The sequence below is a fragment of the Oryx dammah genome, unplaced genomic scaffold, assembly GCF_014754425.2.
Source record: "Oryx dammah isolate SB20612 unplaced genomic scaffold, SCBI_Odam_1.1 HiC_scaffold_16, whole genome shotgun sequence".
Classification (NCBI taxonomy): domain Eukaryota; kingdom Metazoa; phylum Chordata; class Mammalia; order Artiodactyla; family Bovidae; genus Oryx; species Oryx dammah.
The window spans coordinates 57,322,486-57,394,574 of NW_024070200.1; the positions used below are offsets into that span (position 1 = coordinate 57,322,486).

Here is a 72,089-nt window from a genome sequence, read left to right on the forward strand (position 1 = left end):
ATTATGTTTTGCTTAAATGACCGGTTCTGAATCTCTCATTGACACCCTATCAGAATTCTCACCCCTCCTCTAATCAATTACCATTCAGTTATCTTTCACAAATACAAATCTAATCATATGACTTCCCTAATAAAACTCCCCTATCTACCATTGCCTATAAGATACAATATAGTTCTCTAGGAGCTGCATATAAACCATTCAGTGAGCCAGTTTCCACCAGATCTCCCTATTCTGTCTTCCTTCACTTAACACCTTCCCTCTTTTCCTTCTTTCCCACTCTGTTCACGTATATTATGGATCCCACAGATATAGCTGCATGCTTTTATGCAGTATACCTTGATCAAACTTTCTGAATACACAGGCATCTTTCCTTGGGTAAGTTTTTCAAGAATTCATTCATATCCTCAGTTATAAAATTAGAATAATAATAATAATTACCTTGAGAGAGTCTGTGAACATTAGATGTATTTATAGACCTCTACATATTTGAATACATACATATATAGTTCTTCCCGGGTGGCTCAGTGGGTAAAGAATCTGCTTACAGGAGACAGAGGTTTGATCCCTGGGTTGGGAAGCTCCCCAGGAGAATGAAGTGGTAACCCACTCTAGTATTCTTGCCTGGAGAATCCCCATGGACAGGGGAGCCCAACGGGCTACAATCCTTGGGTCACAAAGAGTTGGACAGGACTGAGCTCAACAGTAATTCAGACACTTTTACAGGACACAAATGCAAATGATAAGGGCTGAAAAAATATCAGTAGCTGCCTTGAATCTTGTCATTAAAATTGCTGCTTTTCTTCTTCTCAGTAACGTCATTATCACAGCTACTCTGCAAAGTTTGTCCTGTGTCCCTTCTACTTATTCTCTGGGTCCCCCAGCCCATCGTCTCTATGGCTATGTGACATTTGTCCCCTGAGTTGTGATTGTTGCCTTTTATAACCACCATCTCACTCATACAGGATCATTTGGAGGGGATAGCCCATCCTGGGCCTGCTCCTTGGAAAGAAAATAGTCCCTTGATCAGATTCACGGAGTGCTCACTTCAAAGAATTGTATATACCTCAGGGTCATCAGAGAGAGTGTGAATTACCTGACCCTGGAAAGCCTGACGCTGACAGGCTTTTCTGTGGAGGCTCAGCTTTCTGTGAAAACAGGAAAACTGCCTCCGGAGAAGGTCAACGCCCCTTCTCTGTGCAACCCTCTCTCTGCATGCACACCTCCCTAATTTGGCCATATCCTGAGCTTGCTTTCTTCTAAGCGCCCCCAAATGGGGTTTACTTCTCGTTAACCTTTCTCCCCGCCCCCTTTTGGCCCTCTCTGTCTCCTTCTGCCTCTGTTTCTCTCCGCCTTTCTCTGTTTGCCTCCTCCCCTCCTCCCGTCCCTCACTCCGTCAGTTTTGACCTTTTCTATATCTGCATCCCAGCATTCAGGGAGCCCTCACTTCCTCCCCATCCTGCACTGGCATCGCACTCCTTCTCTGCCTAACCATAATCCAGCGGTGAAGATCTGGGCTTCCCAGGTGGCGCTAGAGATAAAGAACCTGCCTGCCAATGCGGGTTATGTCCCCTGGTCGGGAAGATCCCCTGGAAAAAGAAATGGCAAGCCACACCAGTATTCTTGCCTGGAGAATCCCGAGCACAGAGCAGTCTGGCAGGCTATGGTCCAAAGATAGTGTGGCAAAGAGTTGGACAAGACTGAAGCGACTTCACGTGCAGGAAGATCTGACTTAGAATCTATACCTTAGAAAAGGAATGAAAACAAATGTATGGGTTTCTTTCTTTCTTTCCTTTTTTTTTTTTTTGCTCCCAGCACATCAGGATTACAGCAAGTTATTTCTACAAAGCATAGAGGAGAAAAACAACCATGTTATAGCTCGTGAAATCCAGTGTCCATCCAGCCTTGAGAAGCCAGAGTTCCCGATGTGTCCAGAAAAGGTTTTGTCAGGTCGCTCCATCAAGACCTACTAAAGGGCAATTTCTCTTTCTTAGTATTAACCCTCAATTGGGAGTCAGGGCAGGCAAGGCCTTGCTCTTCACAAACACTCCAGGATAAGGTGATAAGAAGATTACAAGTAAAGCCTCTCTTTAGCTATTCCACATCTCCTGTCAGACAGAGCAAGTTAAATTACAGCACAGGCCACACATCCATTGATCATCCACTCGGCGTGCACTACCCAGGGCTTTAAAAAATCATGCCGAGGATAAGTGAAGTCATCTTAGCCAAGTTTATTTTAGCAAGGAGGGTTAACCAAGTTCAAGGAGGTGAGGGACTTGGGCAGGCGGGGCTCTAACTCCTCAATGCTGAGTTCGATTTATATGTCATCTTCATCAGTGAATATTTTCTTACAGCCCAGGAGAGGTGTTGAGAGAATGCACAGATGAGGCCATAGCCCTTAAATGCTCTTAACTGGCTTACACGTGTCTCTATTGGTTCCTGGCCCCACCCTCAGCTTGGAAAGCCAGGCTCAAAACACAGAGAATATTGCTAAAATTGGCATTTATCCTATTTAGAGTTTGTACATCCGTGTTCAAGATGTAAGATCAGTTAAGTCTTAGTACATTTGAGGGGCCCTAATCTGCTTTATGAATAAAGATAAAAATTTAGTTTTTGTCTGTTTATTTGGACAAGATGCTCTCTTGAAAGAAGCTTCGATAACCTCAATTCAGCCCTTGAAACTTACCATGTAGTTTAACAAAGATATAAATTCTTTGAATGGTTTTTAGAGTCCAGTCTTCATAGAAATACCATAGGCCATTTTGAGGCTAAAACAGAAAAAAAAAAAAAAGATAAATTATTAGAAACACTTAAAAATTCTGTGCATGACACTCTTCTTTATTAAAAAGACCCATTGTAAATTGGAAAGTTCCGAAGTCTTTGTGGTGAGGGAGAATGAATTATAATGACATCACTGGGTCGTGAACTAGCCCCACTGGCTACTTTCCAGAATGAAATTGACTAAGAGAGATCAGATGCGCCCATTCGTAGCACAAGACATCTGGGAGGCAGCCAGGGAATCGAGGTTCAAGCCCCCTATTTAGGACACACTTCCTCTTCCTCTTCATCATCAAATATAATCACAATTTCTCAGGCAAGGCATCTAGCTTAGCAGTGCGTTTCCATTCATATTCTAAAGAACACCCCAAAAGTTCTTCGCACTCACTCCTCAGTGAAAGGCCTCATGAGAAATAGTAACATGTCAACATCTGCCTGACACCTTTGGTGCATTTTCATCATGTTGCTGATGGGAAGCATTTTGCCTTCAAATAAGCATAATTTTCCAGTCTTTTCCATCTCCTTTTTTTTTGTCTCTCTCCCAGCGTAATAAATGGTGTCTGAAGCCCAAGAGAAACTCATTTCTGTTAACAGATCATTTGTAAACCTTTAAGGGCAGCTGGTGAGAAAGGGGATTTTTTTGCTTCTGTCTTAACTTTCCTGGTTGTCTCTCTAAATGCAAAATGACACCTCATTCAAAGCTTTCTAGTGTCATCTTAATCTCCCTTATTTTACACTTTCTATCTTTTTGATATTGCTATAGACTGCATGGAGGCTTTTTACCTAATACTGTAATACCTATTATCTTAGGCATTTAGGTATATAGGCTCTTGCCAGCTAAGAATAATACAGATCAATTGGATGTCAGTAGCCCAATAAAGTCAGAGAGTATATATATTTTTTCAAGGTAGAAAAAAAGACGCCTACCTGCTTGACCTTAAAGCCAGCACATTTCAATATTAATATATTTTATGCATGCATGTGATAATGTCTTACCATTCTTATGGATCTGTAGGGAAGTCTCACTTTTCTCAGTGGAGGATTATTACCTATTCCAAGGGGGCTATGATTATAGATACTTACTAAGACAAGAATAATTGACCATAAAAAACCTTTTATATTCCCACAATTATTTTTGCATTGACTAAAAGTGTCAAGAAAATCTGATTTTATTAGCCAGCCCCTAATTTGGACTCCATTTAATTCTTTATCTGGCTTTTTCCCCCAATAAGTTTTTAGTCTGAGAGAGTTGGCAATTGTACAAAAGAACAATTTGTTACAGAACCTTTACTGAATGGAAGTTCTATAATCCAAGCATAACATCAAGTATCAAATAAAATAAAAATGTATGAGATCAGCAAAGGGGACATGCTCCAAGGTAAGAAACTGATCTAGGGACTAGGAAAAAAGAAGTTTAAATCAGAATTTGACTGCTCAGCTATGAAGTAAGGCTGTAGAACAAAGGGTCAAATGCAGTTTTGACCCCTCATTCCCCTCCACCCACCAAAAGATCAGATCCGGTCAGCACTGAGCCGATTTCCAGTAAGAAGCAAGAAGCAGAATTGTGCTTGTTAAGAAACAGTGTGGACATCTCTAAAGGACATTGGAGGGGATGAGTGAGGAAGTACTTTGGCTCTTCAGAAGCTAGGGGATGCCATAGACAGGAGGAGCAGCAATGATCTGGTACTCGTTTGACTGGAGCAAAGGGCTGCTTACCACAAGTGCTTCTTTTCATGGCTGTCTCTTTGAAATATTAGAAACAAGGACAAAACAGTGATTACAAGTGGACCTTGTGGTCAAAAGTATGACTGCTTCTGGAAAGAACTCAGATGAAGAGGAGGACGAGTGTTTTAGTGTCCCTCCGAATGGTAGAGAATCCTTGGCAACTCCCTGCTAGGACTAACATTCTGATGTTGGCGATCCTAGATACATTGGCTTGTCATGTAGTAGAGGATTCAGTGGACGGGAAAAAACAGAAGTGACGTGGCATCCATTATGGCATCCATTCCACCCTTGCAAATAAAGCCCATCCTGTCTTCCATATGCAAACATATATATATATATATATATATATAACATATATATATATATATATAACATATATATATATGAATGAATGAAAGTGAAAGTGTCAGTCATCAGTCATGGCCGACTCTTTGGGACCTCATGGACTCTAGCCTGCCACGTTCTTCTGTCCATGGAATTCTTCAGGCAAGAATACCGGAATGGGTGGGTAGCCATTCCCTTCTCCGAGGGATCATGCCAACCCAGGCATTGAACCCAGATCTCCTTCGTTGCCGGTAGATTCTTTACCATCAAAGCCACCGTACATATACGGTTGAAGAGTGCCACTATTTTATGACTGATTTAAGTCTATAAAACTTAAATTTTTCTGTATTTTCCTGAAAGCAGTAAGCATGGTATACAACTGGAAATGAGATTCATGGGTGCCCCACACTTAGGTCACCAGTGAGCCAACTGCAGTTGGGGCCAGACATTTCCCCTGGGTGATGTAAGTGGAGTCTGCTACCACCAAGCCAGTCTCAGTCAACTCAGTCTCAACCTCTTTCCCAGTCTACTGGTGGTGGACATCATGGAGGAGAAAATCTCTCAGCTCTATGAGTTGAGCAGGCTCTGGAGAGAGGCTATTTCCTCCCCATTCCCAAGGTAACTGGTTGCAGAATAAGGGATTCGAGGGGATAACTTATACAGCTTGGAGGCACCTGTGAGAAAGGGAACTGAGTTACTCTCTAGCTGGGTGTTTGCTGGAACCGAGAAATTGCAGTATATCTTATTACCACTGTGACCGAGTGGAAGAACACAGTGAGGAAGAATCTGTGTGGCCTAAAGTAAAAGTGAAAAGTGAAAGTGAAGTTGCTCAGTTGTGTCTGACTCTTTGTGACCCCGTGGACTGTAGCCTACCAGGCTCCTCCATCCATGGGATTCTCCAGGCAAGAGTACTGGAGTGGGGTGCCATTTCCTTCTCCAGGGGATCTTCCTGACCCAGGGATTGAACCCAGGGATCGAACCCGGGTCTCCCGCATGGGAAGCAGATGCTTTAACCTCTAAGCCACCAGGGCAGCCTGTGTGACCTAAACAAGTGCCTAATTGTGTTTTAGGGCAAAATTCCCATAGAAACTGGGCTCAAGGTTGGTCAAAAGAGGTCGTCAAAGGGGGAAGTCTACTAGTATGTGTGTAGATGTGTTTCGTCATGTCCGACTATGTGACCTCATGGACCATAGCCCTCCAGGCCTCTCTGTCCATGAGATTTCCCTGGCAAGAATACTGGAGTGGGTTGCCTTTGCTTACTCCAGGGGATCTTCCCAACCAAGGGATGGAATCCGAGTGTCTTGCGAATCCTGAATTTTCTGGCAGGTGCTTTACCACCAGCGCCACTGAAAGTGGAGCTTGCTGGAATCATGGTTCACTGTGCCTGGGAAGAAGACAGAGCCACGGCCCTCACTCTAAGTGGCCTTCCTGCCCCCAGAGGGTAAGGAGAGGACTCACTGGTTTCATCTCCAGTTGAGCAAGCACTGAAACTAAAGAGCGTTCGGGAAACTTAGGGCCGCCCAGGAGGCTACTTGGCCAATGGAGAGGCAGACTAAGAATTTCTGGGGACATCAGGGAATAGGCAAGGTCTTCAGAAAGTTGCCTGAGATTAAGCTACACACGTCAAGGGGAAAGAATACATAATGAGTGGTAGTTACCGGTTGCAAAGAGAATCAATGAAGCCACGGGCATGTCCCAATCTGAGTTTTCTGACAATTTAGATAAATCCTTCCTCCTTTATCTTCCTTCCCAACATACTTTATCCAACAACAGAAGGTCAGTTAAAGACAGGGAAAGCCAAATGTGCCTTTAGCTCTTCCTGATAGGAGTCAGATCAGGCAGGCCAGGAGAATTTGACTACGAGGAGAGAGAATGATAGGAGTATCAATAAAAATTCTTAATTCCCTTTTCCAATCCAAGTAGTCATAATAGAGTCTATTTTGGCATCTGCTGGGGGAAAGAGAAGAATTTTTTAATATCTATAATATAATAACAAAGTTATTTTCATTATTGTCTTCTGAAGAGAACTCAGGTTTTTTTTTAACCTTAAACTTATTATTTTGCATTGGGGCATAGCCAATGAACAATATTGTGGTAGTTTCAGGTGTACAGCGAAGGGACTCAGCCATATATATCTATGTGTTTGTGTGTGTGTGTGTATGTATCAAGTCTCCCCTAAACTTCCCTCCCATCCAGGCTGGCACATAACATTGAGGAGAGTTCCCTGTGCTATACAGTAGGTCCTTGTTGGTTATCCATTTTCAATACAGTAGTGTGTACATGACCTTCCCCAACCCCCTACCTATCCCTTCCTTCCGGCAACCGTAAGTCTGTGAGTCTCTTTCTGTTTTATAAGTAATTTCACTTGTATCATTTCTTTTTAGGGTCCACATATAAGGGCTATCATACAATACTTCTTCTCTGTCTAACTTCACTCAGTATGACACTAAGTCCGTCTGTGTTGCTGCAAATGGCATTGTTTCATTCTCTTTAATGGATCAGCAGTATTCCATTGTGTATATAGACGCTGCATTGTATATATGTATCCATTCCTCTCTCAATGGATATTTTGGTTGCTTCCATGCTTTGGCTATTGTAAACAGTGCTGCAATGACCACTGCAGTGTATGTATACTTTGGATCACGTTTTTATCTGGATATATGCCCAGGAGTGGGATTGCAGGGTCATATATTTACTTTACTTTTAGTTTTTTAAGGAACCTCTGTATCTTTCTCCATAGTAGCTGTACCAATTTACATTCCCACCAACAGTGTAAGAGGGTTCCAAGAGAAGAAATTTGAATCCAATATGAGATTTTAGTTTCAAAATAGACTACACTGAGTTTTTATATCTGAGAAGGACTAGAAAGTTATAGAGCCCTGCCAAGTTATTTTTCAAGAATGGAAAAGGGAGTTTTTGGCATAGCATGGTTGAAAATCAGAGTTGGAAAACAAAGTAAAACAACAACAAAAAGAATTTGTTTTGTTTCTTAACCCATTTAAGGTTATTTGATAAACCAACTTTACTGCTAAGGCATCCATTGTACTCTCTGTCAGTCTGACCAAACTAACCACCTTCTGACTGGCTTAATAATCTCATATAGGCAACAGGAAGACCTAAAGAGACTGTTAGAGGGTTAATTGTCATATAAGTAGCTGTTGATGATTCCAAAGCAAACCATGACTACTTTGTCAAATTTAATTACATATATTTGCTTCTCTAGAGCAGTATTTATTTGGCAGAACTCACTGCCATTAAGTACAATCACTTCCAATCATCAGGTTTCATTTAAAAGGGACAACTGTTAAGAACCATCTGTAAATAAACACATACCACTGATTTTATTCTCAAAATAGAGAAGAAATACTTTATACATCCTGCTGTCTCTTTTGGTACCTCAGGGAATGAAAAGACAACACAGTCATTTCATCCTATATCATTGAAGGAAAGAAACACATAAAATAGATACTTCAGGTTAATTAGCAGAAGCTTCCTGTGGTGATTCATCAGTCCATTTTCAAGACTCCACGAATTTGATGGGTATAAACACAGCCACCATAATGAAAAAACAGGGGGCTGTCCATTTAGGATTCCAGAACAATAGGTTACACTAGTAGCACTCTGTCGACCACTTTTATTTTCCACCTATTTCCTACTGAACTCAACTCTGATCTCACAATCCAGACCAGCATTCACTTCTACTTGTCTGTAGAGGGCCCTGCTTATCTTGGCCTGTGGGTTCAGATGCCTACACCAGCCTTGGTTCCGGAAATGAACCATCCATGGCTTCCTTTGTCTTTGATGTGTATCCATTCAGTATTTCAAAAGATGAATGTGATCTTGGTATTCTGTGCTCTGTACCTTTACCCCTTTAAGTTATTTCTTTCTTGCTCTTTGACCTGGATTCTCGACGCCTTTTGTCCTGAACCACAGCCTCAAGACTGGACCGTAACAAAATATAGTAAAGTGACTATAGTTTTCACTGCACAGTATAGTGGGATAAGTCATCTTCAACAGATCCTATAGGAAACATCTGTAATAGTTCAAATACCCTGAAATTAAATCACTCATAGAGTCATCCCAGCCTCTTTCAGTTGACCTTAATCAATGACTTCTAGACTGACTTCAAGAAGCCACCTTGTTCTCTTCTTCCTCAACCTAGGAAGCCCTCCTGATAAATGCCATAGTTAGGAGAAGGTACCATGTAGTTATAACCAAAAGTGTTATAAACCTTGGCCAAGAGTGAGAACCAGAAAGATTCAGACTCAGCTTTAGAGCTGGATGGACTGGGCTCCAAATCCTGGCTCTGCCTTTTTCCAATGTGTAGACTTAGACAAGTCATTAAAATCTCTGTACCTTCTTTATAAAATAAAGACAATAGTATCTCCTCAATCCAGGTGTCATAGAGGACAAAAGCCCAGGCTAGATAGCAAATTGTTCTAGGTTTATGTCTAAGATCATCACTTATCAAGTGTGATCCACAGGAAAGTTACAAACACTTGAGTTCTCCATGTTTTGGCTTCATCATCTATTAAATGAAGATGCTAATGGCAACCGAGTCACTGAAACACTTTGGATATGAATTTAATTAGTATTGACAAAATGTTTAGAAAGTCCCTGGCTATGGTTAATGCTTAATAAGTGTAAGTCATTTTGAAACAAATTGTTGTAATATACTATAACTCATTTCTACCTATAATAAGCCAAGGATAAGGTGAATATTAATGATCTTCTTGACAGATTTGACCTGGAGGTAACTATACCTCATTAGTTGACTGAAAGGGATCTAAACCCAAAAGACTGAGAAACAAAATGTCCCTAAATTGGTACATCATGAGAAACATTGGGCTGGAGGAAGCACAAGCTGGAATCAAGACTGTCAGGAGAAATATCAATAACCTCAGACATATAGATGACACCACACTTATAGCAGAAAGTGAAAAAGAACTAAAGAGCCTCTTGATGAAAGTAAAAGAGGAGAGTGGAAAAGTTGGCTTAAAAACTCAACATTCAGAAAACTAAGATCATGGCATCTGGTTCCATCACTTCATGGCAAATAGATGGGGAAACAGTGGAAACAGTGCCTGACTTTATTTTGGGGGGCACCAAAATCACTGCAGATGGTGATTGCAGCCATGAAATTAAAAGACACTTACTCCTTGGAAGGAAACTTATGACCAAGCTAGACAGCATACTAAAAAGCAGAGACATTACTTTATCAACAAAGATCTGTCTAGTCAAGGCTATGGTTTTTCCAGTAGTCATGTATGGATGTGAGAATTTGACTATAAAGAAAGCTGAGCACTGAAGAATTGATGCTTTTGAATTGTGGTGTTGGAGAAGACTCTTGAGAGTCCCTTGGACTGCAAGGAGATCAAACCAGTCCATCCTAAAGGAAATCAGTCCTGGGTGTTCATTTGAAGGACTGATGTTGAAGCTGAAACTCCAATATTTTGGCCACCTGATGCAAAGAGCTGACTCATTTGAAAAGGCCTTAATGTTGGGAAAGATTGAAGACAGGAGGAGAAGGGGATGACAGAGGATGAGATGGTTGGATGGCATCATCAACTAAATGGACATGAGTTTGGGTAAGCTACGGGAGTTGGTGATAGACAGGGATGCCTGGTGTGCTGCAGTTCTTGGGGTTGCAAAGAGTCAGACACTACTGAGCGACTGAACTGAACTGAAACTGGTCCCTTAATCATTCAAGATCCAAGTCACTATCTATCTCTGCTGAGAATTTAGCAGATCACATCTTATAGAGGTTTCTTGTCAGTCCCCAGCCTCTGCCTGAGAAGCCCTAAGTTGAGTGAGTAGTAAAGAGGAGATAGCTTGATTTTTTTTTATTATTATTATTCTGCAAGAATCAATGGTGTTAGAAGAAATCACTGCTTTAAGAGCAGGAACAAGACAAGCTCAGCCAAATTTCCCGGGTAATGAAGAAGATGTAGCACACTCATCAATGCTTACTATGCAACAAGCTATGTAACAAAAAGCCGAGCTTCTTTTCACCCATGTAAAGTCCATAAATAAAATGACCAAGAACTCCACCATGATGGAGAGAGTGAAAGTGAAATACATTGGCTTTCATATATATGTATACATATAATTTTAAGTTGAATGCACAGTGGGGAATACCAGGATAAAACAGTCTCTAGTTTGCTGTGTAATGAAAGTAAAATAAGTACACAAATATCTCTGATGCAAAGCAGGAAGTAGTAAATGTCAAAGAAATCCGCAAATGGAGAACAGTTAAAGTGCTGAGCCTGTTGAGAGGGTTTCCTGTATAGGGGACCAGGCAATGGTCTGCAGCAGAAGTGGCATTTGAATAACTTTTAGCTTCTATTAAGGACTCTTACGCCAAACAGTAACCCTCACCCCACCGCCAGTGGACCAAGTGCTAACTCGTGCCAGGAACTCTCCTTTCCTGCCTTTGCCTGGCAAGCGTGTACTCATAAAACTCAAGGGTTATTCCTCTGCCTCACCCTCTTCAAATAGATTTTTCCCTCCCTTATTTGGGAACACACACAGTGTTGGACCCAGTTCTCTCCCTTTGACATTTTAGTACATTACTCCATTACCGTGCCTGTCTTTTTCAGTGAACCGTGATCCCCATAAGGGACTGGGCAATACCTTTCAATTCTCAGTACCTAGGAATACTTTGTCAAATCATTGAACTTTGTCAAATTATTGCACTCTAGTTTTAAAAATGAAAAAAATGTGCTGAAGAAAATGAAGCTACCTGCCACCTGTGAAAAGTAAAAGCGTGGAAGAAAGTGAGAAAGGAGCTCTTGGTGTGCGACTGCCTGGTGATACATAATTTGATTTAATTGTCATGATCCCATGTTCCCAGTTAGCATCATTATCTCCTTTGACTCTTGCTGAGATTGAGGCTCAGAGAAATTCAAGGACTTGTCCAAAGTCACAGAACTGTTATAGTGAGTGGCTGGGATTCGAACCCGGGTGCTTTCCGACACTGTGTGATGTTCCCGAATGAAGAGATGCACCAGCAAATGTATCCCCTCTGAAGGTTACTCAACATTAAAAAGCCAGTAACCACTTTGACAAAATCCAAAATGAGTCTTTCCTACCACCCACAAGACCACCATGAAGTTTGCTCTAAAAAAAAAAAAAAGTTTGCCTACCTAGAGAAAGTTCATCTGTTTCTGAGAAAAAGAAATCAGTGGTCTCTTTCTTGCCTTCTTCCTTCATCTTTTCTTCAGTTTCTTTTCCCTCTCTCTCTTTGTGCTTTTTTCTCCCTCTTCTTGATGCAGGGGAGGATTAACTCTCCCAAATGAAGATGGTAGTGATGATGGTTGGGTCAAGCTTATGGTAGGCTGGCTTATTCCTTCAAGGGTCTGCTCTGGGCTTCAGGTTCTAGAATGTTACAAGATTGATATTTAGATATAAACTTTCTCTACCATAGGAATTAAGAAAAATTGAATGTTTTGTTTAAAAGTTGTTTTCTTAAGGAAAAATCAGAAATGAACAAAATGATCTACACACAAAATTATGCATCATTTATAATTTTAAAAACAAGAATAACTAGAAATAACTTTAATGTTCAATGATAAGAGCTTAATAAATTATGGTACTCTCTACATATGGAATATTTTGTATTCATTAAAATAGGTTTACAAAGAGAGCCTAAGAAAATACTGTTATGTTATTTCAGACATCAGAATACAAACATATAAAAAGCAACATTCAAATCTTATAAGCACTGTGTATATATCTGAAGAAAAAAAGAAAGAGATTGGAAAAATATTAACAGTTGCTCATTCTGATTCTATAGCTGGTGATTCTTTCTATAGTTTCCTCTCCTACCAGTAACATGGAATACTTTTCTAATCAGGAAATAAATTCAGATTTAATAAATGCTTGTCAAGTGCATGCAATTTCATCTTGCAATTCTTCCTAGGAAAAAAAAAAAAAAGAATAAATTTGGTATTTATTTCTTCATCCCAACAACTGTTCCAGGAAGGAAGCTCTGTCGTCCTGTAGCTTGTGTTTATTCATACCTCTTCACTCTAGCTCCCACCAGTCTGCCTTCCAAAAACCATCCTCAATATAGTTTGGTGTACTGAAAAGAATGTAAGCTTCAGAATGAGGCAGGTCTGGGTCTCAATCCATTTTCCCATATTTCCTAGCTGTGAAATATTCATAAAATCTATTTTCTTTGAGTTTCAGCTTCAGGATTCCGTGAGAATTAAATGGGGTTACATATGTTGTGCTACCAACACAAGTCCTGGGACATAATGTATTAGTCACTAACACAGCACATCACTTCCTCCTGCCTCTCCTGTTCTCTGCACCTCCCCAAACTTACTGATGTTTCAAGTTCCAACTCCCATTCTAGTTCAAAGTTCTTCACGACTTTCCCTGGGAGGCCATGGCGTCAATTTCTAACTTTGTTTTCTGGACGACTCACTTAGCACTTACTCACAGCTTCACACAGTTATTGAGTGCCTGGAAGGCCTCCCCCACCAAACAGAAGAAGCAATCCCATCCCCCTGCCCATCTCATCCGAGACTCTCATTATTACAAGCCTTCAATCAGCAGCTTATGCTGCAGAGCTCAGTCTACCACGTTGAGTTTTGAGTACTAAAGCAAACTTATGAGTCATAATATAGAATAGTTAAAACTGCAGTCTGGATCATGCTTCCTCTTGTTTCACCTGGAACAGGCTGAAAAGCCATCAGTGTCTGGTGGGTGGTACCTGGTGGCTGGATCTGAGTTGTCAAGATAGAATGTCACCATCTGGAGAGACAAGAGGCCTCCGAAAGCCCTGGAACAGTCCTGATTCTTGTCAGACTGTGGACAAAGAGCATAAATTGGTGAGTGCATTTGATAAGGTGAAGTAAAGTAGTTGGGTCCTACAGCTATAATTTCTTTCCTTACAAGTCCGTCAGTCAAGTAGATTGCTTGGGAGCTCAGTTTCCATGGGATGGAAGCAGAAAAAAGAGAGAGAAAGACAGAGACACACAATAGTATCTCTCTCAGGTATGTTTCTATAAGTGCTTTTCAGTCTAAAATTATTGACATGCCAAGTCTAATGATTAAATTCTAAGCTTTAGCCCAAATGTCTAAAAAGTCTTTATCTTACTTCTAAGATGTCACTGGTTCTTTTGTTCTCATATATTTATTTATCTTCTAAGCAATGAAAATCATAAATAAAGCTGTTTCAGTGTTTGATAATTTAAAACCATCACTTAAAAATATATCTTTAACATGACGTTCTCTTTAAAGGTCCTTTCAAAGTCTTATTTTTATATATTCAGAAAAAAGCAAGCCATATTTTCCTCTTCCTGGTGATGTCTAGAATATAAATAGGAATAAATATATGGATAGGAATCATGTGTTGTACTGTCAATTGAGATTGATTCTTTTCTTAAAAAAAGTTGAAAAATTCACTGAATAGTGCATGAAAGAATCCCTTCTCACTACATTGTCTGCACAAATAAAAGTTGAATGTTTGGCCTCAAACATTAGGAAAATTACAAATAAAGAGGAAGGCAAGCTTTTATGAAAACTTTGGTCATAAATGAAAGATTTTGATGCCAGAGAGTAATTAGCGTTTTGTTCCTCTTTTGAATAGCAAAGGAGGGGAGGGTTTGTTGGCTCTCTCTCATTTAATTCTATTGACCTGACACAATTTTACAAAATTTAGTAACATCTATTATTTCTTTTTTACATATAGTTGTCCCTGTCCCTTTAATGAGATCTTACTTGTATTATTGCCTGTTTCTTCCTTCCTTTCCTTTATTTTGTATGTCATAAAACTGCTGAATTTGTACAACTTTCAGGTAATTATTTTTATGAGCTCACTGGAGGTTATCTTCAATGCTATCACAAAGTCTTCCAGTGGTCAATGAATCATGCAGTATATTTCATGATTCCTCTTCCAAGATTGCTACAGAAGCATAGGTCAGTCCACAGAAATACTTTTGAAATCTTGGAGCAAAATATGTTATTGTAATACTTTTTTTCCTAATTATACAAGCAGTATACACATTGTGAACAATTTAGAAAGTAGAAAAAGAGTGAAGTGAAGTGAAGCCACTCAGTTGTGTTTGACTCTTTGCGACCCCATGGACTGTAGCCCACCAGGCTTCTCTGTCCATGGGATTTTCCAGGCAAAGTACCAGAGTGGGTTGCCTTTTCCTTCTCCAAAGAAAAAGAGTAGAAAGAAGCAATTAACTTCCCCGAAAGTATTTTTAATATTTTAATTTCTATAGTTCAGTTACATATAGGTCTATACCCAAATGTAGGTTTGCACTCATTTTCATTTACATCAGAAAGACAATATTCTCCTTTGTCACCAAAAAGTTTTCAAATTTATTCAATAATTATTTTTATATTATTATTTGAATAAACTATAGTTTAAATTGATATTGACTTTTAGACTATTTTGGATTTTTACCTGAAAAATATAACATAGGAAAACCAGAAGACATGATTTTATGCAGTTTAATTTGGTCTGGTTATGCAAATTCTCCCCCAACTCCATACCTGAGTCACACATAATTAAGATTCTCTACTAAATTCAATGAGTTTAAAAAGTTTCATGAGCGTTTTCTGAAATAACAAAAGATAAGATTAAAGAAAAGAACGTTTATTCTTAGGTAGTTAAATAATAAGTTAAATAATAAGTGGTCACTGAACTGAGAGTAGCCAAGAAAGGCCTGTCATTCTGTAGAATCTGATACACAAACTTGAACTAGAATTTCTGAACTCTAGAACCGAGAGTTCTATTCCAAACAGTGGCCCAACCACCAAATCCAGGCCAATGGTTGCTTTTGTATTACCAGTGAGCCAAGAATAGTTTTTACATTTGTAAATGGTTGAAAAAAAAATAAAGAAGAATGATAACTTGAGATAACATGAAAATTATATGAAATTCATAATTTCATGTCCATAATAAAGTTTTATTGACATATGGTCAACACTCATTTGTTTAAATATTTCATTGGCTGTTTCATACTGTAACAGTAGAGTTTAATAACTGCTGAACAAAGCACAAAATTATTTACTATCAGATCATTCACAGAAAAAGTTTTAGAGAAAAAGAGTCTTACTCTAGATTGATCATCAGGTTTTAAGTAAAGTAGCATTAGAGAAGTCTAGGTTCATTTTCTTTCAGCCCTCTCATCTGAATCTCCTTCCTTTTAATTAGCAATATTATTTGCTCCCTTCAGGGAAACAAGGGTTGTCTATATTCATTTGCTGACAGAAGCTGTCTTTGAACTTCAGGAAAACCACCATCTTGTTTTTGTTCACGTCCCTAAAGCTTAGTGTCTGCCACATGAAACATAAGTAAGTTCTTTAAACTTCTTGTTATCTTGAGGCAGGGCAAGACCTTTACCCAATTTATTTAGTTATGGAGGAGGAGGATGAAAGATTGGGTCCTAAGTGTTACTCAATGGCATGACATGGTTTTCCCTGGAAAGCAGCCAGAACTGATGCTTATGAGGTGTTTGTCTGATGAACTGTACCCCTGTGACTCTAAGCAGAGCCCGGAGGAGGCAGCAGTCCCTCTTTCTAGCTCAGGTTTGACTCACAAATCAGAAGAATGTGCAAAGTCCATGGAAGCCAGACCCACCCCTAAGACGGTCCAACAAGGAAATAATAGCTTCTTTTGGATAACCATTTAGGAAGTGGGATGATTTGGATTATTGCTGACGTGTATTACAGTATTTTCATAAGAGCAAAATAGACCCTAGGTAACTGCTGGACTGCAATATTTGCTTTAGGAACAGGAAGTGTGGGAAATAATTATTAGCCAATGTATAGGCTGCAGAGAACCTTTCTACATAAAGGAAGCCATGTGTTGAATGTATGGAAACTTCCAGCACAGCTGACGTAAACAGAAAAAAACAAAAAACAAAAACTGGGAGGTTGAAGGGAAAGGAACACTGGATCACAATGCCTCCAGAATAAAATTCTACATACAGAACAATGAGATAAACCCAAGAATTTGACAGTGAAATTCTCTTATAACAGGATTTCATTATTTCATAAATCTAGAAGTACTATGAGTTACTTCCTGCTATCCCACTGTCCTCAACTTCAGTCTTATAGTCAGATTGGGATTGTACATGGTCCATACAATTTCATGAGGCGCTAAGAACTGCTTTTAGATCTAGCCATGAAAACAAAATTTAACAAGAATATTTGACAATGTTTATAAAAAGTGAAATTCTAGTTATCTGAGATCAGTATGAAATATAAGACACTACTGCCATGTATGCATTATCTAATTAAATTTAAGTAATGTTTTAGTTTATCCAACTAAAAAGCAGTATGTTTTTTATAGAAAAATTTGAAAATACAGAAATTTTAAATGAAACAAAAATAATTTTTATGATCTCTCTATCCAAAGACAACATTCTTTAAGTATTGTTTCCTCTCAGTCTTACTGTGATATTTTTTTCACAGTTGTAATTATACTCAAAGTTCAGTACAGTCTCTTGCTTTTTAAATTTAACTGTATCATGTAATTTGTAAATAAGACATTTATAGTTATCTTGAAAAAGACTGAGAGATGGCTAGTCAACCTGTTAGAATATCTAGGTATTAAGAATAAAACTAAATTCAAAACCCCAAGTGCATATTTTCTGGAGTCATGGGGAAGGCAAAGCTTTGTAACTTTCTTTTTTATCTTATGACTTCTTTTTTGGTCATGCTGACATATTCTGGATGAACACCAAACCAAAACAAAACAAAAGAGTGAGGGGATAGGACTGGGGGAAACAAAACAAAACAAAAAAGTCAAGAAAAAAATGTGAAGGAAGAGCCAGAGAATTGAAAAGAAAATATATCATTCCCCAAATTTCCCAAATACATCTGGTCCTGCTGAGAGTAATAGCATTTGTGTAAATGTGTAGACAACTCCCTAAGCTGAATTTTTTAAAAAACCTATCTCTTTGATACTGCATTAATTCCATAGTCCACATAACTGACATTCAATAAAGAAAAATAGAGCCAGAACAGAATTTTATTTTATTTTTTTGAATACTGAAGTCTCTTAAGTTAATTTGCATCTCATTTTCTCTTTCTTATGTAAATAAAGGCAAATTAGGTATGAAGATAGGTCCACTCCAGGGTGGCATGGCTGAGGTTGAGTTGTGGTGGGGCTGTTTCCATGTAATGGGTTAGTGGCTGGTCTTAGGAGCATCTTGTTCCCCAGCACAAAAGTCTGATGCCAAGAGGGACCACTTGTTCTTTCCCAGTTCTTAACCTCCTCAAACCAGTTTTTCCTTGAGGTCTTTTTGTGAAATTCCTGTATCAAGGTTGCATGTGGTCATGATACAAAACCCCAAGCCATTTGCTCTCTTCACAGGAACCAGGCGAGAATGTAATCTGAGCTTTTCTTGGTCTATCTCTACACTGCAACATCATAACACTGAAGTGTAGATTTATAGCATGCTTTATGTATATTTTCTTAGTCCCAGGGCCCCCCTTTTCACAGATACATACACAACATGTCATGTAGAAAATATAAATCGTTGATGGTATAGGCACTTTCTTCCTTTTTAAACCTTTCCAAAGGTCTTTTTGTTAAATACACCCAGATGCCGTTTGACAGATGAGGGGCTAATTGCTCTGTGAATTACCTCTATCGATTCCTGTTTCATGTTGAGCCAAACAAACAAAAGATATTAATGCTTTGAAAAAAATGAATGATGACCTTTCTCTGCAAACACAGCTTGTGGTCTCTGATTATTGGTGATTCCGGAGAGCAGCGGTCAATGGCAATAGCTGTAACGCTATGATCACTATAATAAGCTTGCCTGACCTTCTCTGCCATGTTAAGTGGTTTAAATTTATTTGCCCAACAACAGAAGAGCTTTCATTTAAAGTCACAGAACATTCAATTCAATTTAAAGACATAGTGTCTTCTTTCCTCTCCTTCCTTTCCTGTCCATTTCCACACTTCAAACACCTCCATCCCAAGTTCCTTAAATCATTTTGCCACTGCAGAGTAATCACCTTACCTGTGAAACTCATTCTTTCAGTTCTTTTTGGAACCCTGGATGACATTTTCTCTTTTGACTTGCTCTTTCTTGTTTTAAGACACTAGAATATTTTGTTTATCTCTTTGTATAAGTTTTGTTTGTAAATCAGGTTTGGGGTTCTAGATAATATGAGCTGTATAAGAAATCAAGAATACATATTATCTGGAATACCAAACCTGTATACTACTGTATAGCACAGAAAACTGTACTCACCATTCTGTAGTAACATATGGGGAAATAATCTGAAAAAGAATTGATATATAAATACATATATGCCCAAATGTATAAATATACATATAAAATATGTATAACTGATTCAGGCAGCTATATACCTGAAACTAACACAACATTGTAAATCAACTATACTGTAGTAAAAATAAAAATAAAAAACTCAAAGGTAGAGAATTTATTAAAATGAACGCCTTTAATATACAAAATCTGAACTCTTATAGGTAGGGAACTTTTGGACTGTGTTAAATGACAATAAAGATATAATCAAAGGAAAAAACAGAATGAATGAATAGTGATGCTGAGTAATAATTCTAAAGAAACCAAGAAAATATTTATTTGCTCAAATAAATATTTGAAAATAGTTTCATTTAAAAAAAAAAGTGCAAGAGGGTGTAGTTCTAAACTCACTAGCCTGGAAGCCAAGAGAATCAGTTCCATTTTGTCCTTAACTAATGAGATTTTTGAATCAGTCATTATTATTATTACTACTTTGCACCCAGAACAGGCTCATCCAACTCAGCAAATGGGGAGGACTGGACCTAATGAGTTCAGAGCGTCTTTCCAATTGAAACACAGTTAATTTTCAATATATCTCTAAAAAAAAAGTTTCTTGTGAATAGTAGAGTTATAACTTGGCAGCTAAGAAAATATGGCTCTGGGACCTTTAAGGACTTCCTGAGTTTTTTCTCAACAATCTCCATGATAGTGAACACAAGTAACCCACAAATGGCCAAAGCCTTGAATGGTTAGGAAGTAGATGCAACCCCCCTTGGTTCAAGTGGAAATCTCTTGCAAAGGGTACCCCTGACACTTCCACCAGTTTCCTGGTAAGAGACATGCCAAAAATACCAAGGAAGTGGTTCCCCTTAGAATAGCTTGGTCCCTGTGCTATAAGATTAAAGCAGGAAGCGAAGAGAAAAACACCACAAATAATCAAAAGGCTTCCTGCCTAAGTCTGACATTCTCAAGAAGTTAGGTCTGAATTTAGATAGAGAGCTGGGAAATTTTAAGGTGACTTTCCTTAAGCATTATCTCTAGTTTCTTCTCAAGACATTAATCAACAATATCATCAAGGCATTCTTGAGCTTTACCCAAGTTTGCCATGTTAAAAACCATATGGAGTTCAAGAAAATAAGAGATATGGTTCCTGACTGTGTGAAATTCCTCATTCTGCCCTAAACATACCAGGATCTTTCTCAGCAATAAGATATTTACAAACGCTGTGTGCTTTCTCAACACAGAATGCTTTTCTATCCTTCTCTTCTTCGAAATCTAAACTTAGGGCCTTCCCAAATCCTGTTGTTATTGTTTAGCTGCTAAGTCTTGTTCACCTCTTTTGAGACCCGCCAAGCTCCTCTGCCTATGCGGTTTCTCAGGTGAGAATACTGGAGTGGGTTGCCATTTCCTTTTCCATAGGATCTTCCCGACCAAGGATGGAACCTGTGTCTCCTGCACTGCAGGCAGATTCTTTACCACTGAGCCACCAAGGAAGGCCTCCCAATTCCTACTCTTTAAAATTCCTCTATATTTATCTCTCCTTTTCCAAAATGCCCTCTGTAGAACCTTATGGGATTCATCATAGCCCCGAGAATATGCTTTCATCTCAGCACTTTGCAAATGTATATAATTTGCTGTTTCTTTTACCTCTTTCCCCTAGAAGTTAGACCTTTGTATCTCAGACTACTAACACAGACCTGGGGTCTTGTTAGCTTGTCCAACTGATGTTGGAAGATGGGTAAGTGAGTAAACAAATGAGTCTTACTGTATCAGATATTTGCTGCTGTACAACAAACCACTCTCAAAGGCAGTGGCTTTAGACAGTCAGTGACTCTTCATTATCACTTGTGAATCTCCAGGTCAGTGGGGGCTTCCTTGATCAGGCTGAACTTGGCTGGGGGGACCCAGATAGGATGTCTCCAGTCTTTATGTTTTTCATCCTCCTCTTGGAACCAGGCACATGCTCCTCAAGCCTGCAGCAGAAGCACAAGAAACAAAGCAGAAACTTCCAAAGCCTGTTAAAGCACATCATCATTTCCACCTTGTTCTTTCAGCCACAGCAAGCCACGTGGGGAACCTAAGCCAAAGGATAGTCAATATACTCTTCCCCTTTAGTCACATGACAAGGTCACATATTAAAGGGTATGAGTACAAAGAGAGAAGAAAAATCAGTTTCAGTCATGAAACCAAACCATTAAGAAGGAAATACTGGGACTTCCCAGGAGGCCAAGTGGTTAAGATTCTGAGCATCCGATGCAGAGGGCACAGGTTCGACCCCTGGTCAGGGAACTAGGATCCCACATGCCATGTGGCACAGCCAAGAAGTTAAATAAATAACATTTAAGAAGGAATATTGATCACCATATTAAGATAGAAATATAAAATTGGTTACCCACCATTTAAGCCATTTGGCCAAAGTCATCTCCTTCATTCTCAAATCATCAACCTGTGGCCCAACAATTTAATTACCTGTGTGGCCCATAAATATTTACCAAATTAGATTGCATTAACAGATGGTAAATAGAGTAATCAGAATTGGAAGAATCCTGATATCTTGATTTTAACTTTTTTTTTTAATTAAAGAAAATAGGTATGGCGGCCAGATGTGTTTTGAATACAAAACCAAAAGCTTTAAACAACAAAATCTTTGTCCTTTTTAAAGGAAGACACTTTTACTTAAGCTTATATACTTTACTATGGAAGTTTGTTTAAAACTAATTGTAGCTCATGCAATAACCTTCTTTTCACTTTTAAACAAGCTGGGAGAAATCTCATGTAGGCATTGTTGTGGCTTCTTTACAGAGTTTCTGCTCACTTCTCTGAGTTGAAGTTAAATTTCTAATGTCCAGGCGTTGATTTACTAGGAAGAGCACAGTTCACTTAAAATCAGAAAAAGCCCTGGCAGTAATCAAGCCCTATGAATTCCTGGCCCTTTTCCTTGAAGGCCCAGTGGGGCCCACTTGACTGGGCCAACCCCACACCACGCACACTGGATTGGTGGTCCTCTTATCATAGAAAATTCCACCAGTGCAGCCAAAAAACACAAAAGGAAGCACACACAGACAAAAAATGTGAATATAATATACAGGCCTGTGGATTGAGTTTTATGAAAAGGAAGAAAAAAGGGGGGTAGAATTTTTCTTAGTTCTTTTGCAAAGTTCACTGGACAAGAAATAATGAGATAAATGGCTTATCAAATGTAAATACCTTCATTATTTTTAATGACACTACAAAGACAGTTTTAAAATGTCTCTCCTAATTTTGCCCTATAATTGGATCACTTGATTGTGACTATTTGGTAAAGAGAATCATACATTTCCCCATGATTTGCATTTCATTTCCTATACTAAAGAGTTTATATTCATGAAAAGTATGCAGGTCCAAGTATTCCCAACACTTCTTTCTTGCTTGACTTTACTTTGTAATAATGTATGGTATGAGGACTCTGCCCTATAGCTGAGAAATGTGAAGTTCTTGGAGGAAAAGGGATTCTTATGGTTGTCGTTTATTGAACCCAAATATTTCAGAATCGAGTCCTTCCGGTTTCAGGAGAGAAAAGTGAAAGATGATAATGTGATTTCCTGCTTTACTCAGCCGAGTCTCCTGGATTCATCTGTGTGTTTCAATATGTAGAATCTTCTTTACATAGGACTAGCTCTAGCATTCTAATTTCTCTGCATTTCCATTTATAATACTTCTCCATTTTTTATCGAGAAAACTTTTAACTAATCAGCTTAGAGAGTCTTTAAATGTTGAATCCTGATGTCATTTGAGCAAGGAATTGTGACAGAGTTCTCACGGCCATCAGTAAAATTCCTTCCGTTGTGAGCCAGGACCTAGGAAATGCAAAAATCCCTAATAAATGTCAGGCAGGGCTCAACTGCTTATCTGTTGCCTACAAAACGTTAGAAAAGAAATGAGTTTGCTGCTAGGAACTGATATGATCCAACATTCTCATTCATTCTTTCCTGTTCCATCATTAACTCCAACACTGGATAAGACACTCGTTGAGGATGGGGGCTGGGAACAGGGAATTGCCAGAGATGGGAAACCAAGCTGCTTTACAAATATTCACAGCTGCAGCTTTCTGTAACCATGCTCCATTTCCAGTGGACTTTAAAAAGACAAATTCATAAGTTATTTTGCCATAAAAGGGAATCAGCTCTTAAGTCTGTCTTCCCAAAGACCTCAGACATGAAATTACCACAGCACTCCCTAAGGTCCAGAACACAGAATTTTCCTCCCCTCCCACATGCCTATCCCTAAGAAAATAGTTTTCCCACTAGATAAAATAATTAAGACCGTTCTCAGAATAGAAAACAAAATATGTATTGCTTGGACATGAGCCTATTTTCAGGCTTAATCAATTGATTGCATATTTACAGTTTGATATTCCAATAGCTGTGAAGCTATCATATGTAGGATTTAATTGCATGGAAGAATCAATAAATAAAGTGTACAAGAGTAATTGCGTGTGTGTGTGTGTTTTCTTGTTCAGCCTACTTCTGATTTGTTCACTAATTTAGGAGAGAATCCATAAAAGCATAATACACCAGCCGCTGTGAAGTCCCTGGGTATCTCTGAACTGGGACCTGGCTTTTTAAATCCTGTCTAGGTAAATTACCTTTCCAGTGCAGGGTATTTCCTTTTAGGAGATTCCTTGGGAAGGGTCTCCAGGGAACTAAGTAACTTTTTAATGGTTCACTCAGATTAAGAGGAAGGAAATGTGAACTCCTCTGGGGGGAGGCACCGCACTCTCGGCCGTCTGCATCCTGTAATTCTTCCCAAGTCCGTGAATCATACTTTTAAGACGCCTTTTCAAGGGCATTTGTCTTCCTTTAAGAGAAGGCCAACGCAGAAAAGATGAGGTTTAAAATAGGTCTCAATCAAGCTTTAGCTATAAAAACAATCACCCAAGTCTCCCCCATCTGTCTAGAGAAGGTTTCTCCGCATCCTTCACCTACACACCGCTCCTCACCTCACACAGTACTTGACTGGATCACTTTTACATTTATTTTGTTTTCAGATTTATGATGATTTCTAATATCATCTGAGGGACTTTGGACTGTAATTCTGGATCACATTGACCAGCCTCCGGACTGATTTCACTTATGCTGCAAGAATCTGAAGATGTGAGCTATCATAAGTAGGTTTCTCCAGGTCTTTTTAGACCGCAATCTTGTTTTTAAGCCATGTTTTTATTTAGTAAAAATCTTGTATGCAAGCAAATATAGACGATATTTGCACCTTTTCCCAAAAAGCATGAAAAGTGTTCGTCATACAGTTGTGTCTGACTTTTTGCAACCCCCATGGACTGACTGTAGCCTGCAAGGCTTCTCTGTCCATGAAATTCTCCAGGCAAGAATACTGGAGTGGGTTGTCATTTCCTTGACCAGGCGATCTTCCCAACCAGGGGATGGAACCCAGATCCCCTGCATGGCAGGCAATTTCTTTGCCATCTGAGCCATCCGAGAAGCCCACCAGAAAGCAGGAACACTACTGTAGACAATGTTGGCAGTGGATAGAGTTGAACAAGGGTTGAAGCAGGAAGTCATTCAAAATTTCTCTACAAGGGCATAATTCTAAACGGCAGTATCGAGTGTATTGAAACATCAATAGCATTACAATATCAGTTACTCAATGAATAAACTATATTTTATTGATCATATACTTAATGGCAACTTCTAATGTTTTAAGCTACTACCAAGAGTGGAAATGCCCTGAAAAAGAATAAATGTGCTATGATAAGGCATATGCATGTGAACTCTGTCAACTGTAGACTTTGTGTGATAATGATATGTCAATGTAGATTCATGAATTCGGACAAATGTACCACTCTGGTGGGATTTTGATAATGAGTGAGGCAAGGCATAAGTGGAAAATCTCTGTACATCCCACTCAACGTTGCTGTGAAGTTAAAACTTCTCTAAAAAGGCAAAAATCTTTTTTTTTTTTTTAAAGATATCCAAAGGTAAGTTTACTTATTTGGGGGAAAGTTTGAGCAAGCTCCAGGAGTTAGTGATGGACAGGTAAGCCTGGCTTGCTGTAGTCCATGGGCTCACAAAGGGTCGGGCACGGCTGAGCGACTGAACTGAAGTCTAAATTATATTAACTAAATGTTCAGTGTTGGTTTGTGTAGGTATGCATACAATCCCCTCTGTGTAATTCCTAATCTAAGAATCTTTGGTAAATCAACAGGTATTTTTTCTATTTGTGTGTGCCTATGTGTGTGTGTGCCTGTGTGTGTGTGTGCCTGTGTGTGTGTGTGTCTGTGTTTATGTGTGTGTGTTGGAGACATGGCTGTGTGTGTGTTAGTTGCTCAGTCTTGTCTGACTCTTTGCAACCCCATGGACTGTAGCCCACCAGGCTCCTCTGTCCATGGGATTCTCCAGGCAAGAATACTGAAGTGGGTAGCCATTTCCTTCTCCAGGGAATCTTCCCAACCCAGGAATCGAAGCTGGGTATCCTGCAATGCAGGCAGATTCTTTACCATCTGAGCCACCAGGCACTTAAGACTATAGCAAAATGTAACCCAGGCTGAGGTAAGCTCTGTGTAGTCTTTATGCCCATTTACTGTGAGTGTTCATATGTGTTGTTACAGACATATTCATATATGAAACTCCAGACTCTCCTTGTGGTAGGAGGGTAATGTATGGATATGTGTGCCATGTTACTTTTCAACATCCTAATGGTTCTGATTTATAAAGCACATTTTACCCTAAGAGTTTTGAACAGGGATTGTGGACAAAATACGTTGAAAGAGTGAAAGTAGGAAAGGAAGAAAACAGCAGAAAAGAGAACAGTGGAATTCTATTTTATTCCTTCCCCGATTTCTTGGCAAATTCAAGTCCTAGCTGTCTATGTGCTGTATTGGCTCTTCTGTCCATGGGATTATCCAGGCAAGAGTGCCAAAGTGGGTTGCCGTGCCCTCCTCCAGGGAATCTTCCTGACCCAGGGACTGAACCCGAGGCTCTTATGTCTCCTTCACTGGCAACCAGATCCTTCACTGCCTGTACCGCCTGGGATGTTCCCATCTCTAGTGACCTCTGAACAGGGTTAGCAGACACAAAAATTCTCAGTCATCACTTCAGATCACCAAATGTTGCTGTGCTGTCTCTTTACAAATATCATTATCGATAGGTCAGTTCTTTCAGAGGGCCTAAATCTGGTGCTATGGAGACTGTTCTCAGTAAAGCGCTGTTGTAGGCTTTGAGATATTTGGGTGCAGAAAAATTGTCTTCCTCATAAAATGTTGAATATTTAACTTTGTGTGAAAGGGTAAAAAAATAAGTGAGGCTAAGGATTGAAAGCATAAATCAGGAGTTTGTTGATGAAAAGAAAGGTGGGAAGGAGGGAAGGAAGAACGATCAAGGAGAGACATTCTAGTTTGCAGGATCCTCATTAATTGTTTCCCGATGCTACGGAATTGAAAGAAAGACGTCATAGGCAGAGTCTAATATTCTAAAACTGCAACCTGATTGCATGAAGGCATAAATTTAAATCTAAATCATTTGGGACAGAATATTTAAACATCTTCTATTTTTGTTTATGGCTGATATCTATAAAAATCTGTTCTGTTACACAGACTTATATTATAGAGATTATATATACAAATATTTTACTACTTATGCATAAAACATGATTTGTTGGGGGATATAAACTATGGCTTTCTCAGGTATCACTGCTACTTGATTGTTCTGAGTATTGGCTTTCTGACAGGGTTTGGAATGAAGCCATTTTTATTAATTTAGTTATTTTTGCTGATATAAAAGGCCGTCTATCATGTTAATAATGTATCGGTCTGCGGTCCCACCGAACAATAATTACAGAATGTTCCTAATAGTAAATCATTTGTCACAATCACAGCTCAGTACAACAACCTTTTGTGGAGCAGAGGAAGACATTATCTGAATAGCAATACACCTTTCTGTGGACCCATTAGAGGAAGTGAACACCAAGAGCCCTGCAAAACCCTGAGCTTCAAGTCAGAAAGGACCTCTCCCAAATCTCAGCTGGGGGTGAGCACAGGCCCTGCTGAATTTTCTGTAGTGTGGTTTAGCCTATCTGATTAGATGGAACCCAAATATTCTGCTGAGGACAGAACAGACTAGGTTCCATAAACATCTTTAAAAAAAGACAAAAAAGAAGAAAGCTCTCCTCTGAAAAAGTGGCAAAACAAAATGATTTGAAAAAGAAAAAGTGTTAAAGATTTTACTGCACTCTAGCTTTTAGTAAGAATCAGAGAAAGAAAGGACCCAACATCCCACTCCACCCCATCCCTGTCAAAAAAAAAAAAAATAGGATTAACAAGAAAGTGTCAATGTCTATGTTAAGTGAGAATTACACTGGAATAATGATCAGACTTCTGTTTTGTAAAGAGTCACAACCTGATTTCGATTATTGTTAAGCAACATTTGTAAATAATAAAAGCAAATATTATTGAGTCTTTCTATGTGCAGGGAATCTTCGTTTTGTTGCTATTCTTTCTTCTCTCTCTCTCTTTTTAATAGACTTTATTTTTGCTGCAGTTTTAGGCTTATAGTGAAACTGAGAGTAAAGTACAGAGTGTTCCCAGTTCCTCTCCCCAAAACACACACGGGTTCCCCCACTGTCAACATCCTCCACGTTTTTCACAATTAATGAACCCACATTGATATGCCATCATCACCCAGACTGTACCGTTTACATCAGGACTTCTTCTAAGCAAAAATTTTGAGACAAGCTCCTTTTGAGAAGAGAGTTAACTCAGCTGTAAACTGTGGAGGGCAACAAGGGGGATTTTGGAGATTTTTGCCAGTTTCAAGCCATAGCCCAGTTGATTAACCATAGTTTGTCATTGGGGTAACAGTGAAATAAATAGGCATCATTTGTCCAGCATCCATACATTTATTGATTTTTGCCAAGGTGATGTCAACCATGCTTGTTGGGCAACAGTATCCTCATTTCATAGACAAAGTAACCAAACCTCCGAGGAGGGAAAGCCAGGATTTCAATCGAGGTCCTTTGACACAAACCTGCACTGTGTCACACTGCCTCTGTCCCCAGGTTCTGCAGGAAAAGCTGTCATGGAGTTGTTGACGAGTAACTGAGTCAGGGTTTGCTTTGCATGGTGACTGTGGTTTTTATAACATTGATACTCAAACTGAAAATTCGTGGATTTCTATTTTATTTTATTTTTAAATTTAAGTTATATTTCTACTTTTATTTTTTCTAAATATGTGGATTCTTGGTTAGGAATTTTATTGAGTATGGAACGCAATGAATGCACACACAGGAGGAGATTTTAAAGTACTTGTTCACCAACCCCCATGATTTGAAAATAGCCTCAGGATCAATTAGAACATACAGGGTGAGGAGGAAGTCATAGCTATGAAATGCTTCTAAAAGAGCACATAGCAAAATAAAGAGGTTTTCCTCAAGCATCAACAGTGGAAATTGTTCTAGAAGTGTATGCAGAGGACAATGGTGACGGGTGCAAAGTCCAGGCTTTCCAATTTTCTTGGGGCTTCAAAAAGCCACAAACAGAGCTCTTTGCCCCACAAGTGAATTTGTGAGCCTCAAATTAGCATTAAATGGAATAATTTGTATGTACTCTCTACATTCATATGTTTACCTAATTTTTTTAAATATCTAGAATTCTGTTAAAGGTATCTAAGGATTCAGCAAGCATGTTATACTTTGCATTTCTAGGATCACATTTCCAAGAAGCGTTACATAGTACAGTAAAATGCACATTTCTATAGATTGTTGAGAGCTACTGGTAACAGTGAAGAAGTCCGTAACTGAAGCTTGAGCAAGGTATCAGAGGACACCAGGAGACCAGAAAGATGATTCTGGCCAAGTGTTTGCATCCCTTTTCCTCCCGTTCCCTACACAACAAGCCTGAAGAACTTAGAGCATCTTCTCTGCGGACCCTGGTTCAAACACAGAGGCATCCTTGAGATGAGTACCACTTTTCCAAAGGGAAGGAAAGTTCCTTAAAAAATCAGATGGCTTCCTCTTGCCCCAACCCCGATGTCCCCTACCCACTATGTTCTGTCCAGAAGAAAAATCCCTCAGCCGCAATGGTTGTTTTTATTAAATTCTCCTCAATAAAAAGCTCAGGCAGGATTTATTAGGTACTCAGGGCGGACGTTTAGTATTTCGCCAGTTATTAAGTGAAAATCAATAGAAAGCAAAGAAAATGGAACTCACTGCACTGTTAGCGCACCGTTGTCGCCCAGATATTATGTCGGCTGTCTCGTAGATTCATGACAGACGAAAGAGGCCGGGAGAGAACTTTCTGCTTACATTGCACGCGCCAAAGTGGGGTTATTCATTAGAGCAGGCAGCCGGCCAGATGGATTTCCAGTTCAGGTTTACCATTTATCTTTAAAACGCCTGTATCGAGTGAGAAAGAACACTGATATTATGTGATATCAATGGCAGGTTTATGTATCTAAATCAGGATTTATTGTTATTTTGTTCCAAAGACCTTTTTTTCTCAAGAAATACCATTTCACTGGAAGAAAATAATAGCTAAAACCTTGTCAAAGATAACCTTTCATGCTGTCCGTGCACCACTAGCTGTAAAACAAATAGAACCTGGTATATAAATAGTTTTAACCACATCCTTACAAATCATTTCTTCTGAATCTGTTTCTCCCATTTCAATATGTGTGTGTGTTTTAAATACTACAAACATGATTTTTGGTCATTTGATGTTTTCTTTGCCAGGAGTTTAGATAATGTTAGCAACTGTTAGAGTCGTGTTTAAAAGGTTTGGCTGTGTTATGTACTTCCATGGAATGCTACTTTTCCAAAAAGCATTCTTTGGAAAAGCAAAGTGATCTCTTCTGATTCTTTTCTTTCCTTACCTTAGAATAAGCTTTAGAGTCAAAAACACTTTTTTTTTTTTTTCCAAATTATTTCAGGGTCTTCAGAAGCAAGGATGTGTTTTCCTTTCACTTTGATGGACCTTTCGACAGCTTCTGGGTTTTCTATTCCTTCTCACTTAAAGGCTGGATTACAGTCGACCTGATCAGGTTGGATCTTCCGTCAGTCTTGTCAAGTAACTAAGCTGGTCAAATGACAGAGTGAACCCCTATACCTTCTTTATAAATTGCCCAGAAGAAAAAAAATGCAATCTGTATTTGTAAAATGTCATTAGTGACACTATGATGAGGAAGAAAAATGGATACCTGTGTTTTGGCTGAAGCAGCTACTAATAGAATATGTTTTTAACCTGCCTTGGTCTTGCTCTTTTTTTCTTTATGTTTGGGAAAAGGGACTGTAACTTTAGCTCTATACAGACCAATATCAGACAGTAGCCAAATACAGATGGTTATTTAAAGATCAAAATTCACTTAAGTGACACCAACTTAGAATAGTTCTCTAAAGCTTTTTGCTCCTCTTGAACAAAAGTGATGTTATAATAGAATTTTAAAAAGTATTCAAAGGATTCCGATTTTTTTTAACTGATCTCTTTCTTTATCAAACCAAGTAAATGCGTCAAATTTTACCAGAAATCTTTTCTTGCATTTTCCTATTTAGACATGGGCACAAGTTTTCTGTTTTTAAATGTGTCAATAATCCAAACTGTATTGGCACATAGATGCTATCCTGAAATAAAAACATGGGAGGATCTTTCTTTCTTGTTCCTTTAGAAAGGTCATTCTTAACTTTTCCTGTGTGTGTAAAACATCTGTATGTAATTATATGTATACAGTATATGTATGGAATTATATGGACCTGTTGATGAGGAGGTGAGAAAGACCAGTGTGGTTAAGAAGTGGGTTCTAAAATTACATTAAGTTCAACTCCTAACTCTGTCATTCATTGGACATATGATTTGGGCAATTTGTCATAGTCCTGCACCTCAGTTTTGTCTTCTGTATAATGCACATGATAGTCTTACAGATTTTAAACTAGGAATAGATGGGTCAACATATGTAAAGTTCATAGAGTACTCTTGTTCTTGCTGTTTAGTCACTAAGTCATGCCCAACTCTTTTGCCACCCCATGAACCGTAACCTGCCAGGCTCCTTGGCCATTGAATTTCCTAAGTAAGAATACTGAAAGTGGGTTACTATTTCCTTCTCCAAGGGATCTTCCCAATCCAGGGATTGAACTCGATTCTCCTGCTTAGCAGATGGGTTCTTTACCACTGAGCCCCCAGGGAAGCCCCCAGGGTAGGGTTTCCCTCATAACTCAGTTGGTGAAGAAGCCCCCTGCAATGTGGGAGACGTGGGTTCAATCCCTGGGTAGGGAAGATCCCCTGGAGAAGGCAAAGGCCACCCACTCCAGGATTCTGGCCTGGAGAATTCCATGGACTGTACAGTCCATGGTATCTCAAAGAGTCAGACACAAATGAACGACTTCCACTTTCACTTTATTTCACAAAATATAGAACGTAAACTTTCCCATTTTAATATTTTAGTTTCCTAACAAAATAGAATACAATCCCACTGGGGACTCAGTGAATACAGCTTTTTCCCTATTTCCTCATGTATTTAAACTCTGAAGAAAGATATAAAGTCTTCAGTTTTAGTCATAACAAGAATCCCACTTAACCAAAATTTTGTATTAAATACGTTTATTTTAAAAGAAGCTTTTCTTGTGGTTTCAACATGCAATCTGAAATAATAACAACAATAATAATAGTCAATGAGGATAGCTAAAATACTGATTTATCAGTAGCTGCAGTGATACAGTAACCATGAGGCTTAATGTTGAGCAGGGACCTATTTATAGACATCGTCTTAATTCGTTGAAAACAATGTCTGGTTATTTCATTATCTAACAATTAACATCAGTAACACATGCAGCTATGAGAAAGAAATGATGCCACTAATTAATATGACTTGGGCAATCAGAAAAAGAAAACATTAGAGCCAAGAAAAATCAAAGTCAATGACTCGGGTCCCTTGCCCATGTACATCATGTCACTTGAACACATGCCAAGACTTTGACTTTACAGAGTTAGCCCACTAGCCTTTCATCTTGCTTCCCCTCTCTGAATGTTGCTGCTGCTGCTTCTGCTGCTAAATCGCTCCAGTCATGTCCGACTCTGTGTGACTCCATAGATGGCAGCCCACTAGACGGCAGCCCACTAGACGGCAGCCCAGCAGGGTCCGCCGTCCCTGAGATTCTCCAGGCAAGAACACTGGAGTGGGTTGCCATTTCCTTCTCCAATGCATGAGAGTGAAAAGTGAAAGTGAAGTTACTCAGTCGTGTCCAACTCTTAAGCGACCCCATCCAGGCAAGAGTACTGCTTCTTAATTGTGCAGCGGGTATACTCTGCCTTTTTTGTCCCCACTCCAGTGGAGAGCTGAAGGAAGAAAGTGGAAATCACTTATCAAAAGAAAACACTTTCTATCCTCAAGCTGATGGGAAAATTGATATAATTTTAAAACACAGTGTTGTTATGAAAGAGTAACTATTGTCTACTTTCATGCCTGTACCTGGGTACTCCACATTCTTTCAACAAAATTGTGTGGGTGTTAACAACAGAGGCTGGGTGTGAAAGTTGCCATCAGACTGCCTGTTCTAGCTCCAATTCGTCCTCTCCAGATCTACAAGATGTGTTCCTCTTCAGACCTGCAAGACTTGGGCTAGTGGTTTAGGTCTAGTCTTCCTCAGGCTCTTCATTTGCTGCACTGAGATGACAGCTAGTCCCCACTTATGCTCTAACTGAGATAAATAGCACTTATTCATGTATCAAGTGAGGGCATCATGCAAATTATAGACTGGCACCTAGAAATACTCAATGAATACTTTTGTTACCATTTTTTCTCTAAGGGGGCAAAATGATGGTGGTCCATATTCTGATGCTGAAGCTAAAGCTCCAATACTTTGGCCACCTGCTGAGAAGAGCTGACTCATTGGGAAAGGCCCTGATACTGGGAAAGATTGAAGGCAAAAGTAAAAGGCGGCAGAAGATGAGATGGTTAGAAAGCATCACCGACTCAATGGACATGAATTTGAGCAAACTTCGGGAGACAGTGAAGGACAGGGAAGCCTGGCGTGCTGCAGTCCGTGGGGTATCAAAACTCGGACATGACTGAGTGACTGAACAACAATATTCTGATAAGTCCTTGACCTCACTGAGCTCATGGCTGCTCAGGCAATTCACGTAAGCACCCAGGTAACTCCCATATGGTAGGATATTGGAGAGGACAATCCAACAGTTCATTAAGGCACAGGGTGGGTGTGGGAAAGACTTCCTTGTGGAAAGGATATCTAAGCTGTAAAGTTAATGAAGGCAGGGATCTTCTGATCACTGTAGACCTGTGATGTCCAAGGGAAATCTCTACAGGGATGGAATAATCAATAACAGCACCGTCCAAAATGGTGGCCACTAGCCACACACGATGATTGAGAGCCTAAAATGTGCCAAGGGCAAGCTACATTTTTAATGCTATTTCATTTTTTTGGTTTCAATTTCAATAGCCACTTCAGCTTAGTAGCTAATGTACTAGGTAGCGCGGCTCTAGACAGAGAGAAAAACTCATGTGAAGGTCCAGAGGTGAGGGAGTTCTTATACTTTTAAGACCTGATATTTTGAAGAGAAGATTTATGAAGGACAAGAGTTTTAGAAATTAACAGAGGCAATTCACGACTTACTAAAAAGTTCAGCCTTTCACTGAGGGCCATGGAAAAGCCATTGAATGACAGTAAGGAAAGAGATGTGATCAGATTGGCATTTTAGTAAAACCACTTCAACTACTGTTATAAAAATATCTAGAACTATTAGCATTTTATACTTAATAAACTTTTCTGATAACCCAACCTCATTTACCCTTCCCATCAGCTGTATGAGATAGATTTATAACCACATCTCCCATCATACAGCTTTACAGACCTGTCTTCAGCTTAGCAATTTATATTCATACCATGACACACTCCCAGAAGACAGAGTTGATAAAAGTAAAGCATTCACCTGATATTTGTGCACAAATTCAGGCATAAGGATTTTTGATGAATCAATTTGGAAATGGCACCAGCTTAAAGTAAAGTGTGTTAGTCACTCAGTCAAGTCTGACTCTTTGCAACCCCATGGACTTGTAGCCCACCAGGCTCCTCTGTCCATGGAATTCTCCAGGCAAGGATACTGGAGGGGCTTGCTATTTCCTCCTCCAGGGGATCTTCCTGATCCAGGGATCAAACCCTGGTCTCCTGCATTGCAAGCAGATTCTTCACCCTCTAAGCCACCTGGGAATCACCAGGCTACTTCAAAGAAATGCTGAAGATTTTTTTCCTATAATGTGACCTGATTTGGAGGTGTAAATCTGTCTGGCTGTGACCCACGGGCTGCCCACCATCCTTGCATGCGTGATCTCCTCTGACTGTTGGTGGTGAGAGGGATGAACTTGCCTGTGCACACAGGAGCCGTGATGATGCTGGAGCAGACTTGCCCTGCTTCACGAGCATTTCCTTTCACTCACACGTGCATCTCCATCTTCTCCCAGACTAGTTGAAAAGAGAACCCAGCCTGGACATGGCTGGCCACGGCCATAAGCCGCCAGCCCACGACTGCTGACCTGACTCTCCGTGTCAGGTCTGCAAAAATAAAAGATGGCACCTTTCCAAGTAGAAATGAGGGAAGAGCACAGTCACCCCACGCTGAGATCACCCCTCACAGACACACACAGACACACACAGAGCCACACACAACTTTCATTCAGCAATTCTCTCAGTTAAAACATTTTGAAAAAACACTAACATCTAATTGTATTAGATCAAGTCATTTTCTCTCTCTTTTAAGGCAGATTATTCATAAAATCATAGTTCCTTTAAAAAAGAAAACTACAGGGAATGTAAACGCTGCACTAATTTAATTACACACTGGCTCTGTAAGACACTAATGTAAATATTCTGGTGAGGAGGCCTAAGACACTTGAAGTAATTACTTAAGGACTCCCTTTCAAAGAATCTCTCCCTTTTTTATTAAATGCCTTTTAACATTAGCACTTTCTTCCTGACAAATTAAATGAAATTTCATTACTCTCCCTGACTTAATGGCATGGGGCTCCTGCCGAGGTGTGAGTTAACCCTCCCCGGACAGCTGACAAGGGCTCCTCCATTCAGTCAAAATGCCACTGTCCTCGCATGCAGGAGAAAGGAGGCCCCGAAGAATCCTTTGTGTTTTCACCAGAGTGTCCGGAATCCTTCATCTCTTCAGTGTTTTTTCAGCTGTGAGCCTTACAAAAACTTTAAAAAAAAAAAAAAAAAACAGTAAAATTGCTGTTTCCCAGTCTTCTCCAGTTCAGAGCAACAACATCAAAAAATAAAAATAATGTAATCAACTGAGACCCTAATGATGGTCATGTCAAGGGCAATAACAATAGCAAACAGTTATAGATTATGAATTAAATGCACTCTAAGTCATTTACCTCTTTTAACTCATGTAAACCCTGGCAAAAATACTAGAAGGTAAATACTGGTTTCCCTGATATCTGAAAGTAGAGTACTCCTCTGAAAACTTTTGCAAACTGAAATGATGTAAACGGAAGAGGCACTTACCTTAGGACACAAGTTGCACACGAATGAGCAAAAAACACTGAGATCAAGCCCAGTTGTGCATAGGCACAGTGCAGTGCCCTCATCCCCAGATGCTGAGTGTAGCTCCAGGGAAGGAGCTTGGTGGAGATGCACTCTCTCTAATTGGGGTGTGGGTTACTTCTAGAAGGGCTCTCTGCAAAACAGATGCTGAACACTAATTTCACCCCCCTCTCCTTTTTTTTTTTTTCCTGTAAAGCAGAAATTCTCTTTGAATTTCTGTTAGCAAAAACAGGTGACTCATGGGAGGTCATTCAGAAAAGTGAAATGGTGTAAAGCAAATCTTCAAAAATTGGGGAATACCAGAACTATTAATATCCCCAGTCTAAAAGGAGGAAATTAACATGCAGAGTGGGTAAGCCCCTGCCCCGGGTGACAGAGCTAACACGCACCAGAACTGAGATTCAACCCAGTTGTGCAGCAGTCATCACACACTTTTGCGCACACAACTACTGAATCCTCAAGCCTGGACAGACTCAGAATTACTCCCATATCCCTTTTTACATTTGTGCAAACTGAGAAGCATCCGTTATACAACAGACCCAAGGGTCCCACCCCAGCCATGGCTCCAAAACAACTGTGTCTCAGAATGAAGTTTCCAAAAGATGAGTCCTGGAAAAATTTATTTCTAGATGTGCTTTATTAAACCTGTGAAGAAAAAAAAAATGTAGTAACTTAATCTTGAAAGAAAATAAAGGAAACATTACTGGTAAGATTGGATTTATTCTTAATAGCTTAGGGATCAAGTTTTAAAAGTCTGAGAAATTATAGAGTAACTACGTAGGAACTATGGAGCTGAGGTTCTTATCCCATAGGGTTCCATATGAACCAAGAATAAACCCATGTCCACTTTTGTTAAAGTGGTCAACAAAGCTTTTTACAAAACTAAACTGGCCAAAATCGTTCTATTTTGAGAGATATGGTATGATTGAGGATATGCCAGAGAGAGATTATTGAGGCATGGTTGATGCTCATGAGAAAGGTCTGAGAACCTTTCTCAGACATGGGCTCTGTAACCCATGTCCCTGGCATTTTTTATTTCACTTTTTGGTGAAAAAAAAAAAAAAAATAGTCCTATTTTCCTGCCCATCAAGTTTTGCCTCCACTATGTTTGAAGACTATGTGTTACTTTTTGCTTAGAGCTATTTTTCCTTCTCACACTCTAAAGCGGGATTTAATTTTTCTTTAGTTTCATCATGTTCTGTGGACTGTATAGATGCATGATGAAAGAACATTTTATTTGGTTAACTTTGAATTTCAAGAGACAGAGCCAACCTTTAATGAGACTGCACTATGATTTTGTTTCTCTTTTCTCTATGTGACCCAGTGATATTTCTCTTTGGCTGAAATTGTTTTCTTGAAGCACTACCCTTTTCCTGTCCATGTCTCCAGTAGCTCAAACTTCCCCAAGTCATGCCGTATCTTCCCTAAAGGGTGTCCTTTCTAAGACCTCAGGCCATGGGGAAGAAAAATAATCAGCTCCAAGTTCAGAAGACACATGTTACAAGGAAGAATTTTGGTTTTTTTTCCTCCTCTTAGTTGTTCTTAAACTTATGTAGTTTGGGGGGATCAGCATGTTATTGTTTTGAAAGAAGCAAGGGCTTGAATTTATTTTGGTGCAGCGATCACCAAAAGATCCAGATTTTGAGGGGCTGGATCAGCTTCTTTCCTCTTGTGAGGTCCAGGTAAAACTTCATTCCCTCCATGGCCAGGCGCTTCTGACAAGCAAAAATCAAGGACCCAAAATAAGGTTTTTTATCTAAAAAATGTGAACTATCCCAAAACAAACATGAAAAAGCACAGCTGCCAAATTCCACAAGTAAAAAAGAGTTGAAGGTTGAGACAGTGCAGGATCTCGCTGGGGAGTAATGGGTAAAGTTTGGCCAGCTGCCCTTAAGGCCTTCAGGGACACTCAATCCAATTGCCATGTCTTAGCAGATGTGAATTTCAAGGTTACACCTGGGTGTTCAAGGGCAGGGCCAAGTGTAATCGGCACTTAGATCATAGATTAATCTTATTTGCCATCTATTAGGTTTGATTCCTCTTCCTTCTCTCCCTCCCTAAAGCCAGGATTATTGTGATAGTTTAAGATAATGGATTCTAACAGGAAGAAAGGTCACACAGGCATGGAGATTTGGAACCTTAAGATAATATGATTAATCTAAAAGCTTCTTTCTCAAAGAGGAGGGAGGACTTTTCATATGTCTAATTGAGAGAGGAGGGCTGAAAGACCGGGAAAGAGCAACAGAAAAGGGAGTGCAAAGGAACTGAGTCTTTGTCAACAACCGCAATTAATTATCATTGTCAGGATGATCTTTCATTAGTTTTCACACTAATAAGATAGATTTGCCTCATGCCTGAAGCTGATAAAACCTTATTGGCAATGTTGATAAGACTATGTCAGTATGGAGAGGCATTCATGAATATCTTCATCTTATTTTATTTTTCTAGTTTTCCAAAACTCAGTGACTCCATGGATTTTGCTAAAAGTAACTACATCTGGGCCCTGAGGTGCAGGAAAAGTCCTTAACACAGTGGTTGGTGTAATCTAGCAATAAGTAAATGCTGACCACGGTTATAAACGCCACAAACACAAGAGTAAATGTTATATACTTTATATACAGGGTGCAGTTTACTCCATCTCTTTTAGATATTTCCAGGTAACCCTAAGCAACCAACATGGAGAGGTTGTTTCTCTCCATAGAAAGAAAGGCTGTTAATATTTATTATGATGGATCAAGAATCTAGGCTTCTAAAAAAGAAACTGTTATTTTTGGTCCATCTGCAAAAAAACGGAACTCATATGTGGATACTCTACTCTCTTATATTTTTCCATTCTTCTAGGAGAAATTGTTTTGCTCTCTAGTTATGGTAACTGCTAAATAGTTTTCATTATTGTGGCTGTTACTTTGGTGTTATTTAAATGTATAGAAACACTTGTATATACTTTTGCTTTATATACAGTTTACTTGATATGCACATATTATAATGTTTTTAATATATTACATATAATATATAATTGCATATATTTTCTTATATATGTATTTATTGATATACACATCCTATGGGGTTTCCCCAGTGGCTCAGCTGGTAAAGAACCCAGCTGCTAATGCAGGAGATATAAGAGATGTGGATTCAATCCCTGGGTCCAGAAGATACCCTGGAGAAGGAATTGGCAACCCACTCCAGTATTCTTGTGTGAAAAATGCCATGGACTGAGGAGTCTGGCGATGGCAAAGAGTCAAACACAACTGAGTATGTGCATGAGTGTACACACATATATTGTAATGTCATATAATTAATATATAATTATATAATAATATATATTATACAATATGCTATATATTATGACTTTATAACATTTTGATGTGTATATCAAATATCTGTTTATATATATGTATATAAGAGATGTATCTTTTCCATTAAATTCAATTCTCCCTGCTTTCTTCACTTTCTTTAACTAAATAAAAATGTGCTGTTGGATTGTTTAAGGTGAACAACAGAGGAGAGGGATAGCTCTCTACTATAGCTGACTCCTTCCCAAAGGCTCCGAGTTGTAGACTTAGGGAAAGAAATATGAGATTTTAATTTGTAATTTCATAAACAGATACTTTCTTTTACCACATGGAGCTCCCTTGATTCCTTCACAAGGAATAAAGGCAGGCCATGTGGTGTGTCCTTAACCAAGATGTTAGACAGAATAGAGGAGAGGCCATTCCCAGACATAGGGAGCCCAGCACAAGGAAGGCATGCAGGGTGTCAGCATAGTTAGCACATAAGACAGGCTGCTTCATATAACTTGTGAGATGATAATAGATATCTGTCAGCATCTCATGAGATTCTCAAGACTCTGTACAGTGTTAAAGCTGTAGGAAATAATTACTTCTCAGTACAAATCCTATAGCCTTGCATGAGGGCCAGCTGCCATAGGAGCGAAAATGCTTTTCTGCAAATCAGACTCACCAAAAGTGGCTTCAAGATGAAGTGCAGAGAAGCTAGAATAAATTGATGTTGAACATATAGAAAAGTAAAACACTTTCCTCTGGGTGAAACTTCTTTTTTTGCGAATTTTTGAAACTTCTCACTAGATAATGTTGTAATTCATGGACTACCCAACTGGAAAATGTAGTAGTCACTAATTCATTCTGTAGCTAAAGGGGTGAAAGAAAATATACTTGTAATTTCTAGAATCAAAAAAAAAAAAAAAAGAAGAAGAAGAATTGCTTTCTCATTCTCTAAAGCTAAATTTTGATTATTAAAAAAAAAAAATCAGCTTTCAAAAATGTGTAAAATGGAGCATTGTGGAATTGCAGACTCAGAGAAATTAGTCAATTCCTGACCATTTGTTTAAACTGGTAAAGATTGAAATGTTCCAGGTTTGCCTGTGGTATCAGTTCTTCAGTGTTTTGTTTCATTTCAGTTTGTAGTAAGTAGAAAGAGAAACAAATAATGAGGGCCATATCCTATTGCTTTTTTCCCAGTGACAACCACAAAATACAGCAAAATAAGAATGAAGCAAATACCTGCTTTGCCTGCTCAGTTTGTTCTGAATTGAGAAATTCCAGGGGAACTGGTGGGATTCTGGTCTGTTAAGACTCTTTCCTACCCTAATCTCATTCCCGCTTTCTGATCTTCCTTATCCTCAGAAAGAGGTGTTGGCGTTCAGCAACCCCCATACATCACAGCTTTACCTAATATATGATGTGTTTATTCTTCCCAGGCCGCAGGCTGTATCACTCTCAAATGACTGACAACAACTCTGAAATGAAGTGGGCCCAAAGTGGCCTCTAATAGGTATGGGATGCCTCTCTAGTCAAACATAAAGCAAATTAATGTGCGCCCCTCCTGCACCTTCAGTCTGGAAATGTCATAAAGTAATAAGCAAGGAGCCCTTCGCAATGTGGAAGGCTGGATTTCAATCGATTTACATATTAAAGGGACAGGCCACATTTCATTTGCTCTAATATCAAAGGTATAAGTTTCTAAACTCTAAGGTCTGTTTTTCCTAAAGTAGTCCTGATTGTAGACTGAATGCAAGGATGAATAATGACACAAATGCAATTATATATCTGTCTCATTCCCTGTTGTTTAGTAGTAAAGAATGAAATCAAGCAAAGACTTAGGAATAATTTATATTGCTATGTGTTATTGGTGTTTATGTGATATCAGGATGTATGTGTGCATGTGAAAAAAATAGTGTAGAAAAATACACTAAAGAGGGAAATACAGAAATATAGTTTGAATTGATAATATGTTTTTAAATGTTTCTATAATTTTGTTTTTATCCCATTCCACCAGTGCTGGGGAAAGTGCTAAAAACAACAAAAAAAAAGTGATAGACTTAAAGATAGATTGCTGCAGAAGACTGACAAAAACAAACTCAAAATTTTTATGAATCTTTGAACCTCTAATATCCTAAAATATCTGGCATAAAAATATATCACAAAGCCATCTACTCTGTGACTGTAAAAGACTTCTTATGCCTGATTTCCAGCTCCCTTTGGTAAATTCCTTTGCTTTCCGTTTATGTTTGATAGGACTCTCCTGCGATGTTAGTTAAAAGACGAAGTAAGTGAGTTATGTATGAAGAGAAAGTATGCATGCATAGATTCTCTCTCCTAGCTCTCTCAAAAACACACACATCCACAGGCGCATACACACACACACACACCACATGATGAAATTTTAGGTTATTTCTTTTGAAAGAAAAAAAAAAAAAAAAACCACCTGACCGTGCAACTTAAAATTCGTAATACAAATGAGTATACAACAAAATTTGTTGTTTTGTTCTTCAGTTGCTGCTAGGATGTCTTAAAAGAATTATTTATTTCAAATGTTTTGAGTCAGGTTACAAATAAAGTGCAATGTAAGCTTTCTTCTGAATGAAAGTTAGGCAATTCATCTCTTATTAACGAAACTGAGAAAGTTTTGCAAACCCTGATTAAGAAAGAAGAAAGAAGTTTAGGAACTTATCTGCAGACATTTTCAGTATTTGGTTTATTTTAACTTATTTTTATTTTTTTCTTTTTAGTTTCCCCCAGTTGATTACAAACAAATGGAATTAAAATGCAGCTTCTAAGAAAATCTTTCGAAACACAATGCCAAAGTGTCACATCAAAATGTGAAAGTAAAACAAAGCTGCACCTGGCATAGAACATATTTTATTAAAAGAAACTAATATTTTCTTAATTTTTCCTTTCTTTTAGATTATGAGATTTACAGGTAAGCTTAAAAGTTATGTGATTATCATTTGTAAAATTCAAAGCAAACATCCCTTTCTTTCTGCTGTTATAGAAAGTAAAATATTTTACTATTGTGTGTATGCTCATTTTATGTGTGTGTGTTTAGACTAGCAATATTTTGATCCCTAGAACGTAGAACATTCTTTCTTGTGTAGGAAGATACTTCAGCATTCTTCTAGTTATAGAACAAGACCAAAAATACACTTTTAAAATAGTTTTTTTCTATAAAATAGATTCTGATTTTCTTTATAGAAATTAAAATAAAAATAGCATGCTTCCCCATAAGGAAACTCTTCTGTTGTGACTTGGGTTACAATATTTATGTTTTCATTAATTTTATTGATTTTGTATTTATTTCAGAGAGTATTTCTACTTTTATATTTAATATGAACTTTCCATGTTAAAAAAACACATTTATTTAAGACCTTAATAAAAACTTGGCCTGACAAAGGGAACATGTGTTAGATGTTTATGCCTTTTAAAAAAAAATTTCTTTGTTTGTGAATAATCTTAAAAATTTAGAACACCAAGAGCGTTAAACAAAACAAAATCTTTTCAGTGCACTAAGTTGTTTAATGCAGCATTACTGAAGCTTATCTACAACAATATTTTATGATATGCATGATCACTTAAGGTCTTACGTTACATGCACGTAGTTCCAAAAAGTTCTAATTAGGTGAAATCCTAGTATTGATATTTGAAGAAACTGGTAAGATTGCCTATTAATAGAAATAAAAGCCTGAGGCTGGACACTTGGGGACCTTAAAAGTCAAAAGATCCTTTTACCTGCAAGCCTCATATGGAAGATGACCTTTTGGAAAAGAGAAAAAACACATATGTTACAGAACACGTTATTTTTTTAATGCATTTTAAGCTGAAGTCTATCCAAAAACTCATTCACATAGTGTAGATGACATAAATTTTATAGGAGACAATCATAAGCTTTTTGTGGGGGTAAAACCGTAGTGACCATTATTTCTATGGACTCGCAAGTAGAAGATCAACTTTTAATAAAGAGATACAACATTTTAAGTGTGTATCTTTTTAAAATCAGTCTTTCTTTGCAAGTAAAGCTTTATTACTTTTGAGTTCTTGACAGGCACTTGAAGAAAGGTCACGTAATAAAACTGTGCTTATTTCTCATTGCAGAAAAACAATAAGTCATGTCTGCATCCATTATTTACCAAATTGTCTTTATTTTTCTTCACCTGCTGGGTTTATAGGAATAAAGATAAATGATATTATAAAACTAGCCTAGTTATTTTCACAATCATCCAGTTATGTGATAGTGAGCTAGTTTTCCGGAGTTGATGAGAATAAAGGGAAGAATTTGTTATCCAAGTAATTTTCTAGAAATATATTAAAGGTAATTTTCATAAAAAGATATATCTGGGATCACAAATGTATATGTTGGAAAAAAAAAGTTTTAAATAGAAAGTGGTGCAAAAAATTTCATTATACCATTTTCTTTCAAAGAACTTATATTTTTTATAGGCAAATCTTCTGTTTCAACTTTTTTCTCCTTTCCCTCTCTGTCATCGATAGTTACTGTCCTGTTTGAACTCCTCGTTAAAGCAAAGAAATATTTTTAAATCTGTTGTCAAAGAAAGCAAGGTATTTAAATGGGCTTGCTTAACGATTAGAATATCTTAGTGGTTAAGAGCCTATCCTCAAGTGCCAGAGTGCAAATCTGTGCTCTAGTCTATGCATGCACTGAACTGGTCATTTAATTTTTCTATGCCTCAGTGGCCTTGCACAAGTAAAATGGCGATAATACTATTTATAGTCTCTGCTCTTACATAAATTGCTCAAGATGATATAACAAGCAGGTTAAAGCTGGAATCTGAACATAGACAATTTATATTCTGCAGCCCTGCTCTTAACCAAAATCTAGTATGCCTCATATTCTTTCAACTACAGGACGGAGCTTCAAAGACAATTTTGTGCCCTTCCCTGCCACCCTACTAGTATTTTATTCAGCAGGTCCAGTCTAGCTCAGTCAGTGTTTTGTCACAAATTGAATCACACAGAACTCAAATTAAGAGTCCATGCAAATACAGGAGTGTGGAGCATCCATCTTCTGCCATGGTTCAAGGAAATAATCTGGAGAAAGAACAGCCAGATGGAGAGATTTGCAAAGACAGAGACCAGAAAAATCCTATAACTGGAACAAAGTCTCCTGGTTGCCTGAGACATTTCCAGGCTTTCTTCCTTGATGTTTGGGAGTTTTCTTGACAGCACGCCATACCCTTGGTCAGCAGAAACACTTGACAGGTGTGCACATATGTATGCTGGGGAAGATCACGAGATTTAAACTAGTTTGAATGAGTTTCTATTTTTCATATACACACAATCCTTCAAGCATATGATAATACTTTGCTGTGGCTACTGCTAAGTCACTGACTCTGTTCGACGCCATAGATGGCAGCCCATCAGGCTCCCCCGTCCCTGGGATTTTCCAGGCAAGAACACTGGAGTGGCTTGCCATTTCCTTCTCCAGTGCATGAAAGTGAAAAGTGAAAGTGAAATCGTTCAGTCGTGTCTGACTCTTCACTACCCCATGGACTGCAGCCTACCAGGCAAGAGTACTGGGATTTTCCAGGCAAGAGTACTGGAGTGGGTTGCCATTGCCTTCTGAACTGAACTTTAGTGGCTCAGACAGTAAAGGGTCTGCCTGCAATACAGGAGACCTGAGTTCAACCCCTGAGTATGGAAGATCCCCTTGAGAAAGGAATGGCAAACCACTCCAGTATTCTTGCCTGGAGAATTTCACAAACAGAGGAACCTGGCAGTCCATGGGGTCACTGAGAGTCAGACACCACTGAGCAACTTTCACTTGGTATTTGCTCTTTGATGTTTTCCCATTGCACGTGGCATCAACTCAACATTTTCTAGTCTCTTTTTTCAGATTCATCCAAAACAGTCCCTTTCCCCTCTTCCTAGTAAAAATATCCCACTCCTCCTTTTGAGGCTCCAGCATCTTTGCTTCTGTTCAGCACTTTCCTTCACATTCATTCCTAGATCTTTTAGGTAATCTCCTGCTCAACTCAAAACTCAACAAAATATTTCCTCCTCTGCAATCAGTTTCTTTCTGAATAATTCAGGAAGGATTAATCATTCTGCTGTTCATTTTGATACTATATCTATATCTATATCTACATCTATATATATTGCTATAGTAGCATCATTGGAAAAGGAAATGACAACCCACTCCAGTATTTGTGCCTGGAGAACCCCATAGACAGAGGAGACTGGCAAGCTACAGTCCATGGAATTGCAAGAGTCGGACAGAACTCAGAGACTAAACCACCACCATCTTATCATTAGTTTTTAAAGTGTTTCCTTTCCAAGGGCAGGGATTGGGCACCTTTTATTTTTAACTCCATCACTTAGATTGGTCCTTGGAGCAAAATAGGTGCCCAGAAGAAAAAAAAGTATATGTTTCTGTGTGACTGAACTTGGCAAACATCATGGGAAAATTATTTATGTATGTGTGAAACTGAATTCTACAAACAAACTACATCATCAAAAGTGGCATATATATATATATGAACTCTATATAGCATATAGTACTTGGGGTAATCACCAAATACAGTAGTTAATGCAAATGGAGAAATATATTAAAATGAAGTTTTTTTGAAAGCTAAAGGGCAGACTAGTGTTTTTTCCTTTTTCCTTAAAACTAAAATATTAATTAAAAGTAAACAACCTACAAGCTTAGCTTTTTGAATGAGACTTACTTATTCAAATCAGAAGATGGATTCATTCTTTATATTATTAAGAAATATGCATATTATTTGTGTAGTTGTGTATAAGATTTTAAAATATAAAGTATACATTATTTTCTTCAATGCAGTCCAATGATCTTAAGGACTTACTATTACTTATTTTCTTATACGTGCATTTGGTGCACAGTGCATTTGGTGATTATATATAATTATATTACTATAAACAGTTTACTAATTGTATTATTATAATTGTGTTATTTACTAATTGTATTATTATGAGCATTGAACTGCAAGAAGCTGAAGCTCCAATACTTTGGCCACCTGATATGAAGAGCTGACTCATTTGAAAAGACCCTGATGCTGGGAAAGATTGAAGGCAGGAGGAGAAGTGGATGACAGTGGATGAGGTGGTTGGACGACCATCACTGACTCAATAGATGTGAGTTTGAGCAAGCTCCAGGAGGGGTGAAGGACCAGGAAGCCTGGCGTGCTGCAGCCCATGGGGTCTCAAAGAGTCGAACACAACTAAGTGACTGAACAACAGCAAACAAGGGTTTTACATATTATATGACATATAATTTATAATAAAACAAAATTATATAGTATTGTATATTGCTAGGACACACACTATAAAAATCTCATTTTCCATTAGTGCTTTCTCTATCTGCCTTTTCCTGGTAACTGGGAAAATCACAGAACATTTCGGACTAGCAGTCAGAAGATGCTGGCCTGGCCCGTCAGCCCACTGCAGTCTACAGCACAGCCCTCCTCTGAGTTCTTCCCTACTTAAGTCTGAAGGTTGTTGGGAAGATAAAATAGGATACTGTGCATGCTAGTGCTTTGAAAAGTATAAAGCACTATATAAATGCAAGATGTTATTGTAAAAGGGGGCTTAAAACTGTAGCATAAAAAGATGTGTTATAAAAATAAAATAAAAGTGACTCTAGTCACTTATTTTTATGAGGTACTTTTCTCTCTTTGGAAAAATATAATTTACTAATTCAGGAGAGAGCTATTAATTTCTCAGTCCTTCACAGCCGTTAAAGCTGGGATGATGACTTCAATTCAGTTTACAAATGGAGTGGGCATACTGTAGGGAAATGTTACTCTCAGGTTACATATCAGTGAAATTAAATTAAATTAATGAAAAGAGAAGAAAATCCTGTGTAGATAAACAAGTAACTCATCCCCAGTGAGGTCTAGTCAATGTCCGAATGAGGCATCAGTTAAAATATATTCACTTTTGCACATCTCTTTCCCATGCTTCTTCAGATTTTATTTGGAAATTATTTCTAAAATATGATTTATACAATAATATCTGTATGGCAACTGTAACATTATGGAAAAAAATATCATCAGGATTTAAATTAAATGGGTAGTAGTGAGCCTTTATGTATCTGCAATAAAATATCAAAGAGAGCACCTCATGATTTTATACAATGTTTCCAGAACCCAGGGCACAAAACTTCCACTATCAGAAGGTAATCTTAAATGGTGAAAGGTGGACAACTGACCTCATGGCAATAGATACTTTTAATTAGAAAAAGTTATTCTCCATACTTCAATATTTGACTATTATATCAAACTGCTTTGGATTTTTTAAAAATAATTTCCAACATACAATGATAGATCAAAGTATAGAGTGTAAGAAAAAGAAAATCTCTAAATGAGATGAATCTTCATTCATTCTGTAGTTATTATCTGATTCAAGCTTCCTGATAGTCTGTGATAATCTGTTGCTGACAACAAATCCTGTTGGGTTATTGTAGAGGGAGAACTTTGAGTAATCTTAGGGAAATTTGCAAATCTCTCTATGACACTATTTCTTTATTAGCAAATGGAGACATTTATGGATACTTAATTTTTAAGCTCTTTGTAATGCTTTGAAGAGTTAATTATTATAAGCCAAACTGCATAACTTTAACAAATGTAGCTTTTATTAATATGCCATGATGCCATGTATATATTTATTGGGGGGGTACACTTGTGACATGCCATACAACTTACTATAAATAACTGTTTTGTCATTTTATTGATAACTTGTAGGAAGGTAAAGGGCACATTAATAGAATCTGCTAATGGCAAAAAAATAAGGACATCAGAAATTATATAGATGATTTGATACCGAAAATAAACTCAAATTAAGAAGATGAAACTTACAAAGATATAGGACATTATCCTTGGGTTTCAAAATCCAAATTTTGAAAAATAGGTTAGAGAATATGTGAGTTAGCAGTAGTGATGTTATCTATATCTGTCTGTCAGTTTATTTTTCTATCTATAAGCTAAAAGAGAAAATGACTTAAGGCTAAGTTAAGGGTAAGTGTTATTGGAAAGATATGGCTACAAAGATATTAAGATTTGAAGGAATGCAATATAATATTCATTCTGAAATAGTCCTATTAAACCTAAAACCCTAAAACTGTTCAGACAAACTAGGGAATATTTTGTACATTTGTGGTACCAGTTTTTTTTTTTTTTTTTTTGAGGAAAAGAGACAAACTAGAATATTAGAAAAGAGTAAGGAGGATATCAGTAACAAATGCCATTACATATGTATCAATCTGTGCTAAGCTTTTATTCATATTACAGCCTACTGTGGATGGTATCACTTTTACCTGTAAGTTAGGAGAGAAAAATAACATCCCTATAACCATATAGTGAGCAAGTGCTGGTGCCAGATTTGAATCTAGATGTCTACCTCCAGAACTGAGGCTGTCTGTTCCAGTCACTCTTGTTCCTCTTGTATGTGATATATACTACAGAGACATGATCAGGCTTCCCTCATAGCTCAGTAGGTAAAGAATCACCTGCGATGGAGGAGACCCCAGTTTGATTCCTGTGTTGGGAAGATTCCCTGGAGATGAGATAGGTTACCCACTCCAGTATTCTTGGGCTTCCCTTTTGGCTCAGCTGGTAAAGACTCTGCCTCCACTGTGGGAGACCTGGGTTTGATCCCTGGGTTGGGACGATCCCCTGGAGAAGGGCAAGGCTACCCACTCCAGTATTCTGGCCTGGAGAATATACCCCACTGTCTAGCCCCTGGAGTCGCAAAGAACTGGACATGACCGAGTGATTTTCACTTTCACAGAGAAAAGAGGGGTTGTTTAGCTTGGAACAGAAAAGACCCAAGGGAAATGCTGACAAGCACTGTCAAATTTGTGAAGGTCTGTTAAGGTCAATGGGATGAAACTGCAGATGGATTTGTTATGTGTGTGTTTAGATGCACTAGGAAGCTTCTCTTGATGGTATAACATGTTCATGACCGGTATAATTTTCAGATACGGTTATTATCTCTAGCTTCTGCTGAGGAATGAACAGGTATTAAGTATTCTTTGTCTTTTCTGAAGATAAACCTGATTTCTTGAATTGAACATTTTTCACTTGATTTTCATATAATCCGCCTGGAGCATTTGCTGAAAATAGTGTCTAAGCAAAAGTAGCTGACTACTGTCTTAGAAATAACTGAAAAACTTATGAGTGAGTAAAACTTTACTTTTCAGCAAGCTTCATATATTCTTAGCTATCCATATCTCTTTTTATTCCGAATATTTTTTGTTGCACAAATGGAAACATTTCCCTTTATAAAAACATGCAGACCTTGTCGGCCAGAAAGACTGCCAGTCTCTACATTGTTTAGTTTTGGTATGTGAAAAATCCATTGGTTTAGTCGTCTCATTTTTAAAACTGATAACACTTTTAAGCTATTATAACTTGGTTTTCTTTCATTTAATTTAGCATTCTGGCTTATTCACCCATTTGTCTAAGGCTTTCAACAATGTTGAAAGCTTAAAATTTCATTTAGGAAATAAAATTGTGCATCAAGAATCTCTAAGATTTTGCTTCTCCCTTACCCAAATAAAATATTAAATAAGAGACAAATAGACAAGCAAATAAAAAACTAAGGAGAAACTGTCTGAACCAACTTTGTCAGAGCTCTATAAAATAACCACAGGCTTAGGGCAATCAAATGATCAGCCAATCAAGAAAGATTTATTTTTAAATGGAAGACTTTGTATTGTTCTAGTGCATGCCTGACCCCACTCTTTGCCTGGCACAGCAGTGGATCTTTTACCCAGGTGCCTCTCTTAAATCAGAGGGAGCAACATAGATCTTATCTGCAAATCATCGTAGACACTTTTTCTAATCTTTTTTGGGGGATAGCTAAAAGACTAATATAAGGTGCTAATGCTGTCTATCTTGCCTGAATCAGAATTCAGACAGAAAAGAATAGAAATTGTAAAAAAAATTTAAGGTGACAATAGACCAGGAGATACCTGGAGCAAGTGATTATGAGTAGACTATACAGTAACCATCTATCTAAAGCTGGGAGGAAAAGCTAGAGTACAATTAGACAAATTAAAACATTCAAAAGCAATCACGTTTAAAAAGGATGGAAGGGGAGTTCAGGGGAGAATGGATATATGTAAGGCTAAATCCCTTCACTGTTCACCTAAAACTATCACAACATTGTTAATCAGCTATACCCCAATACAAAATAAAACATTTACAAAAAATAAGGAGTTTAGAAGACCATGCACATATCCAGGCAAGATGCTTCCTCCAAAGAATCCTGTGAAAACCTAAGCTTTCACCTTGGGCTGATCCCTAAATTTAGAGCAGGCGAAAATGTTGATGGAGTGCCCCAGAATATCAAGTCAATCCACAATGAATGGAAGAGCTCCTGAAATTCAAGGAAATTTCTATCAAAACATTAGCTGAACATAAGATAAAAATTCAGAGACTTTAGTGATGGTACACGACATAAAATAGTCTTTGAAAAAATAATTTGGGCAAGTTTCAAAAGAATAGACTACCACAGCTTTCAACAATCAAACACACATATACACACAAACATGCACACACAAAATAAAAACTGCAATTTCTCGGAAAAGAGGAGATATGCTTTCCAGAGTTACCATATTATAATTGTCAAGCACCCAATTTTCAACAAGGTAATCACGAGGCATACAAAGAAACAGGAAAACATGGCCTATTCAATGGAGCAAAATTACTTGACAGAACCTGTCCCCAAAGAAGTTCAGATGCTAGAATAATTAGACAGAGATTTTAAAATAACTGTTTCAAATAGCTAATAAAATATATAGTCAAGGAACTAAAGGAAAAAAGAAAAATATTATATAAATGAAATGAAAACAACAACGTAGGTAGAAATTATGAAAAAGTAACCAAGCAAAAATTTTGGAGCTGAAAAAGACAAATGAAATGGAAACTTAACTAGAGTTTCAACAACAGATTTGAGCAATCAGAAGAAAGAATCAGTGAACTTGAAAATAGAGGAAATGAAATGACCAAGTCTGAGTACTAGAAAGGAAAAAGATCATCATCAACCTGACTTTGATGCTTCACCAAGCAGGCCAACCATGGAAGCCCCAGAAACAGAGCAGGAAGTGACAGAAAGATTATTTGAAAAATAATGGCTGAAAACTTATCAAACTTGATGAAATTCATGGACCTATAAATCTAAGAAGCTCAGTGAACCCTAAGTAGGATCAACTCAATAGATTTACACAGAGAAACATTGTAGTCGGACTGTCAAAGACAAAAGATGACAGGAACCAGAGAAGAGCGATTCATCGTATACTATACGGTTCTGCAAAAATGGAGGGAAACGTAAGACACTCTGTCATAAACAAAAGTGAAGGAGTTTACTACCAGCTAGATCTTCTCTACGAGAAATTCTAAAAGGAACTCTTCAAGCTGAAATGAAAGGAGTCCAGACAATAACTCAATGCTCTATGTAGATATAAAGATCTCTGATAAAATAATTGCATGAGCCAATATAAAAACAAGTATTATTATAAATCTGGTTTGTAACTCTACTTACTACAGGAATTAAGAGACCAACCCCAAAAATGATCTGTAGAACATACACACACAAAAAAAAAAAGAAAAAAAAAAGAGAGAGAGAGAGAGAAAGAAATCTACACAAAGTGAAAGCTGCTCAGCTGTGTCCGACTCTTTGTGACCCCATGGACTCTACAGTCCATGGAATTCTCCAGGCCAGAATAATGGAGTGGGTTGTCTTTCCCTTCTCCAGGGGATCTTCCGAACCCAGGGATTGAACCCAGGTCTCCTGCATTGCAGGTGGATTCTTTACCAGCTGAGCCACTAGTGAAGTCCAAAAACATACTCTCAGGGAAGCTATCAGGTTCCTGAACTACCAGGGAAGCCTGAAATCTGCACATGCCATTACAAAAAAACCAACTAAACAAAAAAGAAAGCAGTAGTAGAGAAAAGGGACAAAAATGATATAAGATACAAAAAACAAGTAAAAAGCAGATGTAAGACCCCTTTCACAAAATTTAAGTGTAAATGGATTAAACTCTCAATTCAAAAGGCAGAAATTGGCATAATGGATTAAAAAAGAAACACAAGATCCAATGACATGTGTGCATGCGTGCCAAGTCGCTTCGGTCGTGTCCCACTCTTTGCCTCCCTAAGGACTGCTGCCCTCCAGGCTCCTCTGTCCATGGAATTCTCCAGGCAAGAATCCTGGAGTGGGGTGCCATGTCCTCTTCCAGGGGATCTCCCTGACCCAGGGATTGAACCCACATCTCTTATGTCTCCTGCATTGGCTGGTGGATTCTTTACCACTGGGGCCATTGTGGGAAGCCCCAGATCCCATGACACATGGTTTAAAAGTGACTCATTAAAAAAAAAAAAAAGTGACTCATTTTAGATCTAAAGGCCCAAAAAAGATAAAATTGAACATAGAAAAGATTTTCCAGGTAAATAGCAACCAAAGAGAGAACTATGGTGACTATATTAATATCAGACAAAATAGACTTTAACAGCTCTTCTTAGAGACAAAGAGGAAAATTACATATTGATAAAAGGGTCATCATGAAGATGAATCAAGTATAAGTATATATGCACAGAGCCCCAAAAGATACCAAGAAATATTGGCAGAATTGAAGGGAGAAACAGACAATTCTATAATAGTCTGAGGCCTCTATACTATACATTCAAAAGATCTCCTCTTTCCCAGATGATTACATAAACTCACCCATATTCTCCATCCCTTTCTTTCCTTCTTCCCTTTTATTATTATTAAGAAATGCTCCCTTCTCTTATCACATATTTGTGAATTGTCCAGTTTTCCTTTTCTATTGATTTTTTAGTTTCGTTCCATTGTGATTGGACAAGATACAATGTTAGCAGCAATCTCTTTAAATTTATTCAGATTTCTTTTGTGGCATAAACTATAGCCTAGTGTACTCGAGAAAAACATTTATTTTGCTGTCTCTGGTTCAAGTGTACTGTATAAGTCTAACTGGTTTATAATGCTGTTCAAGAACTTCATTTCCTTACAGATTTCTGTTATAAAAAATATAATAAAGTAAAAACTTCATCAAATAATAAAGTAAATAAAGTAATAATATAATAAAGTCAAACTCCCATCAAATTTTACATCCTCCTCCATATTCCCTTCCCTTTAAACCCAATTCATGAAAGGATAGGAGTGCAAGATGTAAGTTTACATAGCCAGTAATGAGGAAAATACTTCCCTGGTGGCTCAGACGGTAAAGTGTCTGTCTACAATGCAGGAAACCAGGATTCAGTCCCTGGTTTGGGAAGATCCCCTGGAGAAGGAAATGGCAATCCACTCCAGTACTATTGCCTGGAAAATCCCTGACAGAGGAGCCTGGTGGGCTACAGTCCATGGGGTGGCAAAGAGTCGGACACGACTGAGCGACTTCACTTTCTAATGAGGAAAATAAGATACTTCTTTGTAAAGCTCATTTTTCTGAAGAAGATGTGACAGTAATATTTGACCAGCTTTGAGAGTAAGTAGAAGTTCAAATGGGTTGCTTTGATTCTAATAAAATAGAACTCAATCTGATGTTCTATAGGATCCTAATACATCTCTTTGATGAGATTCTCCTAGATAAATTATGGCACCCTGTCCAATTTATGACTTACGTCCATAAATAGCTATGAAATTTTAGGTAGCTTAAAACATTTTAAAATATTTAGTCATCCTATTTCTGTAAAAGACTGAAGTTAAATTTTAATAACAAAGCAGAATTAATATTGTTATGAACATAAAAACATATGTTCATATATATATATATGGAATCATTTAGTTAATTATTAAATTTAACTAGAGCCTTCCTGGCAGACAAAGCAAAAAGGATGCATATTGACATATATTTCTTATTACAATACAAAGAAAATCACCTGAGAAAACATTTACTTTTTTGATGCTAAATGTCAAGCATAAAGCATATCATATAAATCTTCATCTAAGGGACATTAAGTCAGTTTTCATTCCAATCCCAAAGAATGCTCAAACTACCGCACGATTGCACTCATCTCACATGCTAGTAAAGTAATGCTCAAAATTCTCCAAGCCAGGCTTCAGCAATACGTGAACCGTGAACTCCCTGATGTTCAAGCTGGTTTTAGGAAAGGCAGAGGAACCAGAGATCTAAATTGCCAACATCCACTGGATCATGGAAAAAGCAAGAGAGTTCCAGAAAAACATCTATTTCTGCTTTCTTGGCTATGCCAAAGCCTTTGACTGTGTGGATCACAATAAACTGTGGAAAATTCTGAGAGAGATGGGAATACCAGACCACCTAACCTGCCTCTTGAGAAATCTGTATGCAGGTCAGGAAGCAACAGTTAGAACTGGACATGGAACAACAGACTGGTTCCAAATAGGAAAAGGAGTACGTTAAGGCTGTATATTGTCACCCTGCTTATTTAACTTCTATGCAGAGTACATCATGAGAAACGCTGGACTGGAAGAAACACAAGCTGGAATCAAGATTGCTGGGAGAAATATCAATAACCTCAGATATGCAGATGACACCACCCTGATGGCAGAAAGTGAAGAAGAACTAAAGAGCCTCTTGATAAAAGTGAAAGAGGAGAGTGAAAAAGTTGGCTTAAAGCTCAACATTCAGAAAAACAAAGATCATGGCATCCAGTCCCATCACTTCATGGGAAATAGATGGGGAAACAGTGGAAACAGCATCAGACTTTATTTTTTGGGGCTCCAAAATCACTGCAGATGGTGATTGCAGCCATTAAATTAAAAGACGCTTACTCCTTGGAAGGAAAGTTATGACCAACCTAGATAGCATATTCAAAAGCAGAGACATTACTTTGCCAACTAAGGTCCATCTAGTCAAGGCTATGGTTTTTCCTGTGGTCATGTATGGATGTGAGAGTTGGACTGTGAAGAAGGCTGAGCGCCGAAGAATTGATGCTTTTGAACTGTGGTGCTGGAGAAGACTCTTGAGAGTCCCTTGGACTGCAAGGAGATCCAACCAGTCCATTCTGAAGGACATCAACCCTGGGATTTCTTTGGAAGGAATGATGCTAAAGCTGAAGCTCCAGTACTTTGGCCACCTCATGCGAAGAGTTGACTCACTGGAAAAGACTCTGATGCTGGGAGGGACTGGGGGCAGGAGGAGAAGGGGACGACCGAGGATGAGATGGCTGGATGGCATCACAGACTCGATGAACGTGAGTCTGAGTGAACTCCAGGAGATGGTGATGGATAGGGAGGCCTGGCGTGCTGCGATTCATGGGGTTGAAAGAGTTGGACACGACTAAGCGACTGAACTGAACTGATCTTCAACTTTGAACTTCCAAAAGCATGAAAGAAAAGAAGGAAAGTGATGCTTCTCAGTTGTGTCCTACTCTTTGTGACCCCATGGACTGTAGCCCACCAGGCTCCTCTGTCCATGGAATTTTCCAGGCAAGAGTATTGGAGTGGGTTGACATTTCCTTCTCCAAGGGATCTTCCCAACCCAGGGATGGAACCTGGTCTCCTGCATTGCAGGTAGATGCTTTACCCTCTGAGCCACCAGGGAAGCCCATTATTCAAAAGGACATTTCCTATTAATATCCTTCAGTGAATGCTGAGAGCATAATGTTAAATCTCAACTAAGAGAAGGTATTTCTCTGTAAAGTTAAGATGACTTTACACTCTTTTAAAATTCATCTTCACTGGAGTATAGTTAATTTACAATGTTTTGTTAGTTTCTGCTGTATAGCAAAATATATATACACTCTTATTTAGATTCTTTTCCCATATAGGCCATTACAGAGTATTGAGTAGAGTTCACTCTGCTATAAAATAGGTCCTTGTTAGTTATCTATTTGATATATAGTAGTCTGTATATGTCGATTCCAACTCCCAATTTATGCCTCCTGCAACCCTCCGCACTTTGTAACAATAAGTTTGTTTTCTTGATATGACATCCATGTCACTGTAAATGGCATAATTTCATTCTTTTTTATGGCTGAATAATATTCTATTGTATATAGGTACCACAATAATCTTTACCCATTCATCTGTTGATGGGCATTTAAGTTGCTTCCGTGTCCTAAATATTGTAAAATAGTGCTAAAATGAACATTGAGTTGCATGTATCTTTTTAATATTTTTTTCAGGAATGTATTTAGTTAGTTTTTCTTTTTTCATTTTTGGCTATACCATTTGGCTTGTAGGCTTCCCTTGAGGCTCAGCTGGTGAACAATCTGCCTGCAATGTGGGAGACCTGGGTTTGATCCCTGGATTGGGAAAGTCTTCTGGAGAAGGGAAAGGCTACCCACTCCAGTATTCTGGCCTGGAGAATTCCATGAACTGTGGAACTTCTTTAACCAGCGATCAAACCTATGACCTCTGAAGTAGAAGTACAGTCTTAACCATTGGACAACCAGGGGAGTCTACATAAATCCTTTTAAATTATGGTTTTCTCCAGATATCATGCCCAGGGACTCTGTTTTTAGTGATCACATAGCAACTCTGTTTTTAGTTTTGCTCTTAACTGTGATCTGATGGTTTACTAAAATCTGAGAATAAAATGTGGATTCTAGAGGAGGAGAGAAATGGTTTATTTGTTTCAAACAGCTGCTCTGAAGCATCACATATTTGAAGCTGAATTTTAGCAAGAGTTATTGTAAGATCAATTCTAATCAGAATAGCATTGATGGGGGTCTATGTAAATATCTGCCTGTCTTCCAGATCACTAAATATATTCTTCAGTTGTACATATTCTGCTATTTGATCATTGGATCAAAATCATATTGCTTTAATATTAATAATAATTTTATGATTGGAACTTCATTTCCAAAATCTTTATGTATTTCTTTACTAGATTATATAACTTCTTACATTTCTTTTTAAGATTTTAATATATTGGTCTATTTGCCCTATTAACTCTCTGTTTCCAAAAATATAATCTACGGAGGTAGATATCCTTCTCGTCTTTGATCGGTTGTATGTTTCTGAGACATGTGCACACATTCCATTACAGAGGCCTTCCTCTGGTTATGGTATAGACACATAAAATGAGTTGCCTGGTGGAGGGAACAGTATCACTTCATCTTCTGAGTATGGATATGTCCATTTCAGTCTGGGAGTCACCATACCCTGTTTCTCAGTGCCTTCAAAAAGATTGAGGGTTGGAGTGAGCTTGGTTCCCTGAATCCTCCTGATGTGATAACAAAAGTATCACTCCATGGGATGTGTCTTTTGCATTTCATTTTGGAGTAACCCAGGAGATAATGCTACCTTCAACATCATTGTTTACTGATAGATTTCTGGTTCTTATCTCCTTCCTTAGTCTAATTTCACATGCCTTTCATCTTCCAGATTTCTTTTAAATTTCTGATGTAGTATGTTTCTGTTCTTTTTTTCAGATGTAGTTAAATTTTTTAAAAAATTGCTTTCTGCAGTTACTAGTTACTAGGGACAGGGCAGAATGGGAATATTTCCTCATGTACTCAGTCTGCCATCTTGTTCAAATCCTTCATGATTCCAGTGGGATTTAGATTACTAAACAAATAAACATTTAATTAAATGGCTCCCTGAAAACATATATCTGATAAATGGAAATACCAAAATCTGATTTTAAACATGACCAGATTTTACTTACAGAATAATATAAAAGATTTCCTCTATTGATTCACGAAGCTGAAAATGAACAAATCTAACATTTAAATTCTGATTTTCTGTAGCTGAGATGTCTCTTTCATAGCTCATTGAGTATTTTGTAGAGTATAACTGCCTGCACAGAAAATCCTCATTCAGTGATTTTTATATGGATCTTTTCCATTTAGAAAAATAGTCGTCAAATGTTTTTATATTCAAACCTTCTGACAATTAAGTTTTATTTTTCAGGTGATCTAAATTCTTTTTCTCCTTTACAGTACTTCTCATAACAATAATGTTTACAGTAATTTAACTGAGATTTTACATTTGTAAACTGTAAAATGCTGTTAAGAAATGACACGCAATTTTAGTTTCACAGCCCACACACACAAAATTTAATCAAATGTTGTTTGATCAATTCCAATGCTTAAGGAAAAATAGAAAAAAATTCTTCCCTTTCAAAGATAATACGGGAATAAGACATCAGCAGTTTTCAAACATTTCCAGCAGAATCTGGGTTACTACACCCACAATACAAAATAAGATGCTATAGGGGACCCTCTTCCTGTCCAATATCCCAGGGCTTGGTAACCTGACTTCATTCATTTTTCCCCTCTAATTTTTCTCTAATAAGTTCATTTTAAGTGCACATATATTCACATGCACGTTAAGGAAAATGATGTTAATCACTTTAATGTGGTTTTCTTTTCTTTCTTTCTTTTTTTTTTTTTGGTAAAAAAGGATCAGAAGCTGGAATAGATTATTCAAAAGACAGACATCAAGTTAAACAGAAATGTATGCTTTCAATATGAATAATGGTCTCTAAAGCTGAAAAAAAAGTGCCTGATTTCAAACATGGATGACCTATTCAGCACTTTATGACTAGGGGAACTCAGTTTTTTCTTCTGGAAAATGGAATTGATAATATTAAATATTTGGTGAAGGGCTATTTGGATGTGGAACTGCATAAATTATATCTGTGATATTGGTATCTGATAATTGCATTTCCAATAGGAATTACAATTAAGACCCTTGCAATATGACATACTTTTGATCATTTTAATTTCCTTTGTGATTGCAGAGAATGATAATTCTTTGGGGGACTTGACTCCAATTTTCACATTACAAAAGAAAAGTCTGGATAATGGAATAGTGCAGTGATGAAGGAAGTCTTGATCTCCCATCTCCTACTTCTCCCATTCCCATTTCTGCAGTGGGGATGCCACCTGTGTTCTGTTCATTATAAAACTTTTAGCAAGAGGCTAATGAAATGCAAAGCTTTCTATAAGACTGGGACTAGCCTTCCTATCAAATCATCTGAAATATTTATTTGCCCTCTTGAATAATTGATAGGGGCATCAGCTCTCCCGGTCAATTGATTTATTAAGGGACTGTTTGGAATTAAACAGCTTAAAGATATTAGATTTAGCAGTGATCTTGCTTGTTAGCATATTCATTTACCTACGGGAGCCCCCATTAGATATTGTTAATACATGACGTTTCCAGTCACGGCCTGGATCTCCTCAAATTGCATTAACGCCAGGCTGTTTAGCCACAGAATAACAGGTTTGATTGAGTGCTTGGGTTTGGTGTAATTAGATTTTCCTAGAAAAAGGGGGACTACTTTAATGCCATGTGCATTAAACTATATATGTCATCAGCATTACTGTAATTGGAGAACAGGAACGCCAGAGACCAGGCTGCATCTGAATGTTTGTGTTTGTGGCTCACCCGTCCATTCTCATAGATGGCACATAATAGCCATGCTTACTTACATATGCATGACCCTGAAAGGGGGAAAAAAAAAGGAACTGACCTCTTTAATAAGCATCTCTTTCAAAAAAGGTGGAAAATTCTCATCCTGAGTAATGGGATCAATTTTTTGTTTGCTAAAACTGCCAATTATTTCTCTTACTGAAAAGGTCATGTGGCTGGTTAATCAATGATGAAAATAGTAGTGAATATATGTGGGTATGTTCATGAATCTGATTTGCATTTCAGTCTGAAACTATCTGTTTCAGTTTCAAACTGCTGTTCTGATTAAAGGCCACAACCATACTAGAAGAATTCTTACTCACCAATTCTTTCTTCTAGGAGTAACTCTTGTAAATAGAGGTACTCATATAGCAAATAAAATGACTTCTGATCACTTTTCCCTAATGGAGCTGATGCATCTTGGGTACAGAGAACACTAAACTTTGACCATCAAGGAACAATGACCCCCTATACAACAATCCCTAGAGCAGGATAATTTAAGAGTGTAAGTAAGCTTGGTGGTAGACCAGTTGAGAAGCATCCAATCTTTCTTTTGTGTTTCCATTTCTATCTACTTTCTCTCTTCTCTGAGTTTAAGGTGGCCTTGGATTACATACACCTCAGTTGTCCACAACTTAACCTGGAGTGCTCCAGTTGGTTTTGCCTTCCTCTTCCTCTGTGCAATATCTAAAAAAAAAAAAAAAAAAATCCTAGCTTTCTCCATTTCCTTAGGTTTTTGATTACACAAAATAGCATAATACTATTTTATTTGATGTTACATGTAAATTAATACATAATAACAAAATGTATATGTAGCTTTATAACTTACAAGGTTAGCTCATTTACTGCTATCACATCTATATTTTGGTTAAAGAATCTGAACACTGGGGAGATCAAGCTAGTTCTATAAATTCACTCAGCTAATAGTATTAGAATCAGCATTTGAATCATTTCAATGTTCAGGCTTCTGCTAAAACCACATAACTCACATTTGGACTTGAACCCACTATCTTTAAAATGAAATCACACACCTGGTCTCAGGACTTAATGAAGCTCAGGCTCTTTATGTCACATTGCATAAAAAATTCAGTGAGGTAAAAAGTGGTAAGTAAGAAGTGGATTTATTTAGAGATACACATTCCATAGACAGATAGCGGTCATGTATGAATGTGAGAGTTGGACTGTGAAGAAAGCTGAGAGCTGAAGAATTGATGCTTTAGAACTGTGGTGTTGGAGAAGACTCTTGAGAGTCCCTTGGACTGCAAGGAGGTCCAACCAGTCCGTTCTGAAGGAGATCAACCCTGGGATTTCTTTGGAGGGAATGATGCTAAAGCTGAAACTCCAGAACTTTGGCCACCTCATGCGAAGAGTTGACTCATTGGAAAAGACTCTGATGCTGGGAGGGATTGGGGGCAGGAAGAGAAGGGGACAACAGAGGATGAGATGGCTGGATGGCATCATGGACTCGCTGGACACGAGTCTGAGTGAACTCTGGGAGTTGGTGATGGACAGGGAGGCCTGGTGTGCTGCGACTCATGGGGTTGCAAAGAGTCGGACATGACTGAGTGAGTGAACTGAACTGAACACGTTCCATAGACAAGATTACAGTCTGTCTCAAAGGATGAGAGCGGCCCCACAGTATGCAGCCATATTGCAAAGTGAGAGTGGCCAGGGAAGAAACATACTCCGCAGACAGAAGGTGGGCCATTTCAGAAGGCAAAAGGCCTAAAAATATGGTGGGGGTGGGGGCGTAGTTTTTATAGGCTGGGTAATTTCATAGGCTAGTGGTGAGGCTTCCCTGGTGGCTCAGACAGTAAAGAATCTAATGCAGTACAGGAGACCCAGGTTTGATCCCTGGGTTGAGAAGATCCCCTGGGGAAGGGAATCTACCCACCCCAGTATTCTTGCCTGGAGTATCCCATGGACAGAGGAGCCTGGAGGGCTACAGTCCATGTGGTCACAAAGAGTCGGACAGGAGTTAAAGACTACCACTTTCACTTTAATGAGTGGGAGGTTTATCCCAACTATTTTAGAGAAGGGGCAGGGATTTCCAAGAATTGGGCCACCACCCACTTTTTGGCCTTTCATGGTTGGCCTGAGAACTGTCATTGTGCCTGTGCCATTTAGCTAAAGCATTACAATGAGCCCGTAATGAGGCTCAAGGTCGACTGGAAACCCAATCTTCTGCCATCTTGGGTTTAATTACTTTTAACCAACTATGTTTTATCCTCTATAGCTAAGACTTTCTTCAAAGATTCTGGCTTGCTCCCTTTCCCCCTATTTCATTCCCACTAAAGTATTCTGTTCCCTCAATGACATTGACAGTCAGCAATACTTTTTGAAGATACCTCCTTATTTCAAAGGAAGGACACAGATTAGGTTATTTTGGGGGGAAGGACAGACTGATAGTAAAAAGCTGTTGTCTCAGGTTGAGTCTGAGGGTAAAAGGAAATTTAGCAAAGGGATCATTGCAAATTTGTTCTTTTGATATTTGGGAGGAGGAGTGTTAGAAAATTTAGTAAATGTCCTGGTGTCCTTTTAATTTTGTATAGCAACTGTGACTCTCTTAACATCAGAAGTTTTGATGGGTTTGTAGAACAGTGGCAACTCCAAATGTATATGGGAGGTGATTCAAGTAGCAATCATCAGAAGGAGTCTTGTTTCGACGATAAGTTCACATAGCAAATGCCCTGTTTTTAGTTGGATTGGGGACCCACGTAGATTACATAGCAGGATAATACCACCGCCAGCTCTAATCATACCTACACTCTGAGAGAGGAGGAAGTTTAGCAAGATGAAGAAAATCATCACAACCCACTTCCATTGGCCATTTGCAGAACTGACATTATCCTGCCAGGTGGCAAATAGCATCAATATAAATGTATTTGCAAAGGGTATTTTCACTAAATTTGTGGTGGCATTGTAGATTTCCAAATAAACTTCTCAAGAACAAAATGCTTCCTAAAATGTTTTTAAAACCTTTCAAACAATGAGTTACATCATTGGACTTGAACCCACTATCAGCAATTATCCATGAATAAAGGCAAAAACAATGGGAGTAAAGAGATGTTGGAGTCTGTTTTACTCCATTATGTTGTCACCTTATGATACTGGGAAAGATTGAGGGCAGGATGAGAAGGGGACGACAGGATGAGACGGTTGGACGGTTTTGCCGACTCGATGGACATGAGTTTGGGTGGACTCTGGGAGCTGGTGATGGACAGGGAGGCCTGGCGTGCTGTGGTTCATGGGGTCGCAAAGAGTCAGACACGACTGAGTGACTGAACTGAACTGAACTGAACTATGATACGTTCAAACTTCTTTACCAATTTCTCAAATATATATTTTTTCATAGTTTGAGCATTCTTTTTTATTTTTAATTTTTAAATTTTTTTACTTTACAATACTGTATTGGTTTTGCCATAAATTGACATGAATCCACCACAGGTATACATGAGTTCCCAACCCTGAACCCCCCTCCCACCACCCTTCCCATCAAATATATAATTTTAATGGCACATGTTCTCCCTAATAATGACTGTGTAGAGGGTTTGTCTGTTAATACAGAGACCAATGGAGATACCAATTCCTAGAAAGGCAGTTTTTGGGGAGTTAGAACTCAGAATTGATATAATCTACTTCATTTTCTTGAATAAAATATATACATACATATATATTTATAGATATAATATGCATTTTGCATAATATGAAAAATGTATGCTATATGTTGTATATGTATACCACACACACATATACATATGAACAATATACATACAAACAATATACATACAATATATATGATATGACAACCCACTCCAGTACTCGTGCCTGGAAAATCCCATGGACAGAGAAGCCTGGTAGACTATAGTCTCTGGGATCACAAAGAGTCGGACACGACTGATCGACTTCACTTTCACACATACTACTATTATTATATGTAAAGGAAAGCAATAACTTCCAGTGATGAGGCTATCAACTGGCTTCCAAATGCTGATAAGAGGCAGCCTTGAGCCACTATGAGTACTACTGGAAACAGTGCAGTGCAAGTGCAAGCGTTAATCCCTCAGCCCTGTCTGACTCTGCGACCTCATGGACTGTCACCCTGCCAGGCTCCTCTGTCCATGTAATTCTCCAGGCAAGCATACTGGAGTGGGTTGCCATTCTCTTCTCTAGGGAATCTTTCTGACCCAGGGATTGAACTTGGGTCTCCTGCAGGCAGATTCTTTACAGTCTGAGCTGTTAGGGAAGCATTCATGGTTCAAAAAGGGGGCTGATATCAGGGTGCCGTTTACTAAGGGCAATTCTGCAATGTTTATTTTATGTAAATACAAAAAATACCTTTAAAATTCTCTGGAAAGGTTACTATACCATTTCTCTCTCCCCTCCCCCAAACCTCTTCCTCTCTCACACACACATACACCTGCACCCCTCCACCCCCAACACACACACACAGAGCCGGTTTCCTGAGCTATGACCAGAGTGGGTCCCTTCCCCACCGTAGCCTGATGAAGGATTGGAGAAGGTTGGGACAAGTGCTCACCACTGTTCTGGCCACAGGAGGGTTTATTCAAGGAGCAGATCATCAGGGTACCCTCCAAACACTGAGTATGAAAGTGAAAGAAAGTGAAGTTGCTCAGTCGTGTCCAACTCTTTGCAACCTAGGACTGCAGCCTACCAGGCTCCTCCGTCCATGGGATTTTTCAGGCAAGAATACTAGAGTGGGTTGCCATTTCCTTCTCCAGGAGATCTTCCCGATCCAGGGATTGAACCCGGGTCTCCCGCATTATAAGCAGACACTTTGCCACCAGTAAAGCCCAGGTTCAGCTCAGTTCAGTTGCTCAGTCATGTCTGACTCTTTGTGACCCCATGGACCACAGCACACCAGGCCTCCCTATCCATCACCAACTCCCGGAGTTCACTCAAACTCATCTCCATTGAGTCAGTGATGCCATCCAACCATCTCATCCTCTGTCATCCCCTTCTCCTCCTGTCTTCGATCTTTCCCAGCATCAAGGTCTTTTCAAATGAGTCAGCTCTTCACATAAGGTGGCCAGCCCAGGAACACTAAGTATGCCCCAACTTAAGGTTATAGTCTGTTAGGGGTGGGGATGGGGTATGGGGTCTTGCTCATGTGCTAGGGTGCTGTGACTTCAAGTAGGGGACTTCTGGGTTCCCAGTCAAGCCCTGCAGTTTCACTGTTCACTGAGTCCAGCCAGCTCCATAGCCAGTCCACACATATATACTTATAACGTGCTCAAAGCAATGACTGTACTCAAACACTGGCCTAACCAGCTCCAAGTGCTTCTGTAATTACTGAGGCTCTAACCACCACTTCCAACAGACACAAACACAGTTTAGACTTGGAAATAATAAGCCTTGCAACGGTTCAGTGATTTGCCTACATGTAGAGAATTTTCTCAATACTTCTCTTGTTAACAGGGAAGTGATTAAATGCTTGTCAAAAATCCCTAGAGAGAATGGTGCTTGTGTGCTCAGTTCCTCAGTCTTGTCTGACTCTCTGCATAGCCAGATTCCTCTGTCCATGGAGTTTTCCAGGTAAGAATACTAGAGTGAGTTGCCATTTCCCACTCCAGGGGATCTTCCCTACCCAGGGATCAAACCTGTGTCTCTTGCATTAGTAGGTGGATTCTTTGCCACCTCGCCACCTGGGAAGTCCTAGATGGAGTGGGTTAGTAACTTAATCAAGCATTTTCCTAGGACACAGTTATTTTGTGTCAGAATGGATATCAATGATTGCTAATGACCAAGAAACTTTTAGCATGTCTATGAATATTATTTCCCTTCCTCCTCCTTCTTCCCCTCTTCCCCTTTCTTCTCTCTCTTTCTCCCTCTTCTTCCTATTATTATTATTGTCATTACTGTTATTATTACATCCCACTGACAAGTCTGGGTCAAATAAATCAAGATCCCTGCATTCACTTCAACACCAGTGTCTACTAGCTGACCATCCACAAATAAACTTAACCTCTTCTTTTTCTTTTTCTTTTTCTCCATCTTGGGATTTTCCCCTTCACTTCTTTATATCCCCTCCCCTTAGTGTGTCAGGTTTCCAGCACTCAAAGCCATTTCTGAACAACGTTAGCTTTGCTGTAGGGACCACCACAAATGTGAGATGCTATGCTCCTCAATTTTGACAATGCCTCCAAAAAAAAAAAAAAAAAACCTGAGTTGCTATTAACAAAACTCTTATCTTTTAGAGACATTTGGGAGAGAATCTATGCAAATATTTAGTAATTTCTTTTGAGGACTATCATCTCCCTGTGTGAACACATTAAATTTTTGCCATATTTTTCTTCTCCTTTAAATTAAAAAAAGTCCCACTTCCTTGACTTTTCTTAGGCAAACTTGAACCATCCCACTCTGAACCAAGTTAAGGTTGTCCAGGCCTCCCCTGGTGGCTCAGTCAGTAAAAAATCCGCCTGCAGTGCAGGAGACCTGGGTTCAATCCCTGAGTTGGGAAGATCTCCTGAAGGAGGGCATAGCAACACACACCAGTATTCTTGCCTGGAGAATCCCCACGGACAGAGGAGCCTAGCAGGCTATATAGTCCATGGGGTCACAAAGAGTAGGACACGGCTGAGTGACTAAGCATAGCACAAGCACAAGGCTAAATACAATCTCTTCTAGGAGCTGGCCAGGGTGTAGCAACTTCTCATGAATCCACCAGCTGCTCCCGGTTCACGTTTCTGATTCATGATCAGCTTGTTGGCAGCAATGAGACCTAGATTCTGTGTCTGTACTGTTCATTGCTTTTTCTTCTATGGTGTGTGGAACTGCACTCAGAAGACCCAATTCTGCTTGTTTCTGACTGTTTCTCCAAGTTGTCAAGAGTGTTTTTGAATTATACTCATGTATTTTAGAGTTTTGGTCAGCCTTCTCTCTTTGGTTCAAAGTGCAGGTACAGTGAGTATGCTCCATGTGAAAACATTTTGATAAAAACCTAATGCATTTCTAATTATTGTGGTTAGAGTGTTGTAAAAAGATTAAAAACAGGATAGATATTATATGTAGTGAATATATGTATCCATACATAGATATGTGTGCATGCTCAGTTGCTTCAGTGTCCAACCCTATGGACTGCCAGGCTCCCCAGTTTATGAAATTCTCCACGCAAGAATATTGGAGTGGGTTGCCCTGCCTTTCTCCAGGGTATCTTCCCAACCCAGAGATCAAACCCGTGTCTTCTGTTTTCTTCTGCATTGCAGGCAGATTCTTTACTGCCGAAGAAAAGTGAAAGTGAAAGTCGTTCAGTTGTGTCCAACTCTTTGGGACCCCATGGACTATACAGTTCATGGAATTCTCCAGGCCGGAATACTGGAGTGGGTAGCCTTTTCCTTCTCCAGGGGATCTTCCCAACCCAGGGATCAAACCAGGTCTCCTGCGTTGCAGGCGGTTCTTTGCCAGCTGAGCCACCAGGAAAGCCTCATGAATAGACATATATGGCATCTATCTCGATCTATAAATAGATGGATTGATGCCAATGTATACATGTGCATTTGGAATTTATTCTTCTGGCTTAAGGCAACTCAATGAAATGACATGCTTCTACTAAACAGCACACATCAGCGTTTTTAAAGGCTACCTCTGATTGATCCCACCTATCTGAGGAATTGAGATTGCATGATGAGTAGGATCAAACCAGACAAAAAAGAGAGGATGTGGAATTGGACAAATGCCTGCTTACATTCCTGACTCGATATTTTATTTAGAAAGGCAATTCTCATCACACAACCAAAATGAAAAAATCAAAAACAAAAACAAAAGGGAGGGAAATGAAGATCCTAAAATATTCATTTTATTTTTCAGGATAAGAAATCATCTCACCTGGAAGGAACACGAATCCTTCTCTCTGTTTAACTTCTCACTTCACTCCCTCAGCTTTGGCCATCCTGAGGATTCCTCCCCTCCCCCTTTGGTTTCTGTGTGTGTGTGTGTGTGTGTGTGTGTGTGTGTGTGTGTGTGCGTGCGTGCGTGCGTGCATGTAAGGAAAAGCAGCCATGTGTCTGAGGTGGTGACTACAGTCAGCCGGAGCCAGAGCCTTAATCACTGTTTACTGATTTAGTCCATTTTACTAGCAGACAGTGCTTTTCCTGAGAGCCGTTTTCCTGGCGGGGTGCAAAGCCTGCTTCCAGGGGCGAAAGTGCGTGTCTCCGGGCTGCCTGGCTCCCCGGCTCTGGCACGGTCTCGCCACCGCTGGCAGGGCCACGCGTCGAGGCAACGGGCCGGCATGTCAGCCTCCGCCTCTGCCGGTGCTCATCTGGCGGCGGCGTTAATGAGAGCGGCAGAGAAGCAGGAGGGAGGGCACGGAGGACCCAACGGGGGCATCCAAACAATACCTATGGCAGCCAGCGCCAACACGCTTCACACTGCGTCGCCACTCATGGGGTGAAAAGAATTGAAAATGACAGATCGAGGATTCTACTTTCCCCTCTGATAGGCTTTTTGTTCGGTTTGTTTACACTGCTCTGGGCTTGCCTGGCTCTTATTGTTGTTGCTGTCGCTCCTTTGCGCGTTTCCATACAATTGTGGACGTGTTGCACTTAAAATAGCGGATGAGAGGGGAAACAAAAAACAACAGAAAAAGGACTCCTTAGAATCGCTATTTCTTGAAGAGTTTTTCCATCACCTTCAGTATCCCCCTCCTTGTTCCCCTGTTTGTTGTGATCAGCTCCTGAACTCTTCCATCAACTGGTGAATCTGAATAATTGTAGAGGTGGAGGGCTGACCTCTGAAATGAGGGAGGCAGGCAAAAGAGAATAGGGTGGTGAAGGCTTTGAAAACACACTGAAGGTATTTTCGTTGGCACGTGGACATCAAAGGTGTTCCTGGGCTCTTGTAAGCAGCCATCTCCAGGATCAACCAAATGGCTGCAATTCATTCCCATTCACGTGTTGTCTTCGAATCTGTTCAGGATGAGGAGGCAAATCAATGATCAGATGTGGTGGCCTTCAGTGATCTCAGGTCTGGGAAAATTCAGGGCCATGCACTGAACCCAGGGAGGGGACCCAGGGCTTTATCTAAAGATGGGCATGTCAGCCCGATGAAGTTCATGAGCGCAGCAATTCCCCAAAGGAAAGTGTTCTCTCCCTCAGGCTCTTTGCTCCTCTGCTGTTAAGTCCAGATGCTTTGGGAGTGGTTTCTAGTCCTGTGCTCCCTGAATTTATGTACTTGGAGGAGCTATTTATTCATTCTGAGTAAAATGGTCAGCAAGAGGTTGCAGAGCCATCACTGGGGGGTCAGTAGTAGTGAGTTATGTAAGATCCTGAGTGTTTTTAACCTTCCTAACCTGGAGTCTTCATCCTCACCCCTGTCCAGGGAGCTGCCTTTTCAAATACGCACTGGGCCCACTGTCACACCCAGCCCCCAGTCAGTGTGTTCTCTCTTCTAAAGTGCAGTAGGCCCTTTTCCAATTCCAAAAAAAACATAGCTCTTTGGCTGCCTAAGAGCTATCCCTACAATCTCTCTGTCTCCTGTTAACTCATAGGACTTAAGGAGAGTTGGGAATAATATGAACGTCTATGGAGCATCTTAAAAACATTTGCTGTAAGCTGGACTTGCTCTCTTAAAACACTCCGTGCATTCTCACAGCAACAGCTTAAGGAAGTATGCTGGTTTTAATTCATCCGTGTCCTACACACGGGCTTCCCAAGTGTCGCTAGTGGTAGAGTGGTGCTCCTGCCAATGGAGGAGACATGGGTTCGATCCCTGGGTTGGGAAGATCCCCTGGAGTAGGAAATGGCAACCCACTCCAGTATTCTTGCCTGGAAAACCCCATGGACTGGTGGGCTACAGTCCATGGGGCCTCAAAGAGTCAGACATGACTGAGCAACTGAGCACTCAGTGCCTTTCTAAATAGCCATCAAGTGATGCTGTTACTTAGAACGACCTTTTGAAAAAGAAGAAACACTTCTGAAAAAGTAAGATCTCTAGTCTGGCTTCAGCCGGGTTAATCACTGTCTTCATCTGTGAAAAAAGGAATCCGTTTCATGTGTTAACCTCATATGCAGTTGAACACCCACCAAATTTACTATGTTTGGAACCTTGAGAGGTGCAGAGGCAGACACTGGAACCCCGTTTCTCTTCTCCATGATTGTGTAGGTAGGTGACACTGAGGCCATTATAAAGGGCTCTGATTCACCAGGGTCGTTGTTACAGATGTGAACTGCTTGCTTGAAAATTCAGAGCAATAATGGATGTAAAACAAACTGGAGACATCTCTCAAAAGTAGACTCATTTCTCTAAATGAAGCATACCCCCGGCATGACACCACTCTGCATTTTTGTAGGACTGAGTGACCACAAGTATGTCTTCATCTTCAGGAACATCGACAAAACTGTCTCAAGTTTAAAGTTTTTATTTTCTGCTTTCTACCCAAGATAGATAATAAATATTAGAGGTGGAAGAGAGAAAGCGAGAGAAAAGGAAAAAGGATAAAGTGAGACAAGAAAAGGAAGAGGAAGAGAGAGATCACCTTTAAGTCTTTTCTTTTCTCTTTCTTTCAAATGACACAATAGAATTTTTTTTTTTTCCTAAAGTTGTATTAGGGATTCACTTAAGCAGAAATGAACTGTAATATGCAAATAGTTCTAATTGGACTGCTAATAGAGCGTGTCTCTGTTGTTTTTTTGTAGGGAGTTTTATGCCTATGTAATCAGTGCAGACAGCCGTTAAGTAAATGAAGAGGCAACTAACAATGTCAGAAAAGAGCCCGGGCGGTTCCGGCTGACACTACCCTAATCTTCCAGGACCCATTAAATGGCAGTTTCAACGCATTACCTACCATAACATCCTTGAATATCACTGATTTTATTTGCAGTATCAAACATTCCATTTCATGCCCCATTAACAGTGGGAGCCTGAGCTTTTTGACGCAGCTAAACATTTTACTAACTACCTGGACTAAGTAACCAATTAACTTTTGGAGACAATACGGCCAATTAAGCGGGAAAAGGTAAGGCTGTCATCCCCCACGAAAATTGAATTTCCTTTTCCTGATGGCACTTATTTTCGCCGCTCAATTGTTAATGGGGATTCGGTCCCTATTAAAGTATGAAGGCAAAGCCGAATGGAAAAGTTCAGAGGACTTAGTTCCTTAGTTGCTTAGTAGGTCACCAAGTGTCCCAATTGGCCACTAATTTAGTTAACTTTCCTTCATGCCAGATTACTTATTGGATGTGACTGGAGCAGGGCTCTTACATGACGTCCTGTGATAGTACATTGCACAATCTGGTAGCTTCCGAGGAATCCAGAGGCCCAGGGCTGTAGTTCGAGAAAAGAGCCCATGGGAAGTTCGGGGAGGGGAAAAAATTCTGTGTTTTGAGTTTGAGTTTTTGTTATATTTTTAAAAACAGAAATATCAGTGTCAGAAAAGATATTGCCCTGGTTATCACCACCTTGGACTCTTCAGAAAGAGAAACAAACCCTTGTAGGGAAAGGTGTGTTGGAAATTAACCCTCTGTGGTTTGGGAAGTCATTTTCTAAATGGCACACAAGGTCATGGGTGGTGATTCTGCTTGGTGGACTTGACTACAGTTAACTGAAATGGTGCACAAGTAAGGATATCACAGTTTGAAAGCTTGAGGCAAATGTTATCCCTCTGGTAGGAGGCTTTCATCTTTGTAGGCGCAGAAGAAAATTTATCCTGGAGGGCATTTTCCACAGATCTTCTGTGAGTCAAAAACATGAAGCTTCTATTAAGAGCCATAACCCAAATGTTGGAAAAAGATTCATGTATGCTGTTTTTATTTTTTCCCAGATTATAGCAGCTTTGTGAAAATGTGAAGAAAAATCCAGAATGTTGAGAAGTGGGAAAAGAAGAGAATTCCAATGATGATTATTTGAATCTGACTGGGTTATGCAGAATGTAAAGCTGGAATATTCACAGTTGTCAGTGCATTCCTAGAGCAATACAGGTCTGTGACATTTGTTTAAAGCCTGTTTACCTATATTTGAAATCAGATTTGAGCCTGGAAACTCATAGGTAAAGCAGTGATCTAATTTGTGCTCAGAGTTATTCATTTCCCATATTGTTTCAATGGTAAATGTGCTTGGTTCCCATAGAACAGCTGTTGAATTGCCATGGGGGGAAAATACATGGATTCCATTGTTGTATTAGTATTCTAGATTCATAATTTTTAAAAAATTTTGTTTCTGCCAGTGATAGGAAGCAGAGGCAAAAAGGATTAATGTTATATCCTTTCAAGTTTAAGTGGCTTTTGAAGAATTTGATAAGAACTGTTGCTTCCAAGGAAGATTTAAGTAAGAAGAAGTTCTCCTATATTAGTATGGATCAATTAATAACATTGATCAAAATTTCCTTTTGAACTTTTTCTTGGATTTTGATGCTCTTTTCTCAAGAGACACCATTTTCTTTACAGAAGCGAGCACTGCGGGCTATTTATTTTAGCCATTTTCCCATGACAGTGGATGATTTAAAAATGATTACAATAGTTTGAACTTCCTGTTATTTAAGATAGGGGAGTAAAACCAGATCTCAAACGTTTCCCACTCCCACCCTCCAACGTCGCCATAGGAGAAGAATGAAAACAAACAAGCAAGGACAAAATTCTGTCAGCAGCGCTCACCCGGTGGAAAGGGCTGTTGGCCGGAAGCGTCCAAAAATCCACATCACTAAATGAAGGGGGCAGGAGACGTTGGAGGAAGCACCAGAGCTTCCCAGGCTGCTTGGCATCCTCTGGAGCCAGGAAGCTGCAGAGCTGCATACAAAGAGGCACTGTGGGAGATCTCAAGGCAGTTCCTTCCAGCCCTCTTCACAGTTAAGGGAGAAGGCCAAGTCTTTCACCACTTGCCTTTATGA

General features: G+C 39.0%; 1 long non-coding RNA gene across 1 annotated transcript; it reads right to left on the bottom strand.

The window, feature by feature from the left end:
* Nucleotides 1-19,447: 19,447 nt before the first annotated feature.
* Nucleotides 19,448-29,444, bottom strand: LOC120875243. Its single transcript, XR_005723884.1, has 2 exons — nucleotides 29,265-29,444; nucleotides 19,448-22,906 (listed from the first exon to the last, which is right to left on the bottom strand). It is a non-coding gene; the product is annotated as an uncharacterized LOC120875243 (long non-coding RNA).
* Between the last annotated feature and the right edge of the window lie 42,645 nt (nucleotides 29,445-72,089).